Here is a 72089-nt window from a genome sequence, read left to right as displayed (position 1 = left end):
CGTTCATTGCCCAAACACGCCAGTGACATCTGGCTTGCTATTACATCGTTCGCTTGGGACCTAATGTTCCAGACGGAAACTTGGACGAAAGAAGCCTCCAATCCAGATATTGCGATGGCAGTCCCCCCTGACTATGAATATGTCGGGCTAAATAGACCCGGCAGAAAGACGGGGGGAGGAATAGCTATTATCCTGAGATCCCACTGGAAAATTTCGTATAGAAAACTAGCTAACCTGTGGCCGATTGAGGCTATGTACTTTAGCATCTTTGAGGCCTCTCTCCTAATATGCGCCAGGGTGCTAGTCTATAATCCCCCCAACACTCCCCCCACCCACATTACGGAATTAGTTACAATTCTGGCTGACCTTTCTCTAAAACATCCCCACTTTACGGTCCTCAGGGACTTTAATCTTCATATAGATGACAATAACTGCGCAAAGGCATGCTCCCTAGTAGAGACTATGGCGGGCATTAATCTTTGTCAGAAAGTTGTGGGCCCCACACAAACTGCTGGTCACACTTTGGACCTCATCTTTACAAACCTACCTGTCCTCTCTACCCTCGCCCCTCTCCCAGTGACATGGTCGGACCACTTTATGATTCCTTTTAAAATCACCGCCTCTCCTTCCGCGACTCCCACCTGTAGGACGGAGAAGGTGTGGAAGAAAGTGGTTTAAAGTAACGATGGAAGCCATGGAGCCGGCACTTGCCGAGCTCAGTTGGCAACCCTCCGCAGATATAAATGAGGACGTAGAAAAACCTAGATAACTATTTTACCACGGCCATTGATAGTATTGCTCCCCTTACTGTTCTTTCCTCAGCCAGTACCAAACCTTCTGCACCTTGGTTCTCTCAACTGCTAAGGGAAGAAAAAAGCAAATGCAAAAGGCTAGAACGCCTCTGGCGCCGCACCTACAATTTAGAGGCTAAAACAAATTACAGAATGGCGCTAAAAAAATTCAATAAAATCAAACAAAATGTCATGAAAGAATATTTTGCTAGCAAAATCAAATCAGCAGACAATTCAGCTAAGGTGCTCTTTCAAATTGTGAAAGATTTTACTAATCCTGCGGCCCTCTCTCACACAACTGAGCCCTGTCAAGAACTCTGTGACAGACTGTTGGATTTTTTTCATGAGAAAATTAATCTCATCTATGATTCTTTTAATGTAGTTAATAGACACTGAGGTCTCACCAGGGCATACTTTTAATAAAGGCATTAGGTTAAGTGCATTTAAAGCTATCACCTTAGATGCAGCACTGAAGAAACTTCAGCTTTGTAAATCGTGCTCACTTTTAGATCCCATGCCAGCTCAAGTCTTTTCTGCAGTGGGCCCCGGTGGTGGTACAACCCTTTGTAACAATATGGAATTCTTCTCTTCTATCTGGTCAGTTCCCAGAGACCTGGAAACAGGCTATTCTCATTCCCCTCCTGAAAAAACCTGAAGCAGACCCCACAGTACTCGGTAACTATCGCCCGATATCATTGCTTCCTAAACCAGCTAAAATCTTGGAAAAAATAGTCCAAGAACAACTCTCTGACTATCTAGAAAGCAATGATCTCCTTCATGATTCAAAATCCGGATTCAGGAAAGGGTATAGTACCGAGACAGCACTTCTAGAAGTCTCAGAAACTGTGCGGGAGAGTGTGGACAGGGGCGAGGCAGCCATGTTGGTTCTCCTTGACCTGTCCGCAGCTCTCGACACGGTCTCCCATGCCATCCTTCTTAACAGACTCCGCGAGCTGGGGATCTGTGACACCCCTCTAGCCTGGATCACTTCCTTTTTATCGGACCGTACACAACAGGTATGGTGCCGGCCTTTTTGGTCCAAAGACAAAAAAAACACTGGGCTGTGGGGTACCCCAAGGATCCGCTCTCAGTCCCCTCTTTTTTAACGTGTATATTGCACCCCTAGCAAAGGTGATTGAAACATCTGGGGTTAGAGTGATCTCATATGCTGATGATACTCAGCTCATCTTTTCCATCAGAGACCACTCACCCCTTGGTTTTGTAAATCTTAAAACCTGTCTTTCGAACATTGTAGCGTGGATGACTTTGAACACGCTAAAACTCAACACAAATAAAACAGAGGTCCTCTTTTTCAATCAAGCAAACCCCATGCCACCCACCTCATGGTGGCCAGTAGAACTCAATCCACCACCCTCCCCGGTAAAGACAGCTCGCAATCTTGGAGTTCAATTCGACAATGAATTATCTTTCAAAACCCAAATCCAGAAAGTCACCTCTTCTTGCTTTGGTAAATTACACATGCTAAAAAAGATCTCCCCCTTTCTCCCCGCAGAGGCTATGAAGACAGTGACCCATGCCTTGATCACTTCACATCTGGACTATGCGAACAGTCTATATCTCGGACTCCCTGCCTACTTACTACACAGGCTGCAGATGGTGCAGAACGCCGCAGCTAGGCTGATCTGTAAAGTCCCTTACCGCCACTCCATTGCACCCCATCTTAGGAAGTTGCACTGGCTTCCAATCTCTGCTTGCATCCGATTCAAGGCCCTCATACTAGTCTTTAGGGCCCTGAATGGCAAAGGCCCCTTATATCTGAGACAGCGACTAAAACTGGTTTATTCGTCACTCAACCTCAGATCAAACCATCTCCGGCTCCTACTCCCCCCCAGATTCCACCTGGCTAGTAGGGGTGGCAGAGCATTTGCAGTAGTTGTATCAAAAATATGGAACTCCCTACCCATCAGTCTCCGTCTTGTTGACACTGAATTCCAATTCAAGGGCAAATTAAAGACCTTTCTATTCTCTGGCTGCTAATTCCTCCCTCCTGTTCATTCGCAATCCTTAGCGCCGGGACACTCCCGTTGGGGGTAGCTGTGCGCTCAATAAATGTCAATAATAATAATAATAATAATAATTTGTTTGTTTAACTCCCTGACGAAACACGTGTTGGCTGGGCACCTGGTTTAAACCTAAACTGAAAGAATACATCTATCAACATCTATCATTGTGTTTTGTCTTGTTGTTGTTTAATTACGTACAGCACGTATACTGTCAACGAAAGGACGTGTGCACAGATCCTTTGTACTTATTAAAGGAATAACAGACTGACGTTTAGAGAACAAAAAACAGGGAAGTTACAACACTGCCCCATATTGAACCCGCCCTCCACATTAGTTTAGCATACAGATTTCTGTGTAGATAGCACCCGTAATATATGCAACCATTGGCGATTACATTTTTTGGGTGTGATACCTTATTTGTATGTTATTAAAGTACTTCTCTTTTTACAAAAAGAAAAGCATTGGTCTGAACAATAAATTATTGTACCTGTTGTCTGACTGTTTGAGTTTTGAGTCTCTACCTCTTAACATTACCTCAGGCTGAGAAGTCTTTGACTGCTTTCCCTCACAATCCTGACAGTCTCGTGTGTTAAGCATATACTTGCCTAGTTTGCAGAGCTACAATAGGATTTCCTCCAGGACTACAGATGCAAGATTCGAAGGGAATAAGAAGTGGTTCTATCCTAGGAACCACATAGGCTTGTGGCTGTAAGAACATTCAACAGTGGACATGTAAAATGTGGTTAAGCAGCACAACTCTGTGCTGACAAGTCTCTTGCTAAACCTGTGATGGTGTATTGTTCCAGTGTTGTACTGTGTGTAGGCTGCTGTAGTAGAGCATTTGGCATGGTTACAGTGTTTGAGTAAATTGAAACTTATAGAAGAGAGCCCCCAGGCAGCTGAGAGTCCGGCTGGAGTATCAGCCACCTGAAAGCATTCATGCTTTTCAGCATAATCTGGATTCAATCAGCACCAACATTATCTTCTTAAAATTAATTGGCTAGAGCTAACTCCAGGATATGACTGTAGACTGGGCTGACACACCCACATCCCTGGTGTTTAATTTATAGAGTACACCAGTGACAGAAAGCGAGACAGCGATCCTCAGTAAAGGCCTCTTGTTCGTCCCTATCACACATCTGGACAAATTTAAATTCCATGTCGAACTAGCTGAGTTTTTTAGAAAGCTCAAACTGAAGGCGTTCTTTGGAAAAGTGACACCAGAAGAAACTACCACCGATACCAATCCCAATGAAACAGGCCTTAGGTTAAAATCCACCTTCGTGCCACCTCCTACCAGTGTACCCACAGAAATATCTACCTTTGAGCAAGCAGTTTACACTGATATAGAGAAACTGAACCCCAAACGAACCTTCAACAATCTATCAAAAAAAGACCAGGAAATCATACAACGCCTACAAAATAACCCCACCATTGTCATCAAACCAGCTGACAATGTGTGAGGGATCATCTGTATGGATAAAACTGACTACGATCGAGAATGCCGCAGACTCCTCAGCGACATACGTAATTACAAACGCCTGGATAAAGACTCCACTGCGGAACTGCAAATTACCATACACACCCTGGTAAAGAGAGCCAGTGACACTGAACAAATCTCAACCCAAGAGGCAAAAATGCGAAAGTACCTTACTTTTATACTGTACCCAAAGTGCACAAGGGCACCATACCACCCCCAGGAAGACCCGTAGTCTCAGGGATCAACTCTCTATTGGAACCACTTTCTAGGTAGTGTGACCACTTCCTGAACTCACCGGCATAAGAAACCCCTACCTACATCAAAGATACCAAACATCTCCTGAACATCATCAACACAATGAACTTCGATCAAACCACCCAACTCCTGGTGGGACTGGACATAGAAAGTCTTTACACCAGTCTCCCACAAGACACCACCCTGTAAGTCCTACAAGATGTACTGATGCAAAACCGCTGGATGTACCATACACCACGGCAATTCATCCTTGACTGCGCAGCCCTTGCACCAGTGGCGGTTCTTTTATATGGGCGGAGGGGCTGCGCCCTCGTCCTTTTTCTGCCCCCTAATTTGTGCTTTCATTTTATTGTAAAAAATCTACGAATGAAAACAACTTTGTGGCAAAGTATCAGTAAACTGACTCAGGCTGTCTGATGACTTCAGGCAGCATTCGTTCGCAAGTCAGGTTTATGGCAGGCACAAATCATGCTCTCTGAGCATGCACCAGCAACACAGATTTGCCGGCTGAGGAGCTCACAGCCCTGAGGGTTGTGAAGTCACCAGCTCTGCAAAGCCATTGAAGTCTTTGCTGAAGGACCTCCCCCACAAATAAAGCTAGCCCTGGGCGCTGTCTGCTTCAGCTCCGCAGAGCCAGGGCTACACATCAATCATAGTTGAGCAAGCCTCACTGTAGTGTTAACCCCACCCTGTGACCAATCAAATTACGGTGTCTGTCAGTCACCTCCTACTGCCTGTGAGCGTGGGCCAGGGCGCGTTTGAAGTTATTGCTGCTGGCTGTGCACTGTGATAGTTGTGCTGTGATGGTGCCTGCACTTCAAAGTGGCGCCATGCAGATTTTGTGTCCGTTGTAATGTACACCAAACACCAACCACCCAGGCTCACAGGCGGTGGTCCGTTGGAGGAATTACTGCGGCTACTGACTCTGGTGAGGAGGACAAAGAACGGCGCCAGAAAGAGATCTGCTGTGTCTCTCCTTGTCATGTACTTGTGGGATGGTGAGGGGAAAGTATTCATGACACTGGAGCTCCTTTCCGCCATCCGACGCAGCGAGAGCTTCTTCGTGGTGAGTGGGTTTATCCCTTTTGCAGTGAAGAGATTGAAGTAAATTAGGGGCTCACTGAAAAGTAATGCAGCAGCCCATTACAGGCTTACTGCCATGGCGCTGGCGGGGGGCTTCCAGGCACGGAAGCAACCACCTCAGTCGGGCTGGAGATGTTTGTCTTGTGATCAGGACTGTCATGCTCACAAGGAACCTCTCCCAGTTTACAAAACCAGAACAGGCAAATATTTAGGGTTGTGAGAATGCTGCTGGTCAAGGACCGGTTCTGAGTGAAAAGGAAGACTTTGCAGTAGGTTGGTCATTAGCAGCTTGTACGGGCCAAATCAGCTGCGTGCCTTTCGTATGGAGTAAAACATCAAAGCCTCGTTTCCCACAATATTTTTTATTTAGTGCATTTTAAAGCGCAGACATTACCTGAAGGTGTCAGAGCACTGAACAATAGAAACAGTTAGTTACAATGCCCAGGACGCACGTGATGTCTGGATGCATATTCCTGTCAGAGCAGCAGCGTTCATGTTTAAAAACTCCATTCGGCTCGGGCCTCGAAGCCTCCACCTGCCTTCCTCTGAGCCACGGTCACCCGTTACAGTTGGGCTGCAGAAACAATAGGTAGGCAGACTACGGGGGTTAACTTATGCCTGTACCAACCTGCCTTAACTATATGCATATGTAATTGGGTCCCTCCTCCTACACATCGGGACATTGGCATAAACCTTCATTTAATCCTCTCCTCCAGTGTGCCTCGATTGATGTGTGTTCTTTCATCAACACACCCTTCTTGCTCTCTTTCACTTTCACTTATTTCAGGGCCTGTTGCTAATTAACTTACAGCGTGGGGGCTGCCCTTCACAACAATGCTCAAGGAATCAATTTTTATTAACTCTGGTGCGTGGGATCAGGTTGAGGTTCACACATTGCTCGAGTTGTTGTAGGGTTGGCGAGGGTTCAGGACCTGTTCTAATGGCCCATGCCTGTTTGACTTTCAGAAAGGAGGAGTTTCATCTGCACGTCATATCTGATTCGGCTTCAACTGGGGTAATTTTCACACATTTGGAGTTGTACTCCCATATAGTAGACCTGCTTTTCACATGTTTATTTTAGGCACCATATCAAGATCATGTGAGTCTGGGCACATTACTTAATCTCCCCATGGAAACATGTAAAGCAACAAGTAATAGTTGCTTGCCTTTACTGGCCAGAGAATCTTTGCCATGCTGTGGCATTTTTATTGCATAAGCACACAATGGAGCACACGGGGTTAGGGGTGGAGACTTAATACGAGCTACAATAGGCTAATTGTTCTGATGCCTTTTTATCCGTGCATTCCATGTGTACTTGCCCTGTACTGTACAAATATCCAGCCTGGGTTAAAGTCCCCTTAGATCTGTGCAATTAACTGTGGTTTTGCGTTTTTAGGCCCCATAGGTGCTGGTTTGCAATGTTGTGCAGCAGCCCTTCGACACAAATAAACAAAGCACTTTTTTCTTTAGTGTTTCTTAGAAATAGAAAACCACGAATAAGTCACAGCACATTAAAATACAAGTTCTTTGAGGTAAAGCTCATTGAATCGCATGCAGGATTTCACAAAAAATCATGTTTACTTATTTATTTTTTCAATTCAGTTGTTTGGCAATCATTGTAGTGGTTTTTATATAGCACCATTGAAACCCATTGCTCAGTAATAGAGGGCTTTACACAGAAAATAGTTACTTTAATAGAAATGAGGCATAGGTAAAGACAAAGCAATCAGATTTTTTAAAGGTACAGTAGGGATCAGATTTACAAAATTATGCAACCCAATTCTGGGAGTGGTGATGAGGATGGGTGGCTTTCAGCGTTCATCTGTCTAGGATCAATAATATGGTTATTATGCTTTTACTGTTTTCAATATGGCCTATTTTCTTATTTTAGGTTTTATATGTGTAATGTGTTGGCTTATGGAGCATACAGTGCTCCTACCATCCTTCATTGTGACCCTTCATTGTCATTCTTTAAAAAATTATTTCTTAGAACTTCAGTGATTGCTACTTTTTTGCCCTACCACTTTCAAAATCCACCTGCCGCCACTGTTGCTTTATAAACTGTGCACCGCTAATCTGTTTATTGATAGCAGAAGCCAGCAAAGGCACTAGCACCAAGCACTTTTAAAATAGATTTATTACTGTTGCTGCAAAGACAGCAAATTAGTATTTAGTGTAAATATTTACTTGTGTTGGTGCTTAAAAATAACCAATATATAGGTACATTAAATGTCCAATGTGCGACAGCACTTTATACAGGCCTTTGCTACAATTATAATTATTAAAACTGTGCAAATGAAACAGAACCCCCTACAAGCATTACATAAACAGCCTCAAGATGACTAACTGTAACTGTTCAGAATGTATCTATATTAGAACTGGTATGTTTTTTTCCGTTAATATCGTAGTGCGTTTTAGACCGTACTTAGTGTTACAGCAATGTAGCATTTTGTGTGTGGCAAATAAATATTTGCAAAAACAAGTTAACCGAGTAAACGAATGTAAATGCAAAGTAAGAACCAACTTAGTTAGTGCGTATGTCACAGCAATAATAAACGTAACCCCACCCTGGTTTTCCATTTCATTTATTAGACTGGCCGGTGCTTTATAAACTGCGCACCACTGAACCCGCACTACTGGTTTGTGAATAGTAGCAAATTGCTTAAAATAAATAGGCAATGACTACAAATTCATTGTATATAATATTGAATATACTTCTGTTGTTATGTGTTGGGGTGTGGCTGTACGACAAAAGCTGCAGCCTTTGGAGCAGAGAAAGTAGGTTTGAGCCTGACTTGGTCTCAACATCATGTTCTTATGTTATGTAATAAAGCGCTTCAGGTTTGCACTAAAAGTGCTTCAAGTTTGGACTATATCAAAGAGAAAAACGATTCTTTTTTAACTTACACCAAAAACAGTGTTGCAGAGTTTAGTTTCATTTATTTTTTGTCACCCTGAGGGTAAAAATGGAGAGCCCGAAAGGGATGTGTCTCAGGACATGCTTTTAATGACTGCTGGCGCTGAGCACCGAACGAGACCCGGCCCACTAAAGCTTTAAACCTGTTTTTCTCCAGTATTAGGACGTCTTTCACAGATTCACATGCTTGAATATTTTCCGTCGTCGAAGTGGGAGTCCTACGGTACATAAAATAGTAGTAATATATATATATATATATATTACCTACTGGCGATAGCCAGTAGGTATATATAGTTAGGATTTTTTTCCTATGGGATTTTTGAAAATTCTATGTCGAATAACTTTGACGTTTGAGGACAGAATTGGCTGAAATTTTCAGGAAAATGGAACATTTTGTTTCTGAGCAGCCCCTGAAAATTTGGGGGGGTTTCGTCAAGGGGGGGCCGAGAAAAAAGGGGGGTCCCAAAACGTGTTTTTCCCATGCAATTTTCCATAGGGCGGTTGGCCTCACTTTTAGCCTGAACGGCTGAATGGATTTACACCAAACTTGGCAAAATTGTAGGGACTGGTAGCCCGATGTGCCTTTGCTATGTCTCAAGATATAGGCTCCAGTGGTTTTTACGAAAATTAACTTTGAAAAATATATATTGGGCTACATTGGGCTATATATATGTTGGAGCCCAAATGTAGCCCAATGTAGCCCAATGTAGCCCAATGTAGCCCAAAGATGGCCACCAGAGACAAAAAAAAAAATGTAGCCCAAATATCAGCCAGATGTAGCCCAACTATAGCCCAATGACAGAATGTCCCAGAGTGTTCTAAAGAACAACTAGAGTGCTAACATTCCTACTTATTACAAAGGTATGGCACACCTGAAGCCATCTTGATTGGAATAAAGTGGTAACTCTTAAAACATTTAATTTAAAAAGGAACAAAATGAGGGGGTTCATTTTGCCATAGAAAGTATGATTAGCGAATATATGACGAAATCCCGCATACCATCAGTCCGCAAAAAAAATCCCGCATGTACTATTAGGCCGCAAATTAAAATAACGAAAACTTTTAGAACGAATATGCCTTTAGCATACACTAAACAACTAAACTACCCTAAACCCTAAAACACTACCCCCAGCATGACCCTACACTACACAAACAGTACAACACTACCCTAAACCCTAAAACACTACCCCCAGCATGACCCTACACTACGCAAACACTACAACACTACCCAAAACCCTAAAACACTACACCCCAGCATGACCCTACACTACGCAAACACTACAACACTACCCTAAACCCTAAAACACTACCCCCAGCATGACCCTACACTACGCAAACACTACAACACAACCCTAAACCCTAAAACACTACCCCCAGCATGACCCTACACTACACAAACACTACAACACAACCCTAAACCCTAAAACACTACCCCCAGCATGACCCTACACTACGCAAACACTACAACACTACCCTAAACCCTAAAACACTACCTCCAGCATGACCCTACACTACGCAAACACTACAACACTACCCAAAACCCTAAAACACTACACCCCAGCATGACCCTACACTACGCAAACACTGCAACACTACCCTAAACCCTAAAACACTACCCCCAGCATGACCCTACACTACGCAAACACTGCAACACTACCCAAAACCCTAAAACACTACACCCCAGCATGACCCTACACTACGCAAACACTGCAACACTACCCTAAACCCTAAAACACTACCCCCAGCATGACCCTACACTACGCAAACACTACAACACTACCCTAAACCCTAAAACACTACCCCCAGCATGACCCTACACTACGCAAACACTACAACACTACCCTAAACCCTAAAACACTACCTCCAGCATGACCATACACTACGCAAACACTACAACACTACCCTAAACCCTAAAACACTACCCCCAGCATGACCCTACACTACGCAAACACTACAACACTACCCTAAACCCTAAAACACTACCCCCAGCATGACCCTACACTACGCAAACACTACAACACTACCCAAAACCCTAAAACACTACCCCCCAGCATGACCCTACACTACGCAAACACTACAACACTACCCAAAACCCTAAAACACTACCCCCAGCATGACCCTTCACTACGCAAACACTACAACACTACCCAAAACCCTAAAACACTACACCCCAGCATGACCCTACACTACGCAAACACTACAACACTACCCAAAACCCTAAAACACTACACCCCAGCATGACCCTACACTACGCAAACACTACAACACTACCCAAAACCCTAAAACACTACCCCAGCATGGCCCTACACTACGCAAACACTACAACACTACCCAAAACCCTAAAACACTACCCCCAGCATGACCCTACACTACACAAACACTACAACACTACCCTAAACCCTAAAATACTACACCCCAGCATGACCCTACACTACGCAAACACTACAACACTACCCAAAACCCTAAAACACTACCCCCAGCATGACCCTACACTACGCAAACACTACAACACTATCCTAAACCCTAAAACACTACGCCCAGCATGACCCTACACTATGCAAACACTACAACACTACCCTAAACCCTAAAACACTAGCCCCAGCAGGACCCTACACTACGCAAACACTACAACACAACCCTAAACCCTAAAACACGACCCCCAGCATGACCCTACACTACGCAAACACTACAACACTACCCTAAACCCTAAAACACTACCCCCAGCATGACCCTACACTACGCAAACACTACAACACAACCCTAAACCCTAAAACACTACCCCCAGCATGACCCTACACTAAACAACCACCACAACTCTACACTACACTAACACAACACTACACTACACAACACTACACTACACTACACAATCACTAACCCACGAAAAAATTAACACAAACCCACTTACCTCTCTCGTCATCGTGGTTTTCACAACGCAAATGCATTTACCATACATGCCTTTAAAACGTAATTCTTTGTAAAGGCATGCGCGATAAATGCACATGCGTTTTGAAAAAATGCGGGATAATGGTATGCGAGGTCAATGACCTTGCGGGATAATGGTATGCGGACTGAAAGTCTGCAGGATAAAAAATGCGGGAAAATGGCTGCAAACCATGATTAGCAGCAGACTTCCCTGGTGAGCACTAGCTTTACTACAGTGATCTAATGAGCAACTAGAGTGCTAACATTCAGAATTTATGGCAAATGTGTGAAACATCTGAATGCCTTCTTGATAGAACCAAAGTAAACAAGCATTGAAAATGCAATAGATCTCGCCCTCGTTTAAGTTAAAGCCATTCTGTTTGTAATGAGGTGGCTTTTTAGCTTTGCTTTTATTAGTGTTTTTAAAACTTTCATGTAAATAACATGCATATGTATGCATATATGTATATGTATGCATGCATTTATATTTATATAGATATGCAGATTATATATGTTTATATATGTATATTACCTACTGGCGATAGCCAGTGGGTATATATAGTTAGGATTTTTTCTCTATGGGATTTCTGAAAATTCTATGTCTAATAACTTTGGCGTTTGAGGGCGGAATTGGCTGAAATTTTCAGGAAAATGGCACATTTCGTTTCTGAGCAGCCCCTGAAAATTTGGGGGGGTTTCGTCAAGGGGGGGGCCGAGAAACAAGGGGGGTCCCAAAACACGTTTTTCCCATTCATTTTTCCATAGGGCGGTTGGACTCACTTTTAGCTCGAACGGCTGAATAGATTTACATGAAACTTGGCAAAATAGTAGATATGGTTTGCCCGACGTGCCTTTGCTATGTCTCAATATATGTGCTCCAGTGGATTTTGAGAAATTAACGTTTAAAAAAAAATATATATCTGTGACAGCGCTCCGGTTAGCGCCCCGGTTTGCGTACCTGACACGTAACGGAACTTCGCGAAGCGAAGCTGATTGGCTCTCCGGTGTCTGTCAACATTCTAAACAGTCCGGAGCGGCCGCCATCTTGTCTCTCGGTACGATCGAGAGACAAAATGTGGTGAAAAACGAAGGGGGAAATGAAGGAAAGGGGGCAAGGTAGACCACTCCTGACCCCCTAGGATTGATGAGGGGGATATTAAAGTGCCCCGCGGGGCAAAAAAAAAACAAATAATTTTTTTGCGATTTTACGCCGTAGAGGCGCGTCCCGGTACGCGAACCGGGCAGCTCACCGGGCAGCTAACCGGGCAGCTAACCGGCAGCTTAGCTGTCAACATTGTAAACAGTCCGGAGCGGCCACCATCTTGCCTCTCGGTAGGTTCGAGAGACAAGATGTGGTGAAAAAAGAAGGGGGAAATGAAGGAAAGGGGGCAAGGTAAACCCCTCCTGACCCCCTAGGATTGATGAGGGGGATATTAAAGTCCCCCGCGATTTTTCCCGGTAGAGGCGCTTCCCGGTACGCGAACCGGGCAGCTAACCGGCAGCGTAACGGGAGTCCGCCATCTTGTGTTTTTGGAGCGTCCGGTTCGCGTACCGGGTAGCGTCCCGGTAAGCGTAACAAGGGGAAAACCTAGAGAAACAGTAAAAAAAAAAATTAAGGGGATAGATTTCCAGCAAACTTGACAAAATTGTAGGGACTGTTTGTTTGATGTGCCTTTGCAAGGCCTCAAGATATGTGCATGTGTGGATTTTGTCTAATTAAGGTTAAAAAAAATATATATATCTGTAAGCGTGCTCCGGCACGCTTACGTTATGGGTTTTGTTTGCGCTGCAGAGCCGATACGTCACGGTTATGCGACGCGTCATGAGGCGTCTCACGTGGCTACGTGATACGTCACGTAATAAAGAATATATTTTACAGCTATAGATATTAGCTTTTAAAAAACCAATGAAATTCACTGAAAAAACCATAGGTTATAGACCATATATAGTTAGGAATTTGCATTTACAAAACCTTGAAAATTCACTGAAAAAAACATAGGTTAGAGACCATATATAGTTAGCTGGACATTTTATTGACATAAAACCAATGAAATTCCATATATAGTTAGTTGCACTAACTATATATCGCGCACCCGCAATCCACTGCTGATGATGTCACATATTACATCATTCATGACATGGTCAGTGACATCACTGATGACATCACTGATGACATCTCAAATGACATCACTGATGACATCACTGATGACATCTCAAATGACATCACTGATGACATCATGACACACCAATACCAGTTACTACATACGCACTCACTGATTCCTACGTCTACACACACATTCACTCATTCACCCATACAATCACTCATACATACAGTCACTCATTATTACAACACTATCATATACACCAGGGGTCTCCAACCTTTTGTGTAGTGAGAGCTACTTCTGACCAGTGAACATAGTCGTGAGCTACCGAACCCGAATCAACTTGTGCATTTTTCCGCGAGACCCCCCCACGCCTCGTTTCATTGCCTTTAATACTGTGGTTTGAACAAAATACCCAAGACAGGCCTAGAACACCAAAAGGAATGACTTTGGATTTGTGACGCTTCAAGTCATTTCAATTACCAGGTCCAAAATTAAGGTCCAAAATTAAGACCTTCCAGTAATAGTGGTCATTGAAATAATCATTGTAATGCGGCTCAATTAACAAACATACATGGAAAGCGATCTTAACTTCAATGTGGAACTGATTCGTTTTTATGCTGCAAATAATCATTTGGAAACGTGCTCAAGATTCTTCTCTCCAGCTAAGTTTTATTGTGTTTGTAATACAGGCCTGCAGTACACATTGCATTGTTCTTGTTCAAATACTAAAAAAGCTTTGCAGGAGGCTGAAGATTCTTCTCTGCAGCGACTTTAATCTTGGTTTTAATAAATAAACAGATTTGTCATTTCCCCAGGAAGTGCGACTGAACAAGTATTGATTACGACTACATACAAATAATTTCAGTGAGAGACTTGACACTGCATGGTGTCCAGTAATGCCTTGTAATCTGGGGTGTAGTTTGAGAGGGCAACTCTTATGGAGTCATTTAAATGTTCGTCAGTCAGACGTGTGCGAAACTTAGATTTTATGAAGTTCATATCGGAAAATGCAGATTCACAAAGATAGGTAGAGCCAAACAGGGAAAAAAGTTTCAATGCAGCTGTGTGGATGTTCTTAAACTTTTCTGCATCCACAAGACTCCAGAAATTTATGTCAGATTGCCTTGATTTCAATTCAATGTCATTTTGAAGTGAGACCATCTCCATTTCCATGGTGTCAGAGTCAAGGTTCAGAAGAACACTAATTTTCTCTGAAATGTCACTAAGATCCACTTCCATGAAGGGGTTTGAAGTGAACATCACACAGGGCTCCAGTTGCTCAAAATCACTAAACCGGTCACTGAACTCTTGATTAAGCCTCACGAGGAGGTTACTGTATTTTTGTATGTCAAGGATTCCAGCCTCAATGTTGTTTTCTGACAGGATTTGGAGCACTGAGGGAAAGTGCTGAAACTTTCTTTTCTGTACATGCTGTATGAAAAGATTAAGTTTTGTTTTGAATGTTTTCACAGAACTAATCATGTTGGCTATTGTCTTGTTTTTGCCTTGCAACTCGTAGTTCAATAAATTTAATTTCTCTGTGACATCTGTCAAAAAAGCTAAATCGAGCAACCATTCAGTGTTTGACAGCTGTGTGGTATCTTCATTTCTAGACTCCATGAAAGCTTTGACTTCTGGCAATAGGGAAAGGAATCTTCGCAGTATTCTTCCTCTGCTAAGCCATCGGATCTGAGTGTGCAGTAAAAGGTCACCATACTCAGCTGAAAGTTCTTCAAGGAACAATTTGAAGGTTCGGTGCTGCTTGGCCTTTGCACGAATTGAATTAATAATTTTAACAACAGGAGTCATCACATGATCAAACCCCATTACCTTTGCACATATTGCCTGTTGATGTATAATGCAATGGTAGTTTAATAACGGAGGGAAATCTGGATCTGCTTTACAATTGGCAATGAAGCCAGAATGACGCCCTATCATTGCGGGTGCACCATCAGTTGTTATCGCCACTAACTTTTTCAATGGAACATTTTGTTTCGCAAAATACTTTTTCACCTCATTGTGGATGTCAGACCCTCTGGTTGTGGTTTTCAGAGGCAACAGAGTTAAAAATTCTTCTTTATACGTGAAATCTTCAAAAACCATTCTAACAAAGATAGCCAACTGTGCAATATCGCTTGCATCAACAGATTCATCACATTGCAGAGAAAAATATTTACATGTCTTTAAATCCCGCTCCAACTGCTCTGTCACGTTGCCCGATAATGCAGATACCCTTCGTACCATAGTGTTTGCCCCCAACTGCACATCTGAAATGCCAGACATAACTTCAGGGCTAAATTTAAAGTCTTTGAATAAAGAGTGGGCCATTAGAAGCATTGCTTCCTTCATAATTGCTCCATCTGAAAATGTTGCTTTGTGCTTGATCAAGTGATGAGTAACTACCAAGGATGCTTCAGTTGCTGCAGTGGCTTTCTTCGTTGGCTTTGTGAAAAAAGATTGCTGTGTCTGCAATGCAGATTTCAGTTCATTTACTTTTTGTGACCTCAGGCTGCTTCCCTTAGGGAACTTCCTCTCAAAACTCATGTGCTTTGTTGTAAAATGCCTCTCAACATTGCCCTTTTTCCCCACTGCAACTTTTGCTCCACAGATTAAACACACACAGTTGTCTTTGATTTGTGTAAATAAAAATTCGTTCTCCCACTCTTGATGGAAGTGGTAAGTCTTCGGCCTTTTGGAGGGACCTGGCTCTTGACCCATCATTGGCTGTTGATTCTGTAGCAAGAGTAAAAATGTTGATGAAGTCCACATTCAATCCACAAAAGGCAAGAATACCACATGGACAGTTTTAATAATGCTGTAATCAGGGGCGGCTGGTGACATTTGAAAGTGATGAGGCGTAAGTGATTGTGGTATTGCACTGAGGCAAAAAAAAAGAGTTTCAAGCAAATTTGAGGAAGCAGGAAGATTGATAAAGCACTTGCAAAAGTGTTATAACAGGATCTGTAACAACATCTTTATATCCATCAACTTCACCCCAACACAAGTACAAACACACTTAAACACTATCAAGTACACACATAAAGCAAGATTCAAGAACATTTGTTTAGGCTTAAAGACCTGTACTCAAAAAAGTACACAGAGGCTTCTGCAGTTGCAAGCAGACGTTGAAATACTCGATTTGCTCACATAGTGACAAACACAAAACCCGAAGCCAGACATACTGCGCCCTGTGCCACCTCACAAGCACCCCCCTGGTCACACCTTCCCCTTTCTGGGAGCTTCCACGAGACTCACTGGGCTGGATGAGGAAATACTGAGTGCTTGTCCCAGCAAGTCGAGTGTCTACTTCTGTTAAAAAATGACCACCTTCCTTTCTCTGCATCCCACTCATTTCTGTGTTTCAGTGTCTTTGTGTCTTACACCCTTCACCATCTCCGCCACCCTCTCTCATCTGCATCTCTGTCACACCCTCTCATTGCCACTCGTTCCCCTCCCATCTGTCGCTTTCTCCTCTGTGGACTTCTCTCTCATCTCCATCCCTGTCACTCTCCTCTCATTGTGACTCTTTGCACTCCCCTTTGCTCCCGCCCTTTCCATTTCTTACTTCTTCCCACTCTCCGTTTCCCTCTCTCTCTCTCTCTCTTTCTGCATGTGGATTTTCACATTTAAATTTATTTAGCCTTTTAAGTTGTCTGAAGAAAAATAAACCCCCAAAATATTTCCAGTTTCGACTTCGTGAAGAAAGTTGTTTAAAAGTTAACTCGCAGGAAAACAGCTCGTCTATTTCTAGTTCCAAAGACCACTCACAAAGAAATATTGCCACTTTGCAGGAGGAGTAACAACTCCATGGTGTACATGAGGAAACACAGGAAACCCCTCAGACTAAACGTAAACCAAAAATGTTGATCAGCGCAAGACTTTGCTTGTGGCTTATAAATGCTGTACATCTCTCTACCTATAACCTTGAAATATGGACTCTCCTCTCGAGGAAAATACCCCCAGGCAATTATCCGCGGTTAACTATTCATGTTGTCTGAATACGTTTGGCTGCACACTGCTGACTCTCCCACTGAAAATCCTTCCTTTAGCTAGGGCCACTGGAATTAGGTGATTTTTAACAAAATGATGGTCGCAGGTAATATGGATCAAAAGTTACTAAAAACGCACTGAGGTGTTTCTGTGCATTGCAGGGCCATTGCAAAGCTTAACTGGTTACCTTTATGGTGCTTACTGCTGTATTTGGGTGCTCAAACTGGTTCTAATGAGGTGAAGCCTTTGCCCCGACAATGTTAACACGTGTAAAAATTACAAAATAATAAGTAATACTTTCACAAAATGTGCCGCATTATGCCACATAATTTGCCTTTTCTTGACACATAATTCAGTCCACCATGCTGCATAATTTGGTCACCCCTGCCACATAATTCCAGTGGCCCTGGTTTTAGCACGTACTTTTGAAAAGTGCTTCCCCACTCTGTGACGACATCCGTCTTTTACCTAGCTTCGCCCATTACCTGCACTTCCTAAGTGTGTTCACTTGCTCGCACTCCGAAGCACCTGGCACAGTGCCTCTGTTGGAAAAAAATCCATTTCGAATACATTCAAGTGCCAATAAATAGTTTCTAAAATGAAAGGACACCTTTATAGCACTACTAATGAGTCTGAGAGTCAACGCTTATCCTTACGGCCCACTGTTAGTATCTACAAACAGGAGTGATGCATTCTAGGCAAAATCAACTCTAAAGTCCAGCCAGCAAAAGCCTGTTGAAGCCACTAAGACAGCAGGCAATCTTTGCGTGCCTCTGGGCTAGAAGAAATGAACCACAGCGACCATGTGCACCAAGAGCCCACTCCCTTGGCCGGGCTTCAGGGGACTCCTCTACTCGTCTCTGTGACTGGACACAAAGTGTCCAGGATCCTGCACCCCCAATGTGGAACAGGAGCCTCATGTCAGGCAAAGGCTGGATTAAGGCTCTTCAGAATTTGGGCCATTTATAGCTGCTGAGATTGCGCCAGGCTAGATCTAATAAATCTAAAGTTACAAACTGTTGCAACCACAAGTCAAATGTTCTTGTGCACAAGAAGGTATACAAATCTGCGCAGGAGGTGGCTAGGACTCACGTTACTGCTGGGCTAGGGAAAATGGCTTGTTAGCTCTGTTCACCATACATACTGCTTGCCTCAATATCTTGTGGTGTCCCACCTACGACATGCTCTTCAGCTACTAAGACAGCAGGCACCTTAGCTTAGCGCTGTTCTTGCCGCGAAGAGTAGGAATTAAAACGTTGCATAACCCTACCATGTGAGGACTGACCCACTACCTGAGCTGATTGTTTCCCCTTCTGGCCTAATGTCACCCAGAGGTGCGGAGGGGGTCAGAGGGAGGGGGTCTGGCGAGGCAGGAGACCTGAGCGGGGGTCAGGGGGAGGGGGTCTGGCGAGGCAGGAGACCTGAGCGGGGGTCAGGGGGAGGGGGTCTGGCGAGGCAGGAGACCTGAGCGGGGGTCAGGGGGAGGGGGTCTGGCGAGGCAGGAGACCTGAGCGGGGGTCAGCGGGAGGGGGTCTGGCGAGGCAGGAGACCTGAGCGGGGGTCAGGGGGAGGGAGTCTGGCGAGGCAGGAGAGCAGCCCGAGCGGGGGTCAGCGGGAGGGGGTCTGGCGAGGCAGGGTAGCAGCCCGAGCGGGGGTCAGAGGGAGGGGGTCTATCTGCTGGGAAGAGAGGGAGCGAGGCAGGAGAGCAGCCGGAGCGTGTTCAGCGGGCGGGGGTCAGAGGGGCGCCAGATGTGAGGAGGGGGGGAAGAGGCACGAAAAGAGCGCGCTTACCTGCAGCAGTGGCGGCTTCTGGCGGTGGAAGTCACTCTCGTCTACAGCTCCGCGCTGGCACCCGTAGCACAGTGGCAGAGAGTGCGATGGCAGCGCGCGTTTTCTATTGGCGATGACGTCAGACTCTCACGAGAGGAGTCTGCAGCTCCCGGAGAGGAGCGTCATCGGAGGAGCGTCATCGGGTCATCCGCTTCGCCCGGCCCGCCCCATCCACAGATCTCCAATCAGAGCAAGGGCCAGGCGAGCTACTCCCGGGGTCTCCGCGAGCTACCGGTAGCTCGCGATCGACCGGTTGGAGACCCCGGATATACACTCATACACCTATGCAGACACTCACACACTGCCACTCATCCATGGAGTTACTCACACATCTAGTCAGTCCTGTAAAGAATCAATCACACTTCCATTTCCTCATCTATACAGTTAAACACAGAACACCATACTTCAGTGACATCACTGATGACATCACTGATGACATCTCAAATGACATCACTGATGACATCTCAAATGACATCACTGATGACATCATGACACACCAATACCAGTTACTACATACGCACTCACTGATTCCTACGTCTACACACACATTCACTCATTCACCCATACAATCACTCATACATACAGTCACTCATTATTACAAGACTATCATATGCACTCATACACCTAGTCAGTCCTGTGAAGAATCAATCACACTTCGATTTCCTCATCTATACAGTTAAACACAGAACACCATACTTTTCACACATATACTAACACATACTTACTCTCTTATACAATCACTGATACAAGTACACATTGATATGCACAGAGTCACACACCTCCCAGCCAGCCACACACACACTCAGTCTTCCATACATCCACTCATTCTTCAATATGTAAAACATATTTAAACTTTACAAAAACACACAGACACTAGATGATGTCATCAGTGATGTCATTTGAGATGTCATCAGTGATGTCATCAGTGATGTCATTTGAGATGTCATCAGTGATGTCATCAGTGATGTCACTGACCATGTCATGAATGATGTAATATGTGACATCATCAGCAGTGGATTGCGGGTGCGCGATATATAGTTAGTGCAACTAACTATATATGGAATTTCATTGGTTTTATGTCAATAAAATGTCCAGCTAACTATATATGGTCTCTAACCTATGTTTTTTTCAGTGAATTTTCAAGGTTTTGTAAATGCAAATTCCTAACTATATATGGTCTATAACCTATGGTTTTTTCAGTGAATATATATATATTCAATGAAAAAACCATTGGTTATAGAACATATATAGTTAGGAATTTGCATTTACAAAACCTTATTTTACTCGCATAAAACCATTGAAATTCCATATATAGTTAGATGCGCTAACTATATATCGCGCACCCGCAATCCACTGCTGATGATGTCACATATTACATCATTCATGACATGGTTAGTGACATCACTGATGACATCACTGATGACATCTCAAATGACATCACTGATGACATCACTGATGACAACATCCAGTGACTGTATGTTTCTGTAAAGTTAAAATATGTCTTACATATTGAAGAATGAGTGGATGTATAAGTGTCTGGATGAAGGATTTAGTAGGTGCATGACTGACTGTATGAGTGAGTGATTAAATGTGTCTCACTGAGTGCATGGGTTAGTGACTAAACTATTTTAATTTGTGCATCATTATATCTGTTGTTCTACAAACTGCTGCATATGTTGATCAGTAGCTATATGAGTAACTGTATGGGTTATTCATTGGTTGTCCAAGTATTTGTATGGGAAACTGAGTGCGTGTGTATGGGTGGCTGGGAGGTGTGTGACTCTGTACATAGATGTGTGAGTAGTTGATTCACTATATGTATGGGTTCAAAAGTGCATGTGGAAACAGCTGTATGGGCGGTTGACTGTGCATGAGTGTATTAGTGAGTGAATGGATATCTCAGTGCTACATGTCAAAGTAAGTACATATGTAAAACACAGTACATGTGAGACTTGACATCTATAAATAACTGTGCATAAGAGCCAGTGAATGTGTGAGTGGCTGTATGGATCATTGTGAACATGTATCAGGGATTGTATAAGAGAGTAAAGTAAATATGTGTTAGTATATGTTTGAATAAGTAAGGTGTGTATAACTGTATAGTTGAGAAAATGGAGGTGTGATTGATTTTTGGCATAACTGACTAGGTGTGTGAGTAACTCCATGGATGAGTGACAGTCTGTGACTGTCTGTTTACACTGATTGTATCTAAGGTTAAATTAGAGTCTGAAGAGGTTCATGGTATTATCACATGAATGATATCATCAGTGATGTGATCAGTCATGTCAAATGAGATGTTATCAGTGATTTTATCAGTGATGTCATTTGAGATGTCATCAGTGATGTCATCAGTGATGTCACTAACCATGTCATGAATGATGTAATATGTGACATCATCAGCAGTGGATTGCGGGTGCGCGATATATAGTTAGCGCATCTAACTATATATGGAATTTCAATGGTTTTATGCGAGTAAAATAAGGTTTTGTAAATGCAAATTCCTAACTATATATGTTCTATAACCAATGGTTTTTTCATTGAATTTTCAAGGTTTTGTAAATGCAAATTCCTAACTATATATGGACTATAACCTATGGTTTTTTCTGTGAATTTCATTGGTTTTTTAAAAGCTAACATCTGTAGCTGTAAAATGTATTCTTCTTTAAAACCCAAAATATATTTTAGATGTTTATTGATAATTTTTTTGTAAATTTTTTTTTTCTTCGCTTCCGGTAAGCGAACCGGGAAGCTTTCCGTTAGCTCATCTTGATGCCGCGATCTAGTACGCGAACCGGTAAACGTTTCGTTAGCAGAACTGTGACGCGTCGCGGAAGCGCGACATATCACGTTGTCGCGTAATGCGTCTTATGACGCGCCGCGTTAGCGCTCCAGGAAGTGCTCCGGACCGCGAACCGGAAACGATCCGGGACGCGGCGCGCACCGCGTAACGTAAGCGGAACAGGTCATGTGACTTGTTTATCAAACTTTTCATTGGTTCATTTCACTTTTGGTTTCCAAATGATGTATGACTAGGTCATGTGACCTAAAAATAACACTTTTCATTGGTTCAGAACTTTTGCTTTTCCCAAATCATGTAAACCCCTCCTTCTTTCCTCACTCTGACTTTCATCTTGGTGAGAGAAAGACCATTTTCCAATTTGATTGCAATGGCTTCTATCCTTGCTTCAGCTGGTGGACCCCCACCACCACCTCAACCTCCTCATGACAAGAGAGGACCACCATCACAATTCATTTCCAACAGAGAGGAGGAAGAGGAGGACTTAGAAGAAGAGGACACTGATGAACCTGAATTTATTCAGGAGTTGCCCCGTGTTTCCCGAAGGAAAACAAGTTTTATATGGCAGTTTTTCTCAATTCCTCGAGGGGAGAAGAAGGTTAATGCCAAATATGCCACCTGCCTAATCTGCAAATACAGATTATCTCGAGGCACAGACAGAAAGTATAGTATGGGCAACTATACTATGCATCGCCATATGGTCAGGTGGCATCCATTAAATTACAGCCGGGCAGAGTTAAGGGACCTTCAAGATAATCCCCCGACAACTCCTGTGGCCAGATCAACATCAAGTATATCTTTGACTGCAAGAGAGGCACAGGAAACTGTGCCAAACATACAGCCAAACTTCAAGCACATGAAGTTTACGTGCATACATTGTGGTGCTATGCTCTCATGTGGCAACATGAGCGTGAACTTAATCAACTTGGTGTTTGAAAACCATAACTGCCCTAACCCACCCAAGCAGTAATTTTTTTTTTGCTCCTGTTGAGCCCTTTTCAATGCCTGTTTTTTTGTTGTTTCCCCTCCATGAAAAACACAAAAAAAACATAAAACTGTTCTAAAAATACAAAAAAAACAAAAAATGTTCAGAAAAAAATAAATAAATAAATAAAACAACAAAAACATAAAAAAAAGTTCTTTTCAGAACTACCTCCCCTTTCAAATAAAATTGCTAGAATGTTTAGCACTCTGGCAAGCTCTATTTCTTTTGGTTCGCTTTCCAGTTCGCTGCCCGGTTCGCGAACTTGAAGCGAACCAAAAAAATGTTTTTTAAAAAAAAAGAAGAGTTAGGATAAGGGAAGTAAACAGAGAGTAATGTAAAAAGAAAGACAGCTATAGGGAGTAAACCAGAGATACTGTTTAATAGATCTATTTATTAATTCAGGATGACGATAAGGTGTGATGTCTCCTGAGGTTTGTTTAAGGTGAGACCTACTCAGGGTTATAGATCAATTTTACACTTGTTGAAGAATACAGAGCAGATAAAGCATGTGAAGGCCTACCAATGAAGTAAGTCATGTCCTCTTATTACATCATTCATGACATGGTCAGTGACATCATCAGCAGTGCATTGCGGGTAAAAAGAGTAGAAAACATTTACCTTATAATTCTTGTTAACTTTTTTAGATATTTTTTCATACTTTCAATCTGTAAAAGAGAGAACAAACATTTCCAAAAATATTACAACATGTATTTAAAAATTAGAAAAGAAAAGGGAAAAGGTTCAAGAAGAAACAGTTTTTCAACAACTTTGACATTTACAGAAGCCTCTGCTTCTCTACGTCCCACAACTTTGACATTTACAGAAGCCTCTGCTTCTCTACGTCCCCTACACAATCCTAAAGATATATATTTTAAACAAACAGTATCTTCATGCTGATGAACTGAGACCTATTTTGGAACATGGTGCTTCTTTTGCACTGCTGATGTCTCACAATAGTGATGCAATAGCAGCGCAAAAAAGATGTAAAGCCATCATAAAATTGTGTCTAATATTTTAAATGATTGTTTCAGGATGCAAATAAGATGTGTGCTTTCAAGAGCTTTCTTTGAGGTGAGGCCTATTCCTTTTTTTTTTAAAAAAACAGTACCCAGAAGTACAGCTCTGTAAGCATTAAAATTAACACTTACAGAAGACTCAGTTTCTCCATATCTACCTCACATTTCTAAATGTATATCATAAGTACAAAAAGCAGAACATTAATTATACATGTTAAATGGTTTATTTTTGCTGTTCTCAGAATGTATCAAATTTCACTTAAATCAGTGACTTGAAGGTATTCATCATGTAACAGCGGGGAAAAAAAAACACAATCAAAATGATTGTGTTTAAAAAACCCATACAACCTAAGAAATCTGAATTCAAAACTCCTTAAAATTAACTTACTTTCAATGACGTCGAAGGATCTCCTATGAACAGTGTCCACTCTGTTGTGCTATAAATATTTCAGCCCGCCACTTTCTGAAAGAAAACCTCCATTGATTCGAAAAATATGTTACATACAAGAAAAGACTTCTCTCATTCTATCACATGTTTCCACTAGGCCAAATCATGTTGCCGCGATTCGCAAGTCTTGTAATTCTTCCAATCAAATCCCGACATTTTCTATTTTCGCAACTTTCAAAAAGAATACATTTAAGATTATTTTCACAATCCTGGACTACTAATATCTTACCCTTCTTTGTCACTCATGTTCTCCTTTTCCTATGACACTGATACTGCTTACTATGAAGCAGACTTACTTGCATCAGGTTTATATAGTTGGATTTTTAAATTGACATTATAATTAAAAGTTTTGGACCAATAATCTAGACAGCATTGCAGACTTACATTCCCTCTACTTGATGAACCTTTTGCAATTCTTCACAGGAAATCCCGAGATTCTTTCTTTAAAATTTTGGTTTTAAAAACACCAGGTAAGAATTTTTAAGGTCAAACGGCAATTTTTTTTTGAAAGTTACAACGGAATCATTGCAGAATGACCAGCCGTTTCGAGACTTTAAATAAGCTGTAAAATGTCCTGATGTTGTTGAAGGACCATCGTGATAGATAATTGCTACAGTTACAAAAGTTTTTCCTGATATTGACAGCTGAGAAGCCACAAATTTTTTTATTAAAGTTGACAATTTTGTTCCATCAGGCCTACATCGTTGGATCATTAAAATGACATACTGGCCATATCTACGTATAAATAATGTTGACATCATATCAGATTTACATTGGCTACACTCCATGTTGTGATCCGCTGCATTTACTAGCTTATTAAAGGACACTGATTTACTATCTGGCAAAGTTAAATATATAAATCTTTCTGAGTCTACACTAGTAGTACTTGATACCCTACAATTCTCGCAGTCATGCTGCCATTGATAAGAAAGCCCAAACAGGTGATCTACATCTACACCCTCATATTGCAATACATCAAGCATATACATTAAAAACTCCTTACAATCTTGCTGATTATTTTCAGAGAAGTCTGTTTGACCTGAACATTCATCTAACAGATAACGAACTTCAGACACACTTTCTACTTTTGTTCGATCAGTGCTACATTTCTCGAAAACAGAATTCAATAAACAGCATAAAATTTGTTCTGAATTCAACAGAATCTGTTCTTTTAAACTCTCTAGTGAAAAGAGAACATTAACCACTACATTTGCATAGCAGTTGACACCAGAACTGTTTTCAAATTGAAAACCGACAACATCTTCAACAGAATCCACTTTCTTTCTGCTAACAATTTTCGGTTCATCGACTTTTGGTCTTTTTGCTACAACCTCCCTACTATTACTGATATTTCTACGTTTCCGGCCTACCACACGTTTCTCAAACAAAGGATATTGAGGCAAATGCGGCGCATACTCTCTTCTTAACCTATTGTATTCCTTAACACAATCTAGATCCGCACAAATGTTTGTGACATCACAGTCAATCAAGTACAATCCCGATAAAGTTCTAACTCGTGACAATGCCACATATGCCATACCCTCCTTGAACACAGAACTGCCAATATTCACCAATGCACTGTCTACACTTAAACCTTGCGATTTATGGATTGTCACCGCATATGCCAAGCAAACAGGAAACTGTTTACGGCGAACATATAAGTCTTTAACAAGCAAAAACCTAGCAGAACAACGACCAATTAGCTGTACTTCCTCAATGCCATCAAATTTATATTTTTAAAAATTCTATTCCATCTCTATTTCTGTATTTCTCAAAATCAACAACATTACCCATTGATCCATTTACCAGACCTCTTTCAACATGTAAATTCCTTCTCAAAATAATTCGGCAATTTAAACACACATTCAAAGTCTTTTCAAAACCCGCTGTTTTAGATATAGTCTTCTCTAATGAATCCAATTTTGATTTCAAATTCTCTGACAAAATAATTGTTGATCCCATATGCTCTATTTTGTCAATAGCTTCAAGTTTCACAATCTCTTGCTTTTCTAAATTCAACATTTTGTTGTTGAAGATGGCACATTCTGCAAGAGTTGGCATCAAACATATTCCGGATTTCTTCTCAGTAATTTTCTGAAAAATATTCTCAGCCACAATCTCTTGTTCGGGATATAAATTTGAAAGTAATCGTGCATTTAAAGCTTCTTTTCCATGCTCGGTCACTTTTCCAATTCTAATATCTTGTAGAATATTCTTGTAATCTTCATCTTTTGCCTGACGCATATTTTCATGCAGTTCAGCATAATTGAAGTTTAACCATATATTGACGTTGCCAATGCTCCCTAGGCACTTCCTGGTATCTTCACGCGTGAGTATTTTGAACACAGGTTGTCCTTTTACTGGTGTCAGCTGCAGAAGATCTCCGAAAACAATGATATGTTTGCCACCAAATAACACATCATATTCAGTTTTAAGTACTTCTTGCATTCTCAAATGCACAAAGGCAAGCATGACATTGGAAACCATGCTTACTTCGTCAATGATAAGTAGTTTCATTTTCCTCAAGACTCTTGAAACTTCACAGCAAGCATCCCCAGATAACTTGTGGTATTGTAATTTGTTGTCATGCTCCACCGGCAGCATCAGTAGACGATGCAAAGTAATACCTTTAATGTTATGTGCTGCAAGTCCAGTAGGAGCGGTGACAACACAAGACAGCGATGACTCAGTCCTTTCCTGCAGATAGCATGAAATTGCTTTAATGAGGAAACTTTTTCCAGTTCCCGCTTCTACACTCACATACAGTCGGACAGGCTTCAACGATGTACATGAGCACTCTTTCTTCTCATGACTTAATCCATGCTCAATTTGCTTGGTAACTTCATCATATATTTTCCTCTGCTCAACGTTGAGTTGTTTTTCCAAGTCTTCTAAGTTAACTGAATCCTCCTGAGCATGTGCCATGGCTCTTTCCACTTCATTCATAGCAGTGGCAGCTTCATTTTCGATAATAGGTCCTCCAAGTGGATCTTGACTCAATGAAACAGAACTCTGACTGTCCTGAGAACTGTCTCTGGCAATCTCGGCTGCAATCGTTGCTTCCTGCTCAGTTTCCAAAGTTAGCATTTCTTGATATTTGGGAAAAGCAGGACATTCTATGGTCTCCTTAGCAGCAGTGAAAGAGTCTTCGTAACAGAGGAAATCTCCAAGCAGTTCCTCTTCTGCACGCCAAGGCTTGAAAAGTTGCAAAAGTGCTAAATAGAAAAACTCCTTTTTTTCTGGAGATTCGCCACTCAATTTTCGATGGTTTACTAATTGGCATTTTCTTTGCTTGACCAGGCATCCCTCACTTCCAATTACAGCATACACTCCTTTCTCAATATCTTCTTTGATGTTCCTCTTGAATATATAATTTTGTAGAACCTCATATAGACAAACATTCTCAAGGTGACTGCTTCGATTTGGATAATATGTATCCAACATGTTGGTCTTCAAAATGTCGGTACTGTTTGGTTCCTTTTCTGCCAAATATTCAATTTACCGGACAGGTTTTAGAACTCGATTTCGCGTTGCAGCAAGACCAAGACTCGCCCAAACAATACTCCTGGATTTGGCATAGAGACTTGCTGAAGACAATCGATCTGAACATTCGTAAGCTCCGATTTCTCGATGCGACAACATCTTCAGACTGAAACTGTACAACTTCTTGCTGAGGCTCTTTTCATGGGAAATGTCCTCCCACATATCCTTCAGTTCTGTCTTTTCTTTTTTGGTGATGTAAGATGTCACATACCGAGCCACAGCCATACAGTTGTCACCCACAAACTGTATATCCATGTTAGCATTCCACATGGACAAAATCACTGGGTTGTAGTCGTTGATGTACTTGGACTCTTCGTTCCTTTTCAAATTGTATGTATTTTTGGGTGATTTCCTCGTCACATTATGTCGCAGTGAAGACATCAAACTGTTCACTCTTCCTTTAGAAATCACCGGTCGTGGAAAGTTGGAACGACATTTGGTGTAGAACTTGTCCTTGTTTCTGAATTTACGACGACAGTACTTTCCACAACGATGGCTTTGGAAACGTAGAACTTGTTCTCTTAGGCTTTTCTTCTCCGTTGCGTTTGGAACAGCACACGTAGAATACTGTTCTATGAAATTCATCACTAAGTCATCCGGATCTGTTCCAAATTTAGGTGCATCCTTGATCCACAACAACATATGTATATGAGGAGCACCTCTTGCTTGGTACTCCTTTCTCCAGAAGAAATCCAACACCTCTCCAAGAGGTGGATTCTTCTTATTTGTGATGAAAGACATCATAGCTTCAAATCTATGATTGAAGTACCTGCATACATTCACAGGATCCAAAGAACACAGTTCTCCAGGTGTCTTGAATTCAATGTTTTCAATATTTCCATTTGCCTCTCGTAGAAATTCAAGTAAGTCTTCCCAGCCATACTCGGCACAGCTCAGAGTAAGGAACCATGTCGGAGTTCCTAAGTTCCTCAGCATACATTTTAAATCACCATGACGACGGTACCAGTACTCATTAGTACCACGCTGACACGCCATGAGATTAATTAAGTGAGAATCCAAAATACTGTCTTGGACATTGACTTTATGCATAAAGTCCCTTGCCGAGATATTTCGCATCTGTATACCACTTTTTAAGATGTGGTTCACTGCATATGACAGTCCAGACAGATCGCTTTCAAACAGGAGATGAAACAAATAGGGAATGCATTGACGAAACCTAGGATCTTCTGCATACAATCGTAAAGTCCGGTATTCAGACGCAGGAATTTGATGAGATCGCTCATCATATCTTCCTCCTCGACCTGTGGGAAATAGTTGTGGGAAACACCGAGCTTCCAAACTTTCCTCCCAAACACTAATGGGACTCCCTTTGGCTTGTTTCATTTGAAACAACTCAATAGCATTCCCCATGACTTCCTTGGAATGCAAAGGATGAACACTATAATGTTCATATATTTCTTCACTTTTAGAGGCCTCTACTTTCTCAATTTGGCCAGCACACAAATCGCTATCCTCTTCATCACTTACTTCCTCTTCTGCAACATATACATTCTTATAGTACTTATTATTTTTCTTCAAATACACTGTTGCCTTTTTGACTTTCCTAACATCCACTAAATCTTGCCATATTTTCTAATTCTTTGTCGGAACCCCATTAACCAAGATAACCAGAGGTTCCTCTTCCACTTTTTCTATTCCAATTGTGTTAAGGTTTTTGTTCAAATCTAGAGGCAAATAAACAACTCTTCCCTTTAATCCTCTCTGTAAATCTGCTGGAGGCAACTTCCCTGTCTTTGGCTCCATTCTTACAATAGCCTGAAAGGTATGGATACTTTGAATCAAAATAGATTCATAAGTATTTAAATCCTTCAATTCAGAAGGAATCTCAACCAATTCCAGATTATTATGAACTGCCCTAGTAGGCATCTGGTTTTGGTTTAATTTATTACAACAATAAGTACACACACGTTAATCCGATCCCAAATCAAAATAATTTTCTACCATCAAGTATGTGGCAAAATCCTTCCATTCACTATTATTTTCCCTTTCTCTTTTTGCATATAAATCCACTACCTTAGTCTGATTCTTATAATAAGTGCGTCGACAACATACACAAGTGAAATTAGGCCTCTCACTTGATTTCATCTGAAACGTGGCAATTTCCTTCTGAAAATTATCTGTACTGGAAACCTGTACATTATCTTCAACATTACCCTCTACTTCAGGGTCAATTTGAACATTCTCATCTTTACTACTAAAGTAACAAAACTCAATTTCTTCACAAATATTCTTCACATCTATTTCAGAACCATGCAAAAGAGCAGCACATAATTGTTTAAGCATAATTGCTGGACTCTTAGCATAATACAACATTCTCACTAATTTTCTCACTTTATTATGATGCACTGCTAGCATCCTGAAATGATGAAAAACACTCTGGCATACTCTCCTGGAAAGACAAGCCAGTGAATGACCACGCAAACCTGTCATTTGTCTCACTCTGCAAGGATCTAAATCTTGCAACAACTTCATTTTCTGCTTCAAACTTTTCTTATTAAATGTCCGTATAAAATCACAAAGCAAATTGATGGAAACCTGTCGCACACTGCAAATAGAACTACACTTCCAAATGTACACAGGACCCTTAGGACGTCTTCCTAAAACCTCATCACTTAGCGCCTCTTCTGTCTCTGTTGTCACAAGTTTTTCTTTTTCAACTGGACAACCATCCTTCACTCATAAGCTCGACCACTGGTGTCAACTGCAAACACCAAATCATTATCCTGAAAATAACTCTCCTCATTAAAAAATGCCTCAGAACTTGAACTATGCATCCATTCTCCGGAAAAAACTTCACAAAAGTTACTACGATTTACTACTCTCTTCCATCTACTGTTTGTTTTGAAATCAGAAATTACCTTGCTTAGTTTCCTAATTCTATTGATTACCAAAATAAACAACTTTCGCTTAATTTCAAAAGCATGATCAATAATTTTCTCTACATTTTTCTTCTTCTTATAAAATGCCACTTTCTGTTGGCCTTTCTTGATATTTTTTAATAAATTAACTATTATCCTGTTACAGAACATTCGTTTTCGAATGTCCCTAAACTGTTCTTTCCTTCTACTATCATGCACAGAGTTATCTCTTCCTCTACCAGTAACATTTTTGATGGGTCTTTCCTTTCCATTTAAATTACTCTTCTTTTTCTGAACTGAAACATTTTTGAGATAAATACTTTTTTTACTAAAAATATTTTTTAAGAATGATTTTGTGCTCTTACCCGGAGCTTTCTTGGTGTTTTGATAAGTATTTGGGGAAGAGGACTGCTGCAATAAAAGATCATCCTGCTGTCTTTGACGTTTTGTAGCCTTTCTAATTCTATTTTTCGTAGGCATTTTTCAAAATATGAAAAAATCTGCAGTTGAATCTGTGGAAAAATATAATAAAAAATGTTAATAACCACTATTACCAAACAGTAAATGAATAACAGTCATCAAAAACTTAATGCCCTACTTATTATTTAACATAGCAAATCTTTTGCACCAGCACTGCATCACAAAAATGACACACAGTGCTACAAAACAGGCATACAACAATCATAAATCTCTCCCTAATATTTTAAATGATTAATTCAGGATGACGATAAAGTGTGGCCTATCTAAAGGTTTGTTTAGGCCCAGATCTTTGGACTGGGGTGAATGTGTGTCATTGATCCTCATTCAGTCCATCGCCTGTTTTGTTTATTTGAGGTGAGGCCAACACATGGTTGCAGATAAGATTTTCACTTAAGAAAACAAAGGAGATAATACATGTGAAGGCCTACCAATGAAGTAAGTCATTATTTGAAATCAATTACATTTCTGGATATGTACTGCTAAAGCTTCATAGGTTGTTTTGGGTCATATTTATAAGGCATATGAGTGTGTATGATGTTATTTTTCCTTTTTAAATGGAAAGCGTTCTTCATGGTGCAAGTTTCTTGTAAATACGCTCCCACCTGCGAAACGGAACTTTGCGATGCGAAGCTGATTGGCTCCCCGGTGTCTGTCAACATTCTAAACAGTCCGGAGCGGCCGCCATCTTATCTCTCGGTAGGATCGAGAGAGAAGAAGAGGTGAAAAACGAAGGGGGAATTTAATGAAAGGGGGCAAGGTATACCCCTCTTGACCCCCTAGGAATGTTGTTGGGGTTTTTAAAGGGTCCCGTGGGGAAAATAAAAAAAATATATTTTTCACGGTAGAAGCGCTTCCCGAACACCGAACTGGGCCGCAAACTGCTGGCGAAACGGGAATTCGCCATTTTGTGCTTTGTTTTAATTAAATTACTAGGTATAAGGGGGTGCGGGAGACCATTTTGTGCTTCGTTTTAATTAAATTACTAGGTATAAGGGGGTGCGGGAGACGTATCCTAATCCCTTATATTTTCTGAGGATGGCTGAGGAGGCTCATATATGTTGATACATGTGTTCCAGCGGCTGTGCGTGAGCTTTTTTTTTTTTTTTGCTGCGTGACGTCTGTTAACGTTCGATTCGAAGGAAATCAGGAAGTGTTGACCACCAATTTGTCAGTGCGAAAAAATATTTTGTTATAAATGAATCCTTATTGATAAACATTGTCTGCGCCATCTTGCCTTTTTTACAATGCCACAATTTTGTCGTGCACGGCAGCCATTTTACATGCCAGGCCGGTCCCAGGCTATCACCTAGCCCTGCGGATGTAGTTTATGGCCCTAGCTGTAGAGAATCCAGACATGCCAACCCTCCCGATTCAAGCGTCAGACTACTGATTTCAGTGCTACTCTCCCGCCTCCCGATTCCTGCAAGCAAAAACCCGGGGGCATATTACCAACAACTAGCGATAACTTGTTTAGAGACAAAAATTATCGCCGCACATCGGCGATTTTTATCGCAGATAAACCTTGCTATTAGCAAGGTTTATCGCAAATGCGAAAAAAAACGGCCGCAATGCATGAATATCGCTGAAAAGTCAGCGATATTCATGCATTATCCAGCAAATGCTCTTAGCCATGTTATCCACCTCCCATTGGATAACATGGCTAAGAACTGCTCGCAAATGCGATAAAAAACGGCCGCAATGCATCAATATCGCTGAAAAGTCAGCGATATTCATGCATTATCCAGCAAATGCTCTTAGCCATGTTATCCACCTCCCATTGGATAACATGGCTAAGAACTGCTCGCAAATGCGATAAAAAACGGCCGCAATGCATGAATATCACTGAAAAGTCAGCGATATTCATGCATTATCCAGCAAATGCTCTTAGCCATGTTATCCACCTCCCATTGGATAACATGGCTAAGAACTGCTCGCAAATGCGAAAAAAAACGGCCGCAATGCATGAATATCGCTGAAAAGTCAGCGATATTCATGCATTATCCAGCAAATGCTCTTAGCCATGTTATCCACCTCCCATTGGATAACATGGCTAAGAACTGCTCAGGGCCCCATGAGGAACGCTTTCCATTTAAAAAGGAAAAAATAACATCATAGAAAAGAATCGTTTTTAAACACAACATATAAATCAATTGTATACCTGCATTCAAGAGGAAATGACTGAAAATGTCCTTGAGACACATGAAAGCGTTTTCTGGAATGCCCTAGCACCATTTTTTGGACATTATTAACATGGCTATGTAACTCCCATAATCAAAATCTAAATTTGCCAAGCGCAGGTGGGAGCGTATTTACAAGACACTTGCCCCATGAGGAATGCTTTCCATTTAAAAAGGAAAAAATAACATCAAAGACACTCAAATGCCTTATAAATATGACCCAAAACAACCTATGAAGCTCTAGCAGTACATATCCAGAAATGTAATTGATTTCAAAAATGGTTTTTAAAAACAACATATCTGTTTCAGCTTACATAAGAGACCATGGAATGGGCTTCATATACAACAATAACTTGTGTTACTGCATGCCAGAATGCTACACCGAATATGCAATTACAATTTCTCAAAGTAACAAAATCTATTTCTATATCACTACAGACAAAGCCACAGTTTAAAAACACAGCTTTCTTCATCATTTTCTCCTTAGCAAGGTTTATCGCAAATGCGATAAAAAACGGCCGCAATGCATGAATATCGCTGAAAAGTAAGCGATATTCATGCATTATCCAGCAAATGCTCTTAGCCATGTTTTCCACCTCCCATTGGATAACATGGCTAAGAACTGCTCGCAAATGCGAAAAAAAACGGCCGCAATGCATGAATATCGCTGAAAAGTCAGCGATATTCATGCATTATCCAGCAAATGCTCTTAGCCATGTTATCCACCTCCCATTGGATAACATGGCTAAGAACTGCTCAGGGCCCCATGAGGAACGCTTTCCATTTAAAAAGGAAAAAATAACATCATAGAAAAGAATCGTTTTTAAACACAGCATATAAATCAATTGTATACCTGCATTCAAGAGGAAATGACTGAAAATGTCCTTGAGACACATGAAAGCGTTTTCTGGAATGCCCTAGCACCATTTTTTCGACATTATTAACATGGCTATGTAACTCCCATAATCAAAATCTAAATTTGCCAAGCGCAGGTGGGAGCGTATTTACAAGACACTTGCCCCATGAGGAATGCTTTCCATTTAAAAAGGAAAAAATAACATCAAAGACACTCAAATGCCTTATAAATATGACCCAAAACAACCTATGAAGCTCTAGCAGTACATATCCAGAAATGTAATTGATTTCAAAAATGGTTTTTAAAAACAACATATCTGTTTCAGCTTACATAAGAGACCATGGAATGGGCTTCATATACAACAATAACTTGTGTTACTGCATTCCAGAATGCTACACCGAATATGCAATTACAATTTCTCAAAGTAACAAAATCTATTTCTATATCACTACAGACAAAGCCACAGTTTAAAAACACAGCTTTCTTTATCATTTTCTCCTTAATTCATACTATTCTCTATCTAAAATAAATAAATCTTTTCTCACCTTAGCAAATACTTTTTGAGTTTTGAAAACAGTCTCAGAAATACACCAAATTGTCTTCAGCAGAAGAAAAAGGATGCACTCCAGAGGCTGCAGCTATTGAAAGCACAGAAATACAGATATTCATTTCACATATCTCTCATATTAGCCAATCATAACTCTTCCCTCACTTTTTTCAAATCAAAACCCTTCCCCCCTCTGCCCTCTCTGCCTTTTTTCCATAGCAACACCCTCCTGGAAGACCTCTCATGTTTGCAAATTCACACAACAATGTTTCAATTGAACTCTGAACTCTCAGTGCACCTGCATATCCAGTGCAATCTTTCATTAAAAGTTTCTTCCTTGACCATTCAAATTACATCTTTCAAAGAACACATCTATGCACCCTAACTTTCTGTTTTCAGAAATGGAAATGCACCAATCACTGCTAATGAATCATTAGCATTGGAAATCCACAGTTTTTTTTCTTTACAAACTCCTACTGTTTCAACTGCCCTTTCATTACCACACTTCATCTGACTGCAGCCCAACCTTCTCCCACCATGTTTAAGGTCTGGATTGTTGGACATAGTTACATCCACTGGGCTCAAAGGTATGCTGAGAACAGAAATTTACACAACCTCAATTTACAAGATGTGGAAATTAAGTGGTTGGGCCAAAGAGGATTAAAATGTCACCAATTGATACCATTGGTGAAAACCTTTATGCATTTGCCAAAACCTGACCTGTTAATAGTGCACTGTGGAGGTAATGATTTGGGCACTTTGACAGGGGTAGGTCTGGAAATGCTTTTAAAGGACACCTTTGAGCAATTAATGGCACTTTTTCATCAAACTGCCTTGGTATATTCCAATATATGCCAAAGACAGAAATGGAGGTGGTCCAACCAATTTTCTCCACAAATTGAGAAAGCGAGGAAGCATGTAAACAAATCTGTTTCAGCTTTCATGAGAGACCATGGAATGGGCTCCCTGTACAACAATAACTTGCGTTACTACATGCAAGATATCTACAGAGGAGATGGAGTTCACTTCTCAGATGAGGGCAACAGAATTTTCATTCTGAATTTAAGACTGTGCATTGGTACCTACTTATAAGTACCTAAATGTACCATAAACCCAAAAGCTCTTCTCAGAGCTACCCTTCATCTGATCACTCACAATTATTATTTTTTTCTAACTTTTTTCACTAATTTTCCACAAAATACGCTCCCCGGGGTGCTACCCGGTTCGCTAACCGAAAGCTAACCTCGCGGAATTTTTTAAAAAAATGTTTTTTTTCCGCACATATAAGCCTCCTCAGCCACCCTCAGAAAACCTAGGAGGTCAAGATAAGTCTACCATGACCCCTTCTACCCATTCTAAACATTATTTGCCCTCCATCTTGTATCTTAATGCGACCGAAACACAAAATGGTGGACTCCCGTGACGCTTAAGGTTCGCTAACCGGGCCGCTTTCCAGAAAGCGGTCCTAAAAAAAGGTGGGAAATTAATTTACAGAAAAACAACTAGAGACACTCTCACCAAATATAGATTAGCTCATACTACATAACAATCCCTTTCATTCTCACAAATTTGATTGAAATTTCATTTAGCCATTTAGCCTGTAGACCTATCTAAATACCCTGAGGTAAATTACTTCACAAAACACATCTAAAGTATTGGAATTGACAACCAATGAAAATTTTACTTTCATTTTCAATTTTTTTTTCTTGACATTTGATTGGTTATGTACCTGAATATATATATAAAAGAAGAGAAGGAAACACAGCCATTTTCACTACTACTTCCTGAACTACATTTCAAGAGCCTTTTCACCTCCCTGTAAAGTAAATTGATAATTTGTAAGTGGCACTTTAAATTAATTTGTAAAAACGTTTTTTGATAATTATTTACAGTCCCCCTGCTATAGTTATAGATACAGATAAGCTCCTCTGTTATATTTATTGATTGACTTACACTTCTCTGCTATAATTATGAATTTACTTACTTTAACTTCACTGTTAAAAAAACAAAACTACCTGTCTGAACTTAAACCCAACAGTGCCCTAACTCTTCTAATATAATTATTTTTTTATGCAATTTACAGCAAAAAAATGGAAGGGGAGCACGAAAAAATCAATGTTTCCTTCGACATTACAACAGAAGAGATTTTAACTGAAGAAATTTTGGATGAAGATTTTATGGATGAATCTTTTGATGAACAATTTATTGAAAGCTTACAAGACATAGAAACATGCATGTTTGAGGAGATTCCAGATGATGTAATGCTGGAAGTTTTAATGAACTATGAAAATTCTGACCCATACATTTTTTTTTAATCAAAATAAATAAATAGATAAAAAAAACCGAACAAAAACAACAAATAATTAACATACAGTATTAGAAAAGTCTATCATTCTTTTATCCTTATAGTACGCTGCCCAGAACGCTTTCCGGTTCGCGAACTTGACGCTTACCACGCAAAAAAAAAAAAAAAATATTTTTTGACCCTCCTGGGCCCTTTTAAAACCTCCACATAAAACCTAGGGGGTCAACGAGGATCTACTATGCCCCCTTATGGTAATTTCCCCCTTTGTTTTGGCCTCCTCTTGTCTCTCGATCCTACCGAGAGACAAGATGGCGGCCGCTCCGGACTGTTTAGAATGTTGACAGACACCGGAGGGCCAATCAGCTTCGCATCGCAAAGTTCCGATACGCAAAAAAGTTCGCTAACCGGATCGCTGCCCGGAGCGCTGTTACAGATATATATCTTGATTTAAACGTTAATTTCTCAAAATCCACTGAAGCACATATATTGAGACCTAGCAAAGGCACATCGGGCTAACAGTCCCTACAATTTTGCCAAGTTTCGTGGAAATCCATTCAGCCGTTCGGGCTAAAAGTGAGTCCAACCGCCCTATGGAAATTAACATGGGAAAAACGCGTTTTGGGACCCCCCTTTTTTCTCGGCCCCCCCTTGACGAACCCCCCCCAAATTTCCAGGAGCTGCTCAGAAACAAAATGTGCCATTTTCCTGAAAATTTCAGCCGATTCCGTCCACAAACGCCAAAGTTATTAGACATAGAATTTTCAGAAATCCCATAGGGAAAAAATCCTAACTATATATACCTACTGGCGACCGCCAGTAGGTAATATATATATATATATATATATATATATATATATATATTACCTACTGGCGATAGCCAGTAGGTATATATAGTTAGGATTTTTTTCCTATGGGATTTTTGAAAATTCTATGTCGAATAACTTTGGCTTATGAGGACAGAATTGGCTGAAATTTTCAGGAAAATGGAACATTTTGTTTCTGAGCAGCCCCTGAAAATTTGGGGGGTTTTCGTCAAGGGGGGGCCGAGAAAAAAGGGGGGTCCCAAAACGTGTTTTTCCCATGCAATTTTCCATAGGGCGGTTGGCCTCACTTTTAGCCTGAACGGCTGAATGGATTTACACCAAACTTGGCAAAATTGTAGGGACTGGTAGCCCAATGTGCCTTTGCTATGTCTCAAGATATAGGCTCCAGTGGTTTTTACGAAAATTTACTTTGAAAAATATAAATTGGGCTACATTGGGCTATATATATGTTGGAGCCCAAATGTAGCCCAATGTAGCCCAATGTAGCCCAATGTAGCCCAAAGATGGCCACCAGAGACAAAAAACCAAATGTAGCCCAAATATCAGCCAGATGTAGCCCAACTATAGCCCAATGACAGATTGTCCCAGAGTGTTCTAAAGAACAACTAGAGTGCTAACAGTCCTACTTATTACAAAGGTATGGCACACCTGAAGCCATCTTGATTGGAATAAAGTGGTAACTCTTAAAACATTTAATTTAAAAAGGAACAAAATGAGGGGGTTCATTTTGCCATAGAAAGTATGATTAGCGAATATATGACGAAATCCCGCATACCATCAGTCCGCAAAAAAAATCCCGCATGTACTATTAGGCCGCAAATTAAAATAACGAAAACTTTTAGAACGAATATGCCTTTAGCATACACTAAACAACTAAACTACCCTAAACCCTAAAACACTACCCCCAGCATGACCCTACACTACACAAACAGTACAACACTACCCTAAACCCTAAAACACTACCCCCAGCATGACCCTACACTACACAAACACTACAACACTACCCTAAACCCTAAAACACTACCCCCAGCATGACCCTACACTACAAAAACACTACAACACTACCCTAAACCCTAAAACACTACCCCCAGCATGACCCTACACTACACAAACACTACAACACTACCCTAAACCCTAAAACACTACCCCCAGCATGACCCTACACTACGCAAACACTACAACACTACCCAAAACCCTAAAACACTACACCCCAGCATGACCCTACACTACGCAAACACTACAACACTACCCTAAACCCTAAAACACTACCCCCAGCATGACCCTACACTACACAAACACTACAACACAACCCTAAACCCTAAAACACTACCCCCAGCATGACCCTACACTACGCAAACACTACAACACAACCCTAAACCCTAAAACACTACCCCCAGCATGACCCTACACTACGCAAACACTACAACACTAACCTAAATCCTAAAACACTACCCCCAGCATGACCCTACACTACGCAAACACTACAACACTACCCAAAACCCTACAACACTACACCCCAGCATGACCCTACACTACGCAAACACTACAACACTACCCTAAACCCTAAAACACTACCCCCAGCATGACCCTACACTACGCAAACACTACAACACTACCCTAAACCCTAAAACACTACCCCCAGCATGATCCTACACTACGCAAACACTACAACACTACCCTAAACCCTAAAACACTACCCCCAGCATGACCCTACACTACGCAAACACTACAACACTACCCTAAACCCTAAAACACTACCCCCAGCATGACCCTACACTACGCAAACACTACAACACTACCCTAAACCCTAAAACACTACCCTCAGCATGACCCTACACTACGCAAACACTACAACACTACCCAAAACCCTAAAACACTACCCCCCAGCATGACCCTACACTACGCAAACACTACAACACTACCCAAAACCCTAAAACACTACCCCCAGCATGACCCTACACTACGCAAACACTACAACACTACCCTAAATCCTAAAACACTACCCCCAGCATGACCCTACACTACGCAAACACTACAACACTACCCAAAACCCTAAAACACTACACCCCAGCATGACCCTACACTACGCAAACACTACAACACTACCCTAAACCCTAAAACACTACCCCCAGCATGACCCTACACTACGCAAACACTACAACACTACCCAAAACCCTAAAACACTGCACCCCAGCATGACCCTACACTACGCAAACACTACAACACTACCCTAAACCCTAAAACACTACCCCCAGCATGACCCTACACTACGCAAACACTACAACACTACCCTAAACCCTAAAACACTACCCCCAGCATGACCCTACACTACACAAACACTACAACACTACCCTAAACCCTAAAACACTACCCCCAGCATGACCCTACACTACGCAAACACTACAACACTACCCAAAACCCTAAAACACTACCCCCAGCATGACCCTACACTACGCAAACACTACAACACTACCCAAAACCCTAAAACACTACCCCCCAGCATGACCCTACACTACGCAAACACTACAACACTACCCAAAACCCTAAAACACTACCCCCAGCATGACCCTACACTACGCAAACACTACAACACTACCCAAAACCCTAAAACACTACCCCCAGCATGACCCTACACTACGCAAACACTACAACACTACCCAAAACCCTAAAACACTATCCCAGCATGACCCTACACTACGCAAACACTACAACAATACCCAAAACCCTAAAACACTACACCCCAGCATGACCCTACACTACGCAAACACTACAACACTACCCAAAACCCTAAAACACTACCCCCAGCATGACCCTACACTACGCAAACACTACAACACTACCCTAAACCCTAAAACACTACGCCCAGCATGACCCTACACTACGCAAACACTACAACACTACCCTAAACCCTAAAACACTAGCCCCAGCATGACCCTACACTACGCAAACACTACAACACAACCCTAAACCCTAAAACACTACCCCCAGCATGACCCTACACTACGCAAACACTACAACACTACCCTGAACCCTAAAACACTACCCCCAGCATGACCCTACACTACGCAAACACTACAACACAACCCTAAACCCTAAAACACTACCCCCAGCATGACCCTACACTAAACAACCACCACAACTCTACACTACACTAACACAACACTACACTACACAACACTACACTACACTACACAATCACTAACCCACGTAAAAATTAACACAAACCCACTTACCTCTCTCGTCATCGTGGTTTTCACAACGCAAATGCATTTACCATACATGCCTTTAAAACGTAATTCTTTGTAAAGGCATGCGCGATAAATGCACATGCGTTTTGAAAAAATGCGGGATAATGGTATGCGAGCTCAATGACCTTGCGGGATAATGGTATGCGGACTGAAAGTCTGCGGGATAAAAAATGCGGGAAAATGGCTGCAAACCATGATTAGCAGCAGACTTCCCTGGAGAGCACTAGCTTTACTACAGTGATCTAATGAGCAACTAGAGTGCTAACATTCAGAATTTATGGCAAATGTGTGACACATCTGAATGCCTTCTTGATAGAACCAAAGTAAACAAGCATTGAAAATGCAATAGATCTCGCCCTCGTTTAAGTTAAAGCCATTCTGTTTGTAATGAGGTGGCTTTTTAGCTTTGCTTTTATTAGTGTTTTTAAAACTTTCATGTAAATAACATGCATATGTATGCATATATGTATATGTATGCATGCATTTATATTTATATAGATATGCAGATTACATATGTTTATATATGTATATTACCTACTGGCGATAGCCAGTGGGTATATATAGTTAGGATTTTTTCTCTATGGGATTTCTGAAAATTCTATGTCTAATAACTTTGGCGTTTGTAGACGGAATTGGCTGAAATTTTCAGGAAAATGGCACATTTTTTTTCTGAGCAGCCCCTGAAAATTTGGTGGGGTTTCGTCAAGGGGGGGGCGAGAACAAAGGGGGGTCCCAAAACGCGTTTTTCCCATTCATTTTTCCATAGGGCGGTTGGACTCACTTTTAGCTCGAACGGCTGAATAGATTTACATGAAACTTGGCAAAATTGTAGATATGGTTTGCCCGACGTGCCTTTGCTATGTCTCAATATATGTGCTCCAGTGGATTTTGAGAAATTAACGTTTAAAAAAATATATATATCTGTGACAGCGCTCCGGTTAGCGCCCCGGTTCGCGTACCTGACGCGTAACGGAACTTCGCGAAGCGAATCTGATTGGCTCTCCGGTGTCTGTCAACATTCTAAACAAACCGGAGCGGCCGCCATCTTGTCTCTCGGTACGATCGAGAGACAAGATGTGGTGAAAAACGAAGGGGGAAATGAAGGAAAGGGGGCAAGGTAGACCACTCCTGACCCCCTAGGATTGATGAGGGGGATATTAAAGTGCCCCGCGGGGCAAAAAATTTTGCGATTTTACGCGGTAGAGGCGCGTCCCGGTACGCGAACCGGGCAGCTCACCGGGCAGCTAACCGGGCAGCTAACCGGCAGCGTAGCTGTCAACATTGTAAACAGTCCGGAGCGGCCGCCATCTTGTCTCTCGGTAGGTTCGAGAGACAAGATGTGGTGAAAAAAGAAGGGGGAAATGAAGGAAAGGGGGCAAGGTAAACCCCTCCTGACCCCCTAGGATTTATGAGGGGGATATTAAAGTCCCCCGCGATTTTTCGCGGTAGAGGCGCTTCCCGGTACGCGAACCGGGCAGCTAACCGGCAGCGTAACGGGAGTCCGCCATCTTGTGTTTTTGGAGCGTCCGGTTCGCGTACCGGGTAGCGTCCCGGTAAGCGTAACAAGGGGAAAACCAAGAGAAACAGTAAAAAAAGAAATTAAGGGAATAGATTTCCAGCAAACTTGGCAAAATTGTAGGGACTGTTTGTTTGATGTGCCTTTGCAAGGCCTCAAGATATGTGCACGTGTGGATTTTGTCTAATTAAGGTTAAAAAAAATATATATATCTGTAAGCGTGCTCCGGCACGCTTACGTTACGGGTTTTGTTTGCGCTGCAGAACCGATACGTCACGGTTATGCGACGCGTCATGAGGCGTCTCACGTGGCTACGTGATACGTCACGTAATAAAGAATATATTTTACAGCTATAGATATTAGCTTTTAAAAAACCAATGAAATTCACTGAAAAAACCATAGGTTATAGACCATATATAGTTAGGAATTTGCATTTACAAAACCTTGAAAATTCACTGAAAAAACCATAGGTTAGAGACCATATATAGTTAGCTGGACATTTTATTGACAAAAAACCAATGAAATTCCATATATAGTTAGTTGCACTAACTATATATCGCGCACCCGCAATCCACTGCTGATGATGTCACATATTACATCATTCATGACATGGTCAGTGACATCACTGATGACATCACTGATGACATCTCAAATGACATCACTGATGACATCACTGATGACATCTCAAATGACATCAGTGATGACATCATGACACACCAATACCAGTTACTACATACGCACTCACTGATTCCTACGTCTACACACACATTCACTCATTCACCCATACAATCACTCATACATACAGTCACTCATTATTACACTATCATATGCACTCATACACCTATGCAGACACTCACACACTGCCACTCATCCATGGAGTTACTCACACACCTAGTCAGTCCTGTAAAGAATCAATCACACTTCCATTTCCTCATCTATACAGTTAAACACAGAACACCATACTTCAGTGACATCACTGATGACATCACTGATGACATCTCAAATGACATCACTGATGACATCTCAAATGACATCACTGATGACATCATGACACACCAATACCAGTTACTACATACGCACTCACTGATTCCTACGTCTACACACACATTCACTCATTCACCCATACAATCACTCATACATACAGTCACTCATTATTACAACACTATCATATGCACTCATACACCTAGTCAGTCCTGTGAAGAATCAATCACACTTCGATTTCCTCATCTATACAGTTAAACACAGAACACCATACTTTTCACACATATACTAACACATACTTACTCTCTTATACAATCACTGATACAAGTACACATTGATATGCACAGAGTCACACACCTCCCAGCCAGCCACACACACTCTCAGTCTTCCATACATCCACTCATTCTTCAATATGTAAAACATATTTAAACTTTACAAAAACACACAGACACTAGATGATGTCATCAGTGATGTCATTTGAGATGTCATCAGTGATGTCATCAGTGATGTCATTTGAGATGTCATCAGTGATGTCATCAGTGATGTCACTGACCATGTCATGAATGATGTAATATGTGACATCATCAGCAGTGGATTGCGGGTGCGCGATATATAGTTAGTGCAACTAACTATATATGGAATTTCATTGGTTTTTTGTCAATAAAATGTCCAGCTAACTATATATGGTCTCTAACCTATGGTTTTTTCAGTGAATATATATATATATATATATATATATATATATATATATATATATATATATATGAATGGAAAAGGTCAGTTCAAATTCCTCCCAGCTATTCAGCTGTTTAAACAAAGACCAACGAGTCCCAAAGTTTTTGGCAAAAGGGTTTATTCCTGCAAACTCAGCAGCGCAGTAGATGACGCGTTTCGGGCAAAAGCCCTTGATCACATCAGATTTAAATTCCCACAATGCCCTCTTTAAATGCTTGTGAATACACCATGTGACTAGTGAAACTAGATAACATACTACTAGTAAAAGTACTTGTTTGAAAAGGGGTACATGGTTGTATTATTAGGTTGTTCCTATGTCTTTGATACATTTTAATAACCAAGTTAACATAATACCTGCATGAATGCTGGTTAATTCAAAATTAGCTTATAGTCCAATATGAGTTATACTCCATAAAGTGCATATTATTTCCTTGCTGTTTGTATGTGCAAAATATCGCCACTCATAAATACATCACTATAAATATAAATATGAATATAAATAAACATATAAATATCATAGTACAAAATGTCATATAGATTAAAAGTAATAATGTACATACTTAAAAATCTCATATAAAATCAGTATTATATTGTGGTACAAATTATGGTACCACCTCAATGTGCAAAATAGTCGCATTTGTAAACATAACTACAGATGTGCAAATCATGGCAATAAATAGGAGGCTCATTGGACCTAAACCTTTAAGTTCATAATTTAGTTCTATAAACATGTTTTTCAGTGTATCAAACTGGGGACATCTATGTTTGATGGCAACCCCTAAATTATAGTAGTACATGTTCTACCTAAGGAAAAACATTGTTTTCTTTTCATATTAAAGTGAAAAGTGCAACCAGTATAGTTCAGGAATAGTAATACTTTTATCCTAGAACTATAAACCGTGATAAGAAAAAGAAAAAACAGGGAAGGGAGTGAAGTTTATTTAAATCAAATGACGGACTAAATTAAAACACTGTGAGTGATTAGGACGGGGGACGGTCATACCAATAGGAGCTAAATTTGTAATATTATAAAGTTTGTGGGGTCAGAGTAAACAGAAGACCTTCAACATGATAGACAGGAAGTTTACAGAAAATGATAAAGGTCTTCCGTAGTATTTAATCCGTTTGGTACCTTAGTGTCTAGCTCAAGGATCATTCTAGACTCCAATTGCCGGAGCAATTTGTCCCTGTCACCTCCCCTTCTGGGTCTTGGAACTGAGGTCAGGACAAAGTAGCTAAGACACTGCAAATCATTTGCATGTACACTTTTAAAGTGTCTTGCCACGGGATATGAACTGTCGTTATTTACGATTGCACGTAAATGCTGCAATATTCTGGCATGCACCGGAAGCCTGGTACTACCCACGTATCTCAGGCCACAGGTACATGCCAGAACATAAACAGCATACTCTGTTTTGCAACCGTAGTTCCCTCTGATTGGCAATGGAACAGGGCTGAATGGAGTAGTGTAAGTCTGGGTGTTAACCCCAAACTTGCATGCCCTGCAACTGGTACACTTGTAAAACCCCAATTTAGGTGGAAGACAGGATTTCTTTTTTGGTAGCTCTGGAAATGGGTTAGACACATGCGTACGTAAGGAGGGTCCCCTCCGAAACGTAATATTGGGAGAGTCCGGCAGTTGTGGTGATAAAACTGCATCCGTCAAAAGTATCGGCCAGCTTTTTGTGAGAATTGATCTAATCTTTCTCTCCTGCTGGCTAAATGCAGTTATGAACCTAATGGAAGATTCAGCCGAATCTTCCTTGCCTTCTGATGGTGAGTTCACTGGTTTAAATAGTGACTCCCTCTCTCTTTGGTTCATTTTGTCTACCGCTCTCTTTAAAATAGTGTCCTTGTATCCCCTGGCTCTGAATCTGACCAATGCCTCTAAGATACACACTGACAGCTCTTCCTCGCTACTGCAGATTCTTTTTAAACGCAGTAATTCCCCGTACGGAATGTTGTCTATGACATGACGGGGATGGGCACTTGAGGCATGGAGGGTTGTGTTCCCTGATGTGTCCTTTCTGTGTAGGGTGGTTGCGATTTTTCCTGCTTTATGAAAGACCTTTACATCTAAAAAATTCACAGATTCCTTGCTAATGTGATGAGTGAATTTAAGATTTTCCTGGTTATTATTCAATCTACAGATAAATTCTTTCACACTCGCTTCATCTCCCTTCCAGATTAAAAACACATCGTCTATAAAACGAACCCACATCCCTACATGTTTTGAGAACATAGCATGGTGTTCTCCCATGAGGACCCGCTTCTCCCACCAGCCAACGTGCAAGCACGCATAGCTGGGGGAAAAGCAGGCCCCCATGGCCACACCTCTCTTTTGCACAAAGATCTCTCTACCAAACATAAAATAGTTATTATAAAGACTCCATGTTACAAATTCGATTATCATCTTGTTATGGTTGTAACATTCCACTGGCCTGGTACTTAAAAAATACTCCAAAGCTTTGAGTCCTGTTTGGTGGTCTATACTGGTATAAAGTCCTTCAATATCTAAAGTTACCAGCAAGCTGTCTTGTGTCCAAGCCATGTCCTTTAGTTTTTGTAAGAAATGCCCTGTGTCCCTTATGTATGTTGGTAGACCTGAAACAAGGGACTGTAGGAAATAGTCAGTATATTGGGCCAAATGTTCCGCTACACTGTCTATGGCCGATATTATTGGCCGACCTGGGACTGGTATTTTACCTTTGTGGACCTTAGGTATTAAGTAAAACCTAGGCATCACCGGCTCTTCGACATTGAGAAATTTGAATTCCTCTAAAGAGATCTGTCCTTCTCTTTTGTATTTATAAAAAAGTTTTTGCAGTTTCTCTTTTGCTTGGTCATACCTTTTCAAATTTGTCTTTTGATAGCATACTTCATCCGACAGTTGTCGATTGGCTTCCTCAATATATTGGGTTTGGGGCCAGATGACAATATTACCCCCCTTATCGGATGTACAGACAATAATTTGATGGTCATTTCTTAGTTTGGTAATCAGTGCCCAGTATTGTTTTTCCTTAGATTCCTTGGTTCTTTTACGGTGTTTCACCTGGTGGTAAAGTTTTTTCAGATCTGCCGTTACTACTTCATGAAAAGAGTCAATCGCATCTTTTGGCATAGTTGGAATAAAATTTGAGGCGGGTTTAAATGGGCTCGCCCCTGCTCCCATTTGGTGTATTTCCGCTTCCCTCAATTCTTGCTGGGTTGATGGACTGGCATCATTATTGCTGGTGGGGTCCCCTAATTGATGTAGGGTAAGAAGTCCTCTAACATCACGGGCTTCTAATCCTGCTAAAGGGGCACTTGTTTTTGTAATTCCAGTCTCTTGTAATCCTTCCTTTATGTTAAAGAATTTCCGCAGTTTAAGTTTGCGGATGTATCGGAACACATCCACTCGGGTTGAAGTGTAATTGAAATCTGTTATGGGGCAGTATGAAAGACCCAAGCTCAAGAGTTGTTGTTCCGTCGTTGTTAATACTACCGTGGATAAATTAATTATAGTATTATCCTTTGTTTTATTCACTTCTTGTTGCGCCAGTACTGCTTTTTCTTTTTGTTGTTGTTTTGATTTCCACTTTTTCCGGCGCTCTTTGCGGCGTCTGTTGATCCTTGCCCTTTTTGTGGCTGAGCTTGTTGGCGGGGGCGTAGACTTTGGAGGCGCGCGTTGACTAAAAAATCAACCTCCTCTCCAACATCCAAGGCTAATTGTGGTATTTGTGCGCCTGCTCCCCCTTGAAGGTCATCGTCTGAATAGACACTGCTGTTGCTACTATTACTCCCACTGTCAGATTCCACATCATTATTTTCTGTCACTGGCACATGTATTCCAGTATTGGGTCCTGCACTTGACATGACTGTGGTGGTTGTGATGTTTTTCAAGGCTGATTTTTGATTTATCCGTAAGCGCTTAGCATTGTCAAATTTGCGCGCGAACGTGTAAATTCTTCCATTTTCAAAGTCATCTTTATCGCGCGCAAACTTCCACGCTTTCCGGGCCTTTATTTTATCTTCATGTGCCTTAAGACGTTCTTGTGTTTCCTTTTTTAGTTTGGGAATTAATTCATTGGGCTCTAAGCTTTGTAATTCAATATTTATTTCCTCCATTTCCTTTAGAAGTTCCTGCCGGTCTATTTCCGCATATTTAATTAGGATGTTTAACAGTTTACTGGAGGACTCCAAATTCGTTAAACCCCATTCTTTTAACATGTCCGGGTGTGGCTTGTCGTAACTTGGTGCTAAGAGGATTCTTAACCCTCGTGGGACGCGACCTTCAGCCACATACATTGAAAGGGATTTATGTTCCCACCACTTTGTGCACTCATTTCTCATGCATTTTTCCATTCATTTCAGAAGCTCTTTTATTTTTGCCTCGTTGGAAAGGGGAGCAGCCTGTACTTTTCCGGAGGCTCCTGCTATTGCACCTCTGTTTGTAATTTTAGGCAGATTTTGGAAGAGCTCCAAGGATGCCGCCTCCCGTCCTCTCACAGTTTCATCCGACATTACAAACTGCGCCCTGCTGAGTTTGCTATTGCAGTTAATCAATAATCAGCGTGTGATGCCTAAATCTATAGTCGGCTTCCACACTTGTCAAGTGTCCTCCCCACCGCCTGGGTTTCAGTACCAACACTCACCCCACGTTATATATAAAACATCATAAATATACATATACATATAAATATAATATATATAAATAGACAAAAATAAGAAATGTAAAAGTACCATAGAACAACATAGGCCCATAGAGGCCTAAAGGAAGAATATACTTTAGTAACATATCCATGTCATTATAATGGTCCACATTCCAGCCAATCAGGCTCAGCACCCTCTAGAACCTTCTCCTCAGAAGCTCAAGCACTCAGATTTTCTACCGCACGTCGTGTGAAAGCAGTCTCCCTGAGCTCTGCTCAATTTCTTCAATCTTCAAACCTTTCATCTTCTTCAACAATGTCTTCAACAAAGAAATCTTTATTCAGGCCTTGTTCTGCTTGTGGAAAACTTTGCCTGTTCCACTAGGATCCTCATAAAAAGTGCATCTATTGCCTATACCCGGACCATGAGGTGAGGAACTGCAAGTTTTGCAGAACTTTTTCTTCTTAGACCCTAAAAGATAGAGAGGCCCATCTCCTTCTGTGGCTACAGACGTTGAAGACATCAGACAATCCTGTGTCTGATGTGGAGAGTTTGTCTTCCTACCATTCCAAGACCTCTCTTAAATGTGGGTCGGAGACAGAGATGCCTTCTCCTTTTCTAAAAAGGAAGAAGTTTGTGGACGCTCCAAAGTCGGTCTCCCCACGGGATCTTCCGGCCTCTACGCCTACGGGACCTGGTTCTCTGCGTCACAGTCCCAATCTGTGCCCTCGTCGTCCAAAACGAGTGCCAGCTCGTCAACGAGCTTGTCGACCCGCCCATCGACGATGACAAGATCCGTCGACGTTGTGCCTACTATGACATGCTCTATGTCGACGAAGACGACGACGACGACAATGTCTGAATTGTCGATGATGAACCAAGAGGTTAGGCCTATAACCTCCATTGTGAGGATCTCGTCGACGGCGAAGAAATCTGTCTCATCGACGACCTTACCCAAGAAGCATTTGTCGACGAATGCTTCGTCGACGCGTCACTCGTCGTCGCTATCACCTTTGTCGATGGTAGCCTCGTCGACGTCGAGTTCCTCGTCGACGACCACCTCCTCGTCGACAGCTCCATCGACGACGAAGAAGACCTCGTCGACGAGGGCCGCACCGTTGACGGGGAAAGTCCTGGTTCCGTCGACGGCTTCCGCTTCTTCGTCGAGGCCTGGTTCTACATTGGCGAATCCCTCGACGACGGTTTCGACCACGATCTCGTCGACGGGACCGTCGACGGGACACTATTCTCTGGCAACTGCAACAACCTTTACTGTGGTGACAGCTTCTAATGTAAAATGTCCCGCTCCGCTGGTTTTGAGTCCTCTTCCAGGTAGTTCTGGCCCCCCTGCTCAACTCTTTGCGTCTGCAGAGGAGGAATCTTCTGATGAGTCTTATGTTGATGACACCTTTCGTCCTGCAGCTAGACCTTCGGAGCTCAATATAAAATATCAGGACTATGAGGATGAGGACAATGATGACAGGGGTTCACTCTTCCCAGTTCACGATGACCAGCTGGATGTTGACCACAAGGTTCTTTTGGCACAAATACCGGTGTTTTTGATATCGAACCTTCAGCACATGTGAGACGATTATAATCGTCGATTCCCACCTTCTGTGCAGACTTCTCCTACTCTGTCTCCTCCAGCACGAGAGCCAGTTCCTGTTGCTCAGGCAAGATCACAAGTTCTTCCTGATCCTGGTACTGATGATGATGATGTCCGCAATGATACGAACCAGGACGACGACGCTGTCCTTGCAGATTGGGACAACTATGGGGCCCAGACCCCGTCTTCCCTCCTACTTCCCCACTGGCTTCTCCACCAGTGGACATTGGGGGTTTCCACAACTTAATGGTGAGAGCCGCGAAGCGTTTTCATTTGCCCATGGTCGTCAAACAACAAGACTGTTTCCTTTATGACTTCAAGGATCAACCTTTGAAGCATGTGCATATTATTCCAAAAATTTACTTTATATGGCAGAAGGGACTTAAACTAATGGAACGGCCTAACTCCATCCCGGCCGTGCTTCCTTGCCTTTATAAGAAGTATAAGGTGCCTAAGGATTCACCAGCATGCCTTGTGTCACAACCAAAGGCTGACTCAATCATTATGCAAGCCGCTCAAAAGAGGTTGTGTAACCCGGCAACTCCGTTAACTTCGCCATCGGATCTGGAAGGTCGCCGCCTGGATATCATTTGGAAGAAATTCACCATTATGGCTGCCACGACTATCAGGGCGGCAAACTCCTTGGCCATCCTCGGGCGATACGACCGTCAGATGTGGTCAGAGATCGCAGCTTTGGTTGACCTATCAGAGCAGAAACACATAAGATCGTGCAAGAGGGAGAGAAAATATCCTCTGAAATTATAGACTGTGTCATTGATATTTCCTCTATGGGTTTCAGACAGCTCGCAGCTGCCGCAGTCTTAAGGAGGCAGGGCTGGCTTAAGGCTACGGCTTTTCGGCCTGAAGTGCAGGCAAGAGTGGTTGACTTGCCTTTTGATGAAGAGTCCCTCTTCGGCAAGCATGTGGACGACGCCTTAGAGTCCATCAAGAAAGACAAGGATACTGATCGTGCCCTGGGATCTCTCCAGTACCGGAAGCGGCCCTTTCGTGGAGCATGTGGCAGAGGCACTTCCTACAATGTTCGTGGCTCCTCCCAGTACCGCTCCTATGGTGAAAACAAGAAGCGCTACTCCTATCAAACTCTAAATAGGCAATCCGATTCCAGGCCTTATAGAAGGTAAAGCACCTACAGAAGAGGTGCTACCTCTAAAAAACAGTGACTTTCCACGGGTCAAGTGTTCTCCTGCTATGAAAATTGGAGGTCGAATCTCCCAACACTTCTACAATTGCTCAAAAATAACTTCAGATCGTTGGGTCTTGGATGTCATCTTAAAGGGCCACGCTCTCGAATTTCTGAAATTTCTTCCCACCCGCCCACCCTCTGGCCCTCCCCCAGCACATTTGAAGGAACTGTTTGCGCAAGTCCCTCAATTACAACAAGGCAAGGGCTTTTATTCCCACTTTTTCCTTATCAGGAAAAAATCAGGAGAGTGGTGCCCTATCTTAGACCTCCGAGCCCTCAACAAGTTCATCAAATCCCAAGCATTTCCGATGCTGACCTTGCTGGAAATTTTACAGTTCCTGAATCCCGGAGAGTTCCTCTCCACAATCGACCTCCAAGATGCATACTTTCATGTGCCAATCCATCACAGACACAGGAAGTACCTTCGTTACACAATGGGATTAAAACACTTCAAATTCAAAGTTTACCTTTCGGCCTTCGATCCGCTCCAAGAGTTTTCACAAAGATCACGGCTCCCGTTGCGTCTTTTCTACGCCTACAGGGCATACAGTTCTACCCTTATTTAGATGACTGCTTGATAAAGGCCCAAACCTTTCTTGCAGCAAGACAACACACTCAGACTTGCCTATCCGTCTTTCACGCCTTGGGTCTTTCCATCGACCACGAGAAATCACATGTCCATCCAGCACAATAAAGGATCTTTCTAGGGGCATTAATAGACTCTCGTCTGGCGAAGGTGTTTGTTTCGCAGGAGCAACAAGATCGCATTGTCAAGATGGCGTCTCTTCTACGCACAAGAAGGTTCGATTCTGTCCGGATGTTGAAATCTTTTCTGGGCATGGCATCGTCCTGCATACATCTTATCCCCAATTGCAGGCTACACATGCGAGTCCTCCAAGAGCAGTTGGACAAACAATGGCGGCAAGTCTCAGGGTCATTCAACGACAAAGTCTGCCTGACCCCCCGCTTTCAGGGCGCATTGGAATGGTGGGCTCACCTTCCAAACATCGCAACTGGGCGGCCGTTCCAGGACACAGACCACACGCTTACCCTTACGACGGACGCTTCCTTAGAGGGTTGGGGTGCACACCTCGAAGGATTGTCAGTCAAAGGCAAATGGACTGCAGATCAATGCACAGTGCACATAAATCGCCTGGAACTCTTGGCTATCTTTCTCGCCCTAAAATCTTTCCGGCTGCTGGTGGAAGGGAAGTCACTGCTGGTGTGTACGGACAACACCACCAGTATGCACTACCTCAACAAGCAAGGTGGTACGAGATCTCTTCTGCTATCCAGACAGGCACAACAGATCTGGGAATAGGCGATTCACCATCGAGTCCAGATAACAGCAGTTCACGATCCGGGTGCCTCCAACGCCCTTGCCGACTCTCTCAGCAGATCGGCTACGGACAATCACGAGTGGGAACTCCATCAACCGACTCTGGAGTATGTGTTTCGCTTGTGGAGCCAGCCGGAGCTGGATCTGTTGGCGACTCCACTCAACCGCAAATGCCTACGCTTCACAAGTCGGGATCCCCACAGAGGATCGAGCGGGAATGCGTTTTCGATCAACTGGTCAAACAAATTTGTTTACGCTTTTCCACCGATCCCTCTGATTCCACGCCTACTGCACAAGATGAGACTTCAGCCGTGTCACATCCTCTTGATTGCGCCCAGGTGGCCGCGGCGCCCGTGGTTCACGGATCTTCTTCTGCTTTCCCAGTGCGATCCGATTCTTCTTCGTCCCCTGCCTCATCTTCTCACCATGAGCCAAGGCCAGATTTGGCACCCGGATCCGGCATTTCTCCAGCTTCACACTTGGAACCTGAGCACAATGAGTTTGTACATCTGAATATTGCTCCCGAGTGCAGAGAGGTGCTTGCTCATGCACGCGCTCCTTCCACAGTCAAGACCTATAAACTGAAGTGGAAATGGTGTTGTGTTTGGTGCCACAAGAAAAAGGTTGATCCTCTGCTCGCCGCACCTGAGCAAATCCTGCCTTTCTTCCTCCTTTTGGCAAAGTCGGGACTTTCGCATTCCCCTCTTAAAGTCTTCCTGGCTGCGATTTCCCGCTTTTGCCACGATGGTTCCACGTCCCTGTACTCCTCTCGGATCATTCGTCAGTTCTTTAAGGGCCTGTTCCGGATGTTTCCATCTATCCGGCGTCCACCACCTGCTTGGCGTTTGAATATGGTCTTATCACAGCTCCTCCGACCTCCTTTTGAGCCTATTCATTCAGCGGAATTAAAATTCCTTACTTGGAAAGTTTCCCTCCTCCTCGCACTTACATCCTCCAGGCGAGTGAGCGACATCCAAGCTTTCACCATTCAGCCTCCTTTTCTTCAATTCTCAAGGGACGCTGTTACACTTTGTACGAATCCTAAATTTATTCCTAAGGTTCCTTCTGACTTCCACCTTAATGAACCTTTCACTCTCAAGACTTTTTTCTCTGACTCTCAGTCTCCCGCTGAGCGCTCTCTTCATTCTTTGGACTTGAAGCGCTGCCTCAAATTCTATATCCAACGAACTGCTGATATTCGTAAATCAGACCAGCTCTTTGTGGCCTATGGACAGATGTGCAAGGGACATGCTATGCTGTCACTAAACAATCCATTACTCAATGGATTTCTTCTGCCATCTCCTTCTGCCATCAACGGGCTGGCAAGCCTCTTTCTGCTCCGGTGCGAGCACACTCGACGAGGGCAGTTGCATCCTCTACCGCCCTATTTGCTGGAGTGCCTCTACATCAGATCTGCAGGGCGGCAATGTGGTCCAGCAGGCACACGTTCATGAGGCACTACTGTCTGGAGACAGCTGACGCTGCAGACACTGCTGTGGGTCAAGCGTTGCTACGAAATCTCTTCAGATGAAGGTGAGCCTCTGTTGCTTTCCGCCTCCTGTCATGAAAGGTTCTTTCATAGATATATATCTGGAATGTTTATATGTGCATTTCTTTGCTTGCATTTGTTCTAATTGCCTTTTGTGACTCTCATGTGTTGGCATACTGCTTTCTATTCTTATTCAAGCATGTGAATCTATGAAAGACACCCTAATACTGGAGAAGAACAAGAGTTACTTACCTGTAAACTGTGGTTCTCCAGTATTGGTGTCTTTCATAGATTCACATGCGACCCACCCTTCCTCCCCTCAGAGGCTCTCTTCTCCTCAAGCACTCTTGGTCACTTTGGTGCTACGAAAATCTGAGGGCTTGAGCTTCTGAGGAGAAGGTTCTAGAGGGTGCTGCAGCCTGATTGGCTGGAATGTGGACCATTATAATGACATAGATATGTTACTAAAGTAAATTCTCCCTTTAGGCTTCTATGGGCCTATGTTGTTCTATGGTACTTTTAAATTTCTTATTTATGTCTTTTTATATATATTATATTCATATGTATATGTATATTTATGATGTTTTATATATATATATAGATATATATATATATATATGTATATTACTACTATTTTATGTACCGTGGGACTCCCACTTCGACGATGGGGAATTATTCAAGCATGTGAATCTATGAAAGACACCAATACTGAAGAACCACAGTTTACAGGTAAGTAACTCTTGTTCTTTTATGTGATGTGATTTAACTTATGTGCGATATGTAGATGAAAGAGAAACTATTTATTAGGCGTTGAAGTGATATGCTGCTAAACAGAAGGAAACAGCATTTGTGGTTGCAAAATGTGTTTGGCATCGGAAACACAGCATGTTATGCCATAGATGACGCACTACCTTTAAGTATACTATTTAAAAATTTAACATTTTGTGCGTGGCAAATACATAATTGAAGAAACAATTTACAGAGTGAACACGGGTAAATACAGAATAAAAACCAACTGCAGTTAGTGCGTATGTCACAGCAATAATGTAAAATGTGCTTGGTGTTCTGCGACAGTAAGTGTATAGGAAAGAAGCGTAAATATACAGTAAACACTGACGGTAGAAATATACACAAAAAACATAATCCAAACACGATACAGGGAAGAGAAGTAATACATTTAAAAGTCACACTGTAGTTGCTCAGATGCACGACCATGTAAAGGCAAAAGGAAGACGAACACTAACAGAGAAAACAGAAGAGAAATAAAAACAAGCATTTGCAATGCAAACGGTCTTGCCTTTGGGACCTTACATGTATTTAGCTACGCAGCACATTAGCCTGGGTGCTGAAACATCTACTATTCTTTAAAATGGAGGGAAAGTAAGCACCAAAACTGCGTGACACGCTAGGTATGGGAACACTTGTACAGAAATATTACCTTTCAGCGGGAAATGCTATAGTCCAAAGCTCTGTATTTAATATAAAATCAGGGCCTTTGGTGGTCATATCACTGAAAGTACAAGATTTGATGAAAATATTATTGTCTACGAGTGCTTGTGGAAGACAATTTCTATGGACTGGAACCTAGAGAATGCTAAAGCAATTCTGGCATTCGACTGACCTCCACAGGTCGTTTTCTATCAAGACAGTTAAATAGAGGCAGTTGATCTGAAAATAAAGTCCCTAAGCGGAAGCAGACAAGTCCTAGGGCTGATCTCCAGAGCCCACAAAGTACATACTCAAATAAGTATATACTAAACTATACACAAGAGGTCTTGAATGCGCGACCTAATGATTCATGCCTAAATATTTAGCGAACAACACTAAGCATGCTGGGGCTTGTAGTTTCGCCATGTTCACTCAAGGGTATACAGCAAGTTCTTTCAAGGCTTGTCTGCTACTTGCGTTCAATTGTTGGCGTGCATTTTATAAATGTCTGAAAGCTGGACCCATGACCTGGGACTGGTTGACAGATGTGAAACTAGAACTCTCCTGTATTTAAAAAAAAACTTTTGCGGCCACATAATACATACATTCTTTGGTGGTCGCATTGCACAAAGATTTTACACGCAGATTAAAATGGGACGCTCTGCAATTTCATTTTTTAGTAAGGTAGCACAGAACAAGATCAGGATAAAATCGGTATGCGTGTGGCACCAACAACAGAAATTGTGCACTGTGGACTTACTGGTGCAAATGGCACAAGTCGTGTGCGTGTGAGGCAGCCCTCAATTTATTCCAGACCAGTCAAATGTGTCCAAGTAGGAAAGCCGGGATTAGAACCCGGGTTCCCGCATCCAAAACTCTGATTTAAGCCTTCTGCCTACAGCTAGAGTGCAGCTTAAAATGTGGTAATGTTGGCTGCTAACAGCAAACCCCAGACTCTGCCTATGTGTGCAGATCAACCAGCCTGTAACTCACTGCCTTTGCACAGACTTCCTGCTCCTCAACTAGCTGCCCTTAAAATGCAAGGCTTACCCCGTCTCCAGCTGTACACTTCCGGTGTCAGCTCCATCACTCCCCTGCATGGCTCTAGGCAGGTTTTTAAAGTGCATTCACTGCGCTGTTCTTGGAAGTTTAACTGGCAGTGTTTTTGTGATTGTTTAAATTACACAGTTTCCATACAGCGCTTACTTTTAACGTCTTGCTGATTCATGGCACTTTACATGACAGTTTCAATTACCAACCAATTCAGTGCCACAAAAGAGGGACAAGTATTTGCAGTATCGCCTGGGCAAAGTCTATAATAAAAGCTATGCATAATGCATCCCATTCCACAGACACAAGCTGCAAGTGAAGAGTAGTCTGCATTTTCTCTCATCATGGCAGCTTCCATGTTAGTCTGGTACTTATTTCTGTGAACCTGGCAAACTGCGACCGGGTTGTTAAGTTGTACTCTGAAGTTAGCACTTAGCAGCCATTCTACATAGGATTTCCGCACAGCTTCAAGGGGCGAATACCGTTTTTTTTTTTAGATGGGGAAGGTACTTAAATGTGCATTGATGCTTTATGATGGCTGGAAAATGCCATGTGCCGGACAGCTTGCAAACTTAGCGCTACTCCAGTTCTCCAGCTCAGCTCACACTTGTGGGAAAGGACTGCAAAAGCACTCAGGACAAGCAAAGCACCGAAAATGTGCCCTTGCACCACTGTCACAAGCAAGATTGCAGCACGTGAGGACCCCCAACACAATACCAGCGTGTGCAACCCCTATATAACGACACACTCGCACTGCCCTGCCGCTCTCCACCTGATATCCATAATTTCTGATCATAGATTTTTTTTAATGATCATTGCTTCCAGGATGCTCCTTTTCAAATGGCACATTGCATGCTGAGACTTGTAGTTTCTAATTTGCCATTCAAAATTAGGGCTTTCCCTGCTTTTGAAAATGCGGGGATTGATGAAAGTTACCCAATCACACAAGGCTATTTGGCAGATGGGATGATATATTTTTTCGCTTTGGACCGGAATTTGAGACTGGCTCATTGTGCTCAAGCTGACCAGGAGGCGGTTAAACTTTGGAGGAATTGATCTCCCCGATAGGAATTGAAGCACAACACACGAGAATAGGGAGTTCATTTTTGATCGCAGCACCTATCAGGCGCTGTTAAAGCCCAGTTTGAGGTCTTCATTTGTTGAACCTCATAGAGAGCCGGGTCATCACTGTTCCCTTGCCCTCGTCCTGAGGAGGCCGATTCAATATCAGAGGCTGAAACGCGTCCGCGATATTAGTGTGGAGGAGCCTGGATCAAATATTTCAGATAGTATTGTTTTGTGACACACGGGAGATACAAGTTAAGAGTTGTTTTGCTTCTATGGACACATCTTTTTGCTACCTCCAAGTGGACTGTCTTAACCCCTTCCATGCTGGGCCGATTTTCCTCGTGTGCTAGGCTTTTAAAGAATCAATGGCTTTATGACGGCCCCCAGCCGTCATCAGCACACGAGCACTGTAATGCATGACGGATGGGGGCCGTCATCAGCATGGAAGGGGTTAAATAATTGGGCAGATACTGATATGATAAACAATTTTTTAGGGTATTGGCAAAACAACGTTGTTTTCTTTAAGGATTTTGCTGTGGATATGTTGGTTCATATGCACATTTGTATGTTTTTGTTAAAAAATGTTTTGTGTCATTTTGCTTTCAAGACCGGTTCCATTATGTATGTGTTTTATAGGAAATTAGGTAATACATGTTCAAAAGGATTTAAGGACTAAGGTGAGGGTAATTGATTGTTTCCTACACTTAAATTAAAATTATATATTAATTCCTCCGTATTAATGTTCTCTTATATATGATACTAAACATAACAATAATATTAATAACAATAACTTGTTTTGTGTGTAACTTACTCACAAATCTTGGGGTGTCAGGTGCTTGGTTTATGTCAATTGTGCGCTCAATCAATAAACTAACAAATGGCTGGGTAACAGGGCCACTTGTCCCCAGTTCTGAGTTTAAAAACTATCCCTTCATCCCTGTCCTCCAAACTACAAGGTGGACCAGGACCTTCAACTCACCTTGCATAGCTGTCCAATGACCTCTTAGCACCTGGCTTTTAGTCTAGCAACTCTCAGCATTCTGGGACTTGTAGTTTCACTTTTCCCATTGTAAACACAGGCCTAGGAGATGCAGTGAACCAACCATGATTTTGTCTGGAAGTCAGCCTCGTGCCGATGTCCCAAATGACAGCTATGCTCCTGGGCCCTGAGGCTATGCCCTCTCCAGAATTTTAGGCAGGCTTCATATGTTTTCTCTAAAATATCTGTCTTTGCTGAACGGCTTCGAAACTCAAAATACAAGGCAGAAAGTGCTATGGCCAAGTTTTGAAGCAGGATTTAATTCCAGAAGGTTTATACATTTTCTTATTTGTCAAAATGCAGGACTACAAGTACCAGAATGCAAAGGAAAAGCAACCAGGGAAACAAGAAATATACACATAACAGACCTGTCTCTGTCAGGGGCATATTCTCAAGGAATTATCGCCGAGTTATCAGCACTTTATCGCAGCGAAAGAGGCAATAAAGTTATCACCCTATTCACAAGCTGGTGCTAACAGACGATCTTGGAAATAGCCCTTTTTTCATGGTTATCCCCAAACCTTTTGCATCTTCCTCCTTTATTTTTCATGACCTGCTGTTGTTGGCTATAGGACTCTGGGCACTCTATCTCTGCTAATCAGTGCTAAAGTGCATATGATCTCTGTGTAACTTGTTATTGTAATTGGTTATCCATGATTGGCTTATTTGTTTTACCAGTAGGTCCCTATTAAAGTGCACTGAGTGTGCCAGTGCTGGTGATTCAAATGCTACTAGTGGGCCTGCAGCACTGATTGTGTCACCCACATGAGTAGCCCTAAAATGGTGTCTCAGACCTGCCACTGCAGTGCCTGTGTGCAGTTTGTTAACTGCCATGTAGTCCTGTCCAGTGTACACACTTGCCAGGCCTGACCCTTCCCTTTCCTTACACTTTGGACACCCCTATGGTAGGCCCAAGATAACCCCCTGGGTAGGGTGCAGTATATGTGAACGGTAGGACATGTTCTAGTCTGGGTAACATGTCCTGATAGTGAAATACTGCCAATTTCGTTTTTCACTATTGAAAGGCTAGCTTGCCCATAGGATAATATGGGGAATGCTGTGTAACATGGTTACCTACATATCTTCCCATAGCGGCAAGATAGACTTATGGAATATGGTATCCCTGACCTCAGAATTTAATCGCACAACTTTTAGGGAAGATGGTTTTTAAATTCTAAGTTTGGAAATAGCACTTTTAGAAAGTGGCTGTTTTCTTGTTCAGCCTTTCTGTGCGCCTCTGCCTGTTTGTGGATTGACTGTCTGGTTTGTGAGTGACAGGGGCAGGGGTGGCTCCAGGGGACTGGGTGAGTCAGCACTAGGCTGAATAGACCTATCTGCATGTTGAGTGGTGGGAGGTAGAGTGGTGGGAGGAGTTGCACCTGGGTCTGAATAGGGCTGTGCCTGCTTTCCACAATGCTGTCTCCACCTCCTGCGGTGCGGTGCGTCTGATGACCCTGGCCCACACTCACAAAGAAAGAAGATGTGCAGCGGCAGAGTGCACCCAGAACTGGTTTCGACTGGGTGCAGGACCCCTCACACAGGAATGATAAAGACTTTTGGGGTATAAAAGTAGAGCTGAGACCACTGTAAAATTAGATTAGGAAACTTCATGATCAAGAATGAATCTCTGCCAAAGAAGAAAAGCCAGGAAGACTGAGGTAAAGTGCTTCCATTGCAGAGTGTCTGGAAGCTGACCTGCAGTTGCTGTGATTGCTGAGAAAGAGGACCAAGGGACTGTCTGCTGAGTGATGTGTCCCCCTTACTTGAAGAGGAGCCGTGCTGTGTACTTTGCGCCCCTCTGAAGTCTACCTATCTCTTCGCTTTCTGGATTACAGATAGTGACTGGCTATACTGAACAGAGCGGCTTGTACTACCCCAATACTTCGGACAGTATTTATATTTGCTATCCCCAGCTTCAAGACATTTTGTATCTTGTCCTAAAAAGATTGATTTATTGAAAACTCAAGAGATCCACGAGTGTGAAGAAACTTATATGATTTTCCTTTCGCCCTTACGAAGGAACTGTGGATATTTGTCCTTTTCGAAACGCGCATAGGTGCCATGTTTTTGTTTGTATTATTCTTGTTCTGGTTCTTTTCTTGTAATTTTTGGTTTTGTTAATATTGTATTGGTCTTGTGTTTTGGTGTATGAAGGTGTGGTTGACTGAGAGGATGTTTGAATGTATGAGTTTGGTTAGGGGCTATTTGATGTGTTTCTTTTGATTAAATTGCATTGTATATATATATGGAGTGTTTTCTATGAAACACTTACGTATTGACTTTAAATAATAAAACCATATGTTTTTCTAATAACGTTTGTTGTGTGGGACAATGATGGTATGTGAAAATAATGGATATGTCACCTACAAATATTTAATGTTCTAGGAGAGGTTCTTGTGTATTTTTTGAATTTCTTCCCTGCCTCCTCTCCCTAGCAACTGCATAACTTACTGCGGTAACCTGGACTAGCCATATACATAAGCCATCAATGGCATGGCACCTCAGCCACACAATAGCAGATTGTGGAGAGAGGTGGGAACCAGGCATGTGCGAAGGAGGCAAGTGACCCATGAATGAGAATGTACACAATGCCAAGTGTGGCGTGGATGTGCTGGACCGACTGCAGTACGAAGGCCACAGACATATCCATGTCGACATGCACTGCTGGTGTTTGGAGTGTAGTGTACAGTGGATACAACCATCTTACCTCAGCCAGTGGGGAAGATCGTGGAAATGTAGCTTGTTGCGTCCCCCCTTGTAAGCGTGAGCAGAGTGGGCTGGCCCAGCGTACGCCAGGCTAGCTTATGGGTGTGAATAAAAAGCACGTACCTCTTCTGAAACGGCCAATGTGTCTGCCAGGGCGACACCTCTCACCCCACCACCAGGCAGATGCCGTGAGCGGTGTTGCCTGCGATCCTGTGTGCCTCCAGCACCCTAGGCCACTAGTCCCCTGACCTGTCTTGCCCAACCCTTCACACCCAGGCCTCACTGCTCACCTGCCGACACAAGCGTGTGTCAAAGAGGGCCTAACACGTGCCAGTGGAAGCTCCAAGCCTTGGGCCCGCAACCTTGGCAGCCACCGCAGACCATCACGGCCTACGCGACACAGGCCCCAAGCACACCTTTCTTGTTGACATACTCCACCGCTGCCTCCGGCCTACACTGCGGTCTAGTAGGTCACACATTTGGAACTTAGTCTTGATTTCTTTATGGCAGAGTTCATATGTTAATGGGACATTTGATATCACTGTACTCCCTTTGATATGGTGTCACCAACTCTGTGCATAGCATTCCAACAAAACGTGTCTGTGGTCCTTTGCTGACTACAGCCTCCGGCCTACGCGGTGGTCAAGCAGGTCACACATTTGGAACTGAGCTTTGATTTATTTAGGGTAGAGTTTATATCATTGTAGAGGCCTCATCGCAGACTGCATCTCCTCTCGGCTCTGGTGCCACTAACTCTGTGCCCCGAAATTCATGGACACCCTCCGGTTGAACTTTGGTGGTAGCTGAGTATATGGCCTGGGGGTTGTCCTCATCATCATGTAGCTGATACTGACTTGGTGTTCAGAATGAGTCTGTAGCATTAAACTCTTCCATATTGCCTGTTTCTGCTTGGTTCTGCCATCTGCATCATGCCCTGGAAGAACACCTTCCACTGTCCCCCGAAACACTCCATGACATTCTCCTTGGACATCGACAAGGACCCACTCAGCTCTTGTGGCCCTACCTCAGTGCACTGCAAGTCACCGTCCCGTGGTGGTGTGCCTGTGCCGGGCGTAGGGCATCCGGGGCCACTACCTCTGTGCAACTCAAGTCATGGACCCTTGCTGTTTAAACTTTGAACTTCTGATTGATCACTGTTGTATTTGTTGCCTGCACAAACAACTCCCTGAGGGCTGGCTTACACTCACCCCACACCCATCCAGCACAGGCTTCACTGGACATGTAACACATGCAATAAAAAGGACTGGGCGCATGTGCCTGTAGCCAGTTCCACAAACTATTTAAGTGTGTCCGTGTGGTCATTATGTATTGGTGAGGGCCCAGGCGCTACCACATTACATTGTGCTGTGTACAGCAGGCACAACCATGTCACCGCATGCAGTGGGGAAGACCTGGGACATGTAGTTGTGTCATACCCCCCTTTAAGCGTAATCGGAGTGGACTGGTATACGACAGTCCAGCGTAGGGGTGTGGTTTATCAACCTGGATCTCTGGGCTTAGTTAAGTTTTGGCCTTGCCAAGGAAGGAACTAATGCGTGTGTCTCTGAAATCTACGATGGATCGCACACCGCTAGCCTCTCCTCCGGATCGCCCCTGAGCACTCTGGTATATGAAGTGCATAAAGTTTGAAGAGTTGAAACAAAAGTTCATGAGTGGTTCACCAAAGTTGGTGCAAGTACGTACTTGTGGTTCCCAGGATCTCTAGACCCGGGGCATGGCCCGGGTTTTGGGATAGTTTCTCTCATCAGTAGAGACAGGATTTGGGGTGGAGGAGAAGGCCGCCAAGTAACCGTCACAGGCCTCGATGCCTCTCTGGCGCGCAGGTGCATCTATAAAAGCTCATCAGCTTATGGGCTTATGGGAGCCCTTTAACAGAAATCTACGATGGATTGCACACCGCTAGCCTCTCCTCCGGATCGCCCTTGAACACTCTGGTATATGAAGTGGATGAAGTTTGAAAAGTTGAAACAAAAGTTGATGAGTGGTTCACCAAAGTTGGTGCAAGTAAGTACTTGTGGTTCCCAGGATCTCTAGACCCGGGGCATGGCCCGGGTTTCAGTATAGTTTCCCTCATCAGTAGAGACAGGATTTGGGGTGAATGAGAAGGCCATCAAGTAACCGTCACAGGCCTCGATGCCTCTCCGGCGGGCAGGTGCATCTCCAAAAGCTCGTCAGCTTATGGGCTCATGGGAGCCCTTTAACAGAAATCTACGATGGAGCGCACACGATGGCCTCTCCTCTGGATCGCCCCTGAGCACTCTGGCATATGAAGTGCATGAAGTTTGAAGAGTTGAAACAAAAGTTCATGAGTGGTTCACCAAAGTTGGTGCAAGTAAGTACTTGTGGTTCCCAGGATCTCTAGACCCGGGGCATGGCCCGGGTTTCGGGATAGTTTCCTCATCAGTAGAGACAGGATTTGGGGTGGATGAGAAGGCCGCCAAGTAACCGTCACAGGCCTCGATGCCTCTCCGGCGCGCAGGTGCGTCTCCAAAAGCTCATCAGCTTATGGGCTCATGGGAGCCCTTTAACAGAAATCTACGATGGAACGCACATGCTAGCTTCTCCTCCAGATCGCCCCTGAGCGCTCTGGCATATGAACTGCATGAAGTTTGAAGAGTTGAAACAAAAGTTCATGAGTGGTTCACCAAAGTTGGTGCAAGTAAGTACTTGTGGTTCCCAGGATCTCTAGACCTGGGGCATGGCCCGGGTTTTGGGATAGTTTCTCTCATCAGTAGAGACAGGATTTGGGGAGGAGGAGAAGGCCGCCAAGTAAACGTCACAGGCCTCGATGCCTCTCTGGCGCACAGGTGCATCTCCAAAAGCTTGTCAGCTTATGGGCTCATGGGAGCTCTTTAACAGAAATGTACGATGGATTGCACACCGCTAGCCTCTCCTCCGGATCGCCCCTGAACACTCTGGTATATGAAATGCATGAAGTTTGAAGAGTTGAAACAAAAGTTCATGAGTGGTTCACCAAAGTTGGTGCAAGTAAGTACTTGTGGTTCCCAGGATCTCTAGACCCGGGGCATGGCCCGGGTCTCGGGATAGTTTCCCCCATCAGTAGAGACAGGATTTGGGGTGGATGAGAAGGCCACAAAGTAACCGTCACAGCCCTCGATGCCTCTCCGGCGCGCAGGTGCGTCTCCAAAAGCTTGTCAGCTTATGGGCTCATGGGAGCCCTTTAACAGAAATCTAAGATGGATCGCACACGCTAGCCTCTCCTCCGGATAGCCCCTGAACACTCTGGCATATGAAGTGCATGAAGTTTGAAGAGTTGAAACAAAAGTTCATGAGTGGTTCACCAAAGTTGGTGCAAGTAAGTACTTGTGGTTCCCAGGATCTCTAGACCCGGGGCATGGCCCGGGTTTCGGGATAGTTTCCCTCATCAGTAGAGACAGGATTTGGGGTGGATGAGAATGCCGCCAAGTAACCGTCACAGGCCTCGATGCGTCCCCGGCGCGCAGGTGCGTCTCCAAAAGCTCATCAGCTTATGGGCTCATGGAAGCCCTTTAACAGAAATCTACGATGGATCGCACACACCCCTAACCTCTCCTCCGGATTGCCCCTGAGCACTCTGGTATATGAAGTGCATAAAGTTTGAAGAGTTGAAACAAAAGTTTGTGAGTGGTTCACCAAAGTTGGTGCAAGTAAGTACTTTTGGTTCCCAGGATCTCTAGACCCGGGGCATGGCCCGGGATTCGGGATAGTTTCCCTCATCATTAGAAACAGGATTTGGGGTGGATGGGAAGACCGCCAAGTAACCGTCACAGGCCTTGATGCCTCTCCGGCGCGCAGTTGCGTCTCAAAAAGCTCATCAGCTTATGGGCTCATGGGAGCCCTTTAACAGAAAACTACGATGGATCGCACACCACTAGCCTCTCCTCCGGATTGCCCCAGAGCACTCTGGTATATGAAGTGCATGAAGTTTGAAGAGTTGAAACAAAAGTTCATGACCTGACAATACAGTATAGCAAACAGATGCGTATGGATGAGGTGGAAAGTGAGAGAGGATGAGGAAGAAGAGCGGGGAGATTTTTCTGAAGACAGCCCGATCAAGGTGAGAGGGGGAGGAGATGCCTCTATTACAGAGGGGGCTGTTAGCGGTTATCAAGTAGACACAGGCGAAGATATCACCCTCGCCACCATTTATCAAACGATACTGAGTCATATGGACAAAACCGAGCAGGATACTCAGAAAATTCAGAACTCTTGTCGTAAGCTACAAAACTCTATTTAGACGGTTGGTTAAGTTCCATTCTGAATTTGATGAAAGGTTTACAGAGGTGGAAACAAGGGTATCTACTATGGAGGATGAGTTGGTTAAGCAGAAAGCAGTGACAGAGTCTTTAAGTGCAAACAAGGAGGACCTATTGTGGAAAATGGCCGATTTTGAAAATCGCACTCGCCGTAACAATCTAAGGCTGATGCAAATACCCAAGGGTAAAGAGGGGCAAGACCCCCGTAAGTTTGTTGTAGAGCTCTTTCAGAAGGCATTCCCCGATTTGAGCACATGGGATTGGGAGAGAGAGATTGAGAGAGCGCACAGATATCCTTTTAATATTCGACTTCGACCAGGACAAAATGACATTAAACCTAGACCCCTTCTTGTGGCTTTCAATAACTTCCGAGCTAGGGAGGATGTGTATAGGCATACTCGCCCAAATAGTAAAAATATGGGAGTAGGATTTACTTTTTTTGCGACATCCGACTACTGCAAGTATACTATGGACACTCGATGGCAGCTGCGGCAGCTGGTGAGCCAGTTTCAAAGCAAAGGAGCACAAGCTTTCATTATGAACCCTGCCAAACTTAAAGGTATTTATAGGGAAAAAACTTGTTTTTTCACTAATGTTTCAGCTGCAAAAGATTATCTGCAGAGTGTTTTTGAATCTTAAGTATAGGTTTATTGGGTCATAGTCAAGAGTGTGGTAGCTGATTTGGATAATGATAGAATGCCTCCTTATCTTTTTAAAAAAAATATATATATATTCTCTTCTGTAGTCGCTTTCAGATTTAAACCTAGATTGAGGTTTTGGCAATGGTTAAGGCAATGTAAACAGGTTTCAATGTATTGATGTTGGAATAGAAAGCTGGGAGAGTTGAGATTTGTGGTAAATGAGCTATTATTAGTACTCGACCCTGTGGACGGTGTCAGAGAGAGGGTTGCAAGCTCACCACCATCAACTGGACAGTGAGTCCAATGGCCTCAGTAAAGGGGGGGGGGGTGGGAGAGGGAGGGGAGACTGAGGGGAACAGTGGGTGTGGGTAGGGGGGAAAAAGGCGGGAAAATCCAGGGTTGGGGCGGGTGACAATGTTGAAGGAGAAGATTCTTGCTGGCGTAGGGACACTTATTTAGTTATTTTATACAGAATAATACAAAAGTTTTTTGGTAGAAACTATGTTGAATGTTGGAGGGTGCTCATAATATTGGATGGCGAGAAAAGCTAAAATTTGTTCATTCAACGTATCTGGGCTTAATAATGCCAATAAACGGAAAAGAATTGCAGCTGAAATTCGTGTCTTGCAACCTGATATCCTCTGCCTGCAGGAAACCCATCTAGCATGGGATAAAAGGAAGCTTATAGTGGACTTAGGATATACCTTAATAGTTGCTTCCAAGCAGACTAATATGATGAGAGGGGGTGATGATTCTTGTCAGACCGAATTTCTGTATCTCAGTTCGTAATCTTAGTGACAAATGGGGTAGATGGGCAATTGCGGAGTTAACATTGGGACAGGTAAATTTAACAATATGCTCAATCTGTGGGTCTAATATGGATGAGGATGAGGTGTTGGGACTGTTAAATATAGAATTAGCTACCTGAGTTCTCCATTAATTATATGTGGAGACATGAATATAAATTTAACTAATACGGAATTAGCCGCAGGCCCAGAAAATTATAAGGTTCGCAAACCGCGAGTGTTTAGAGCCTTATTTGATTTAGTAGCTGTCCATGCTTTGGTAGATATCTGGAGCAAGAAGCATCCGACACTTCCTGGATATACTTATTACTCTGCTCCCCACAAGAAACTTGTCCGGTTGGACTATTTTTTCACCTCTACATCTATTCAGTCTGGAATAAATATACAGACATTTCCCAGAATATCATCGGATCATTCCCCAATTCTAATTGAATGCCCAATTCAAATAGAGACCGGTTGTCCAAGGAGCTTTTCATTTGATAGGAAACTGTGTTTTGATGAGGCATATACAATATATATGAATAAATGGATGATAGAATTTTTTAAAGTCAACTTGGGTACCGCCAGTATTGAAACGGTATGGGATACATTTAAGGCCTGTTTCAGGGGGGGAAGCAGTTAGCTATGGTATATTTTATCAAAACAAACGTCGTTCACACATGAGAGACTTGTATAACCAATTAAGAGTTGCAGAAGAAGAACTAACTGTAAAAATTGGGAAAAGAGACACTTCACAGACGATAGCAGAAGCAGGGGGCAGAGTAGCACGCTGTCGGGCCAGTATCACTAGTGTTTAGTCGGAAGAGATAGCAAGTAAATACCTAGTCAACAAAAGACATATTCATGAATATGGAGAGTCCATAGGTCGTTCCCTTGCACTTAGATTAAAAATGAAAGCAACGTCTTGTCTGATCCATAGACTTCAGGATCAATTCGGGGTGATGCATGAAGAGCCGGGAGCCATCTTAAATATATTTCAACAGTTCTATACAGAATAATATACTAGGCAAGCTAATGAAGAGGTAGGACAGAATTGGAATGAGGGTTTATTTAACAAGCTGGGTGAAAGCGAGGCGGAATTTCTGGATAGTCCCTTCTCGATGGAGGAATTAGAGGTAGCAGTAAAAAGCATACCAAATGGAAAGGCAGCGGGCCCTGATTTTATCCCGGGGGAAGTATACAACTGTTTTTTTGAACCATTAAAACAGGTTACGTTGGATACTTTTAGAATGGCACAGCAGGGGATAGCCCCAAACACTTGGGATGACGCCGCGATTGTCGTATTTAGTAAAAAAGGGAAACCTCCTGAGCTACCCGGCTCATATTGCCCTATATCATTGCTCAACTGTGATAGCAAGCTATATTCTAAAATGATTGCGAATCGATTGTCTAAAGTTATTATACCATTAGTATCAACTGTTCAACATGGGTTTATCCCCAAAAGAGGTACAGTTTCACATATAAATAGGGTCATCACATTATTTGATATAGAGGAAGTGGAAAAGAGGGATTTGCATTAATATTACTTGATGCCGAGAAAGCTTTTGATCGTGTGGAGTGGGTATATTTATGGGAGGTGATGAGGAGGATGCGATTTGGTCAAGCTTTTATGACTGCCATCCAGGTACTATATAAGGCACCTAACGCAAGAGTAGTTGCTATGGGTTTAAAATCTGAAAAGTTTAATATCACTCGAGGGACAAGGCAAGGGTGCCCGTGTTCCCCGTTGCTTTTTGCTTTATTTATAAACCCTTTTATTATTAGTTTACGTAATTCACCCAATATTACACTTTTTGTTGTCAAAGAGATCTCATACTCAATATTTGCATACGCAGACGACATTGCGATTACAACCACCAAACCTGGGCAGGCATTAAGAGAGATAGAGCAACTAGCTGAAGTGTTCGGCGCCAGGTCTGGTTATAAATTAAATTTAGCAAAAACTCAAATCTTATGTACAGAGACTATACAATTTAACGATTCAAGAGTTACTACTGAGGTCACATACTTGGGTATAAAAATCAGAGCCCAGATTCAAGGAATAGTAGATATCAACTGGGAAGAAACAATAAATCAAACTAAGCAATCTTTGGAAAGATGGGGGCGTCTGCAAGTTTCTATCATAGGGAGAGGGAATATTATCAAAATGAATATTCTACCAAAAGTATTATATTTATTTTGGAGCATCCCACTGGAATTCCCAGTAAAATACTTACATCAGCTTCAGACTGTTTGTCTGAAATTTTTCTAGTTCCCGGGTAAACTCGGCGTTCCATGAAATGGCTAAAGCTTTCGGAAGGAAGGGGTGGGCGTGGCTTACCCGATTTTCTGCTTTACTAATATGTTTGTTTTTTGCAAAGGATGCACTTTATGCTGACAGGAGAACCTACAGAGGATGTAGCAGAATCACCCTCAATATTTTATCTGTTATTAGGAGAACAAGCTAAAGGGAATTTATTAAAAGAATGGTGTTACTTTCAGCCTTTAAAGTTTGGAGAAGTGTCCGGAAATTAGTTAATTTAGGAAGAATCTCTTATTACACCCCTTTCACAGCGGACAAAATATTACCTTCTATTTTCTGGGATAATGTCACAAAGGGATGGTCAAATAAAGGGTTAAGAAACATTGGAGATTTATATCATGAGAACTCTACATTTGCTACTTTTGGAATATTGGTAAAAAAATATGATTTGTCTCAGGCATCTTTTTTTAAATATTTACAAATTCGCGATTTTTGTTTAAAAAAGCAAATTAAACCAGCACCTAACGCACTAGTTGAAGGGATCCGTCTCAAGAAAATTGATTGGATCATTATATTCGCTAATGCTTGAGGGCAGAGATGATGATATGTATAAATTTAATCATTATTGGCAAAATCAGTTAGCCGTCAGCTTATGGGCTCATGGGAGCCCTTTAACAGAAATCTACGATGGATCGCACACACTAGCCTCTCCTCAAGATCGCGCCTGAGCACTCTGGTATATGAAGTGCATGAAGTTTGAAGAGTTGAAACAAAAGTTCATGAGTGGTTCACCAAAGTTGGTGCAAGTAAGTCCTTTGGTTCCCAGGATCTCTAGACCCGGGGCACGGCCCGGCTTTCGGTATAGTTTCCCTCATCAGTAGAGACAGGATTTAGGGTGGATGAGAAGGCCGTCAAGTAACCGTCACAGGCCTCGATGCCTCTCCGGCGCGCAGGTGTGTCTCCAAAAGCTCGTTGGCTTATGGGCTCATGGGAGCCCTTTAACAAAAGTCCACGATGGATCGCACACCGCTAGTCTCTCCTCCGGATCGACCCAGAGCACTCTGGTATATGAAGTGCATGAAGTTTGAAGAGTTGAAACAAAAGAGATCTTGGGAACAACAAGTACTTACTTGCACCAACTTTGGTGAACCACTCATGAACTTTGTTTCAACTCTACAAACTTCACGCACTTCAGATACCAGAGTGCTCAGGGGCGATCCGGAGAAGAGGCTAGCGGTGGGTGATTGTAACGACCGGATTTTCGGACCGGATAGAATCAGCACACAAAGACACCACCAATCCAGCCGAAACGTAACCATCTCCCTCCTCAGGACCTACTTACCAAGGCACCTGGGTACCTACCTGAGGATGGGGAATTAGCAATATACAAGCTCATATCATCAAAAACACCACTAAATCTATAGGTATTACTAGAAATACTCACTGAGTACTAAGATAATCCATATACTACACCACACTCATACCTTATAGTCTTGCGGCAACTCAGACCCTAACTATGCTCCCTCCTACTCATAGTGAAGGGGGCAGTTCTGATTACTTACCATTACACACTGATCACAATCAGTGCTCGCACAAGCCACAATCCTGTGGGTATAGGCACCGTATCCCCCCGGTGCTCTCACTCTTTCACACATACACAAGCCACAATCCTGTGGGTATACACATTGACCACGGTCAATCCTCTCATTAACGCCACTTTCCCTAGCGGCGATCTCACTATTCACCGTATCCTTCCGATGCTCTCGCAAGCCACAATCCTGTGGGTATACACATTGATCTCAATCATTGTTCTCATTAATGCCAC

The 72089-nt window shown here is 42.6% G+C and overlaps 1 protein-coding gene across 1 annotated transcript; it reads right to left on the bottom strand.

Moving 5' to 3' along the window:
- Positions 1 to 14441: 14441 nt before the first annotated feature.
- On the bottom strand, positions 14442 to 47858 carry LOC147727803 (general transcription factor II-I repeat domain-containing protein 2-like). Its single transcript, XM_086963691.1, has 4 exons — positions 47444 to 47858; positions 47262 to 47341; positions 15126 to 16313; positions 14442 to 15011 (listed from the first exon to the last, which is right to left on the bottom strand). Exons 1-4 carry the CDS (start codon positions 47856 to 47858, stop codon positions 14442 to 14444), a joined length of 2253 nt encoding a protein of 750 aa, XP_086819817.1.
- Positions 47859 to 72089: the final 24231 nt, after the last annotated feature.

The sequence above is a fragment of the Lissotriton vulgaris genome, chromosome 3_1, assembly GCF_964263255.1.
Source record: "Lissotriton vulgaris chromosome 3_1, aLisVul1.2, whole genome shotgun sequence".
In the NCBI taxonomy this organism is placed as follows: domain Eukaryota; kingdom Metazoa; phylum Chordata; class Amphibia; order Caudata; family Salamandridae; genus Lissotriton; species Lissotriton vulgaris.
The sequence above is the reverse complement of the archived record's forward strand: the minus strand, read 5'-3'. Positions and strand labels throughout refer to the sequence as shown.

Excerpts from the sequence above, each read along its gene's own strand:
- LOC147727803 (XM_086963691.1), bottom strand. The coding sequence starts at position 47,858 with ATGCCAAAAGATGCGATTGACTCTTTTCATGAAGTAGTAACGGCAGAT. Across the intron at positions 16,314-47,261 it reads GGACACAAGACAGCTTGCTG|AATCAACAGCCAATGATGGG; the intron begins GTAACTTTAGAT and ends CTCTTGCTACAG. Across the intron at positions 15,012-15,125 it reads ATTTAGCTTTTTTGACAGAT|CATGTACAGAAAAGAAAGTT; the intron begins GTCACAGAGAAA and ends CTTTTCATACAG.